Source organism: Eleutherodactylus coqui, chromosome 5, assembly GCF_035609145.1.
Source record: "Eleutherodactylus coqui strain aEleCoq1 chromosome 5, aEleCoq1.hap1, whole genome shotgun sequence".
Taxonomy (NCBI): Eukaryota; Metazoa; Chordata; class Amphibia; order Anura; family Eleutherodactylidae; genus Eleutherodactylus; species Eleutherodactylus coqui.
In genome coordinates, this window is record NC_089841.1 from 208,787,149 (window position 1) to 208,859,237 (window position 72,089).

The window sequence follows — 72,089 nt, forward strand, 5'->3', positions numbered from 1 at the left end:
AGGAAAGAAAAAAATTAGGTTCTTCCAAAAGGATTCTACTTTTGTCCAAATACATTCATTTTTTCTTTCAATCTTTTTTTAAAGAATCATACTTCAGAAGTGACAATTTTCCATACATAAAATTATAAAAAGACTGACAGAAATGACCAATGTATTTTTAATTTCCAAGAGATATTTATTTTGATACCAAAATAAATAAAATGTCTACCCTGCCCAGAGTAGAAAGCACACCGCTACTATAGAGCTAAAGGCAACTACTGTAACTCTAATTCATTCTTTCTTCTAGTTGATTTTACTTGACTTAATCAAACTAAAATATTCATTCTCCTCTCCTAATCCTGAAAGTTTTTTCAATTTTCTCAAGGTCCTACACATAGCAAAGAATTATTTATTTCTCATTCCCTTCTACCCAGTCACACCCATGGTGGGAAAGCATCTGCACAATGAAGTAAAGGGAGTCATGCTCCCTATCACGACCAGTCCATCCAAAATATGGGCACTAAGAGACTGTCATGGTTCATGTATGTTGAGAACTGTATCATTTCAAAATTGTTCCCCATGAGGCCTCAAAGCCAGCATAAAGACTATTAGAGACTGTCTATTTGGTGGGTGCTAGGCTCAGGTGTTATATTTGTTTCGTATTGTGCTTGCATTGCTCTTGACCCTCTTCTTCATCTCATGCAGCCATCAATCTGCTGCTGCGTTTACATGCATCACTTCCAGAGTAAACACAGCAACAGACTATTACCTACAACTCCCAGCATGTATAGTGGCCCAAGGTAAGTGGCGTCACTCGATAATGTTATATGTTTGTCTCATGCAATTGTCTTGTCAGTATCTTCTATGTAGTATGCATTTGATGTGTATTGCACCTCTGCAGTACTGAATGGGTTAATGTCTGAGTTAAGTCTGGAAATTGTATCACTTTGTGAGTCATGTGATCATGCTATATATATATATATATATATGTGTGTGTGTGTTTGCAAGGTGGATGCAAGTGAGTCTTGCAAGAGTCTGGCAAAGAGTGGGAGTCTGCAAGTGAGTTAACCCTGCAGACACTGATCGGTCAGTGAATATTAATCCACTGTGATAATCAGTAGGTGAAGTACATTTTGCCAGTACACCTGTTGCCCTTCATCAAAGAGTTTGATGATAGGAATGTTTCATTCACTTTTCTAGAGGAGCAGCTAAAGCATCCAAAAGGGCCGCCATATGTTGTCCCTGCTACCGTACCCCAGAATAGGCTTGCACACTTTCCCTGGGTTCCTTCTAGGACAGTGCCAGTTCCAGACTGCAGTCTATACCAGAGACCTACACAGGAGGATTCTTGCCCTGTAGATCTTTCCAGTCCACGACGGCAGTCAACAAATGACAGCACTCCCGTGGACTCAGAGGTGAGAGCTTTTATGTGAGCTAGCCCGTCCTTGTGTTTGTCTGTCGGGATCCTGTCCTGGGACAGTGGTTCTACTCCAACTGGTTTCAGCATGGGATCCGAGTCCGAAAATCCCACTGTCTCATTTCAGAGATTGACCTGGTGCTAATGGTCTCTATATGCTTGGAATTTGTTGAGACTTTATTCTTTCTTTATCCCTATTATGCCCAAAATGACTTTACAGTTATTTATATTCCTTGCATAGACAAGTAATGCAAATGTTTCATATTACCCAAAAATAAAAATGCATAACTTAATTGCATAATGTTGGCAATTAACATTGATAATGTTTAAGCTAGTACGCAGGAGGAAGTATGTGGAGTAAAATCTCTTGCACTTCAATGACTGTCTGCGTTTGAATGATGTCTGCATGAGATAGGAGGTTTGATTTCTACACCTTACTAATCGTACCATGGTCTGTCTGTTATCTTGACTTTCCCAGAAGATACAGCCTCATTATTGTTTTTCACTAGTCAGCTCAGTTGGGGGTATTAACTTTAATGCTACCGCCTTTTGCAAGGTCTCTAGAGAAGTGATGTTCATTTTAAAAATCCTGAATTTTCTATTCTCCTGTTTAGCTACAGTGATGTAATTTTGCTTAGTCTTTGGGGAGAAGACTAAGATGTATGTGTCCCATAGCAATCCTAGTGCATCCTGGATTCTGTCCAGCCTAGTAATAACTTTTCAGTGGTTATGGCCACACCCCTTTCTTTTCCTGACTTTGGAACGATGGAAGGCTGAGTCAACCTTGAGCCAGCTACCTGAACCAAGCGGGGATTGAAATTGCAACCTTCAGGTCATGAGCCAGTGCTTACGACCATACTGCTGCCTTAATACTCTGCGCCACACAAGGACCCTACAACAAGCATAAATCCAAAAACAAAGTTTAAAACAGGCCAAGTCAGCAACACAGGTAACAAGCAGAATAAATCGCACCAGAGTACACTGCCTAGCAGCAATATTGAATGGCACTAGAGGTCTGAAAGAGACCTATATAGCCAGGTAGAATGGTAAAGGGTATACAGAAGAGTATCTAGGAACAAGGAGCAGAATTAATGCCTAATAATCTGAAACCCTGGGTGTGTTAACACTAAGACCCCGTTCAGACAAATGTGCTTTTAGCGCAGTACAGGCACGCAAAAAAGCGCTTCTATTAGAACCAATGGTTTCCTATAGAACCGTTCAGATGAAGGAATTTTAGACGCGCAAAATACTTGCACCTAACAAAGATAGGACATGTGACTATAATGCACTCATCTAAGGTCTGTAGTGCATGAAAGGAAAGGACCTGGGTAGAGATGAGCGAGCACACTCGTTTAAGGCTGATGCTCAAGCAAGCGGTGTGGGGGAGCGGGGTGGGGGGTGAGATCTCTCTCTCCCCGCCGCTCATCTCTAGATCTTTGGTGCGTGCTTTCCATAGACTCCTATAGGAGCTGGATAACACGCACCATGCATCTACAATCGAGTGAATGGGCAATTTCACAGCTAATTAAAATAGCTGGAAATCACCCATTCACAAGATCTTTAATGCAGTATAGCCGCGATCTTTTCATGCGCCTATATTGCGCTAAACGCACGCTTATCTGAACAAGGCCTAATAATCTAGCAGATAGGTAATGGGGTAAGGAAATTTGCAGTCACATGCCCCAACCAGACCGACGACTGCTGATTGAAGCATGGTTCATGACAACTAATAAACCAGTCGCCAGCATCAATCAGATATTGTGGCAAAGCAACTTATAGAACTATAAAAAAATGATGTTGATTTTAAAATAGAGAAACTACTTTAAGAAAGACTAAATGGAAAAAAAAAAACACAACATGATTGATTACCAATTCAAATCTCCTTGCTCCTTATCAAGGTAATAACATTTTGAACATCCTGTGCTCTTGAGAAGAACAATATAAGAATTAAATCCTGTTTTTCCCATGAAGATATGACACAGCTATGCCTGTACTTTGGTAATCTACACCCCTCAACCTTCCATCTCCATAGCCGTTATTCTGCAACGCCAAAATAAAAAAACACCATTACTTACCTCCTTATCTAATTATCCCTTTACCTTAGATGAATGTATCCCAACTAGGGCAATGAATCCCCAGAACACAACAGCAAGAAATGTCACTTTTATGGCAGGTATGACAAACTTATCTCTACCTTCTCATAGAAGCTTGCCATTTGAGCAGGCAAAGCAGTTAATAAATCTTTGCTAGCATTTAGCATTGTCACATACCCTACCCGCCATTCATCAAGTTTTTTAAAGGTAGGAATGCAAAAAGGTATTCTTCTGTACTGTAAATTTTTTTCAGGTGTTCACCCTATGCTAATGAGGCCTTAGTCAGACGGGCAATTTTTCGCGCGATTTGCGGATCACATGACGGATGCGCATCCGCAAATCGCGTGACCGGTGCACGCAAGTCGCCCGCAAATCGCCCGAAAATCTGCTCCTAGCCGCGTTTCATTAGAAACGGGCCGGAGCTGTCCAGCGCATTGCATTCAATGGAGACGGCAATACAGCCGTCTCCATTTAAAGCAATGCGCTGCGGGCGAGCCCGGGATGAATTGTCGGTAAGGGCTTAAATATATAAGCCCTTCCCTGCAATGCATCCTAAAATGTGTTAAAATTAAAAAAAATTGTATACTCACCTTCTTGCGGCAGCCGGAGCTCCGTGCGGCCGTCCTGCAGTGGGTGTGAAGGGGGTGTGAGTCAGACCTGCCCCCTGATTGGCTCAGCGCTGAGCCAATCAGAGGCATGCCTCACTCACACCCATTCATGAATTCATGAATGGATGTGAGTCAGACCTGCCCCTGATTGGCTCAGCGCTGAGAGGCAGCAGTCACTCACCCATTCATGAATTCATGAATGGGTGTGTGAGTGTTTTCAGCCTCTGATTGGTCAGGGCTGTGACCAATCAGAGGCAGATCATTCAGAAGGCGGGGATTTTAAAGCCCCGCCGGCTGAATAGTGCCGAGAAGCAGTTCAGGAGAACTGACAGCGGCCGCGGCTGGACTCCGGCTGCAGCGGAAAGGTGAGTATACAATTTTTTTTTATTTTAACACATTTTAGAATGAATTGCAGGGAAGGGTTTATATATTTAACCCCTTCCCGACAATTCACCCCGCGCACGCCGGCAGCCCATTGCTTTCAATGGAGCGGCTGTATTGCCGCTCCATTGAATTCAATGGGCAAACATCGTTCTTCTCTGCCACAGCTGTTACAGCTGTGGCAGAGAAGAATGATTTGTCTTCTATATGTTCTCAATGGGGTCGGCGCTGCTGCCGCCGGCCCCATTGAGCGCATATACAGAAGAGAACAGGAATCGCAGATCGCAGATAGGTGCGATCTGCGATTTTTTGTTCTATAATTTATCGGACGAGCGCATAAAAAGCGCTCATGTGTCCGATACCATTGCAAAGCAATGGTTTTATAAAATCGCCGGACGCATGCGCATGCGCAAATCGCGGCTAAAAACGCCCGTCTGACTAAGGCCTAAGGTTGGAAATCACATACTTAGGCCTTAGTCACACGGGCGCATCGGCACCCATACACCGGCGCCGATGCGCCCGTCTGACTGTCAGTGAGAAGACGGACGTACCTGCAGACGGCCGTCTCTCTGAAGCGCTGGAGGAAAGAACACATGACCGGCAATGGAGCCGGTCACATGTTCTTTCCTCCAGCGCTGCAGAGAGACGGCCGTCTGCAGGTACGTCCGTCTTCTCACTGACAGTCAGACGGGCGCATCGGCGCCGGTGTACGGGTGCCGATGCGCCCGTATGACTAAGGCCTTAGATATTATTTACCCAAACACCAACTTTTAGGGTGACTACCCACTAGCGTTTTTTGCCGCTGCAAATTCGCCGTGTTTTTTTTTCCAATTGTCAATGGGACCTTCTAATGTTAAAAATGCAACGCACCAAAAATGCAAGTTGCTTTGCGTTTTTAACATTAGAAAGTCCCATTGACAATTGGAAAAAAAACGCAGCAAATTCGCAGCGGAAAAAAACGCTAGTGGGTAGTCACCCATGCAGCTATTCACTACTATACCCGCATACAACTACAATCAAAATTATTTAACCTCAATTGCAAATTAGCTTTATTCACCAAATTAACAAAATTTCAGTTGTTTGGAAAAAAACAAAAACAATTTAAATAGTGTAACACAGCTAATATTACAAATGTGTTTTTTTCCAAATTCAACACAAAATGCCACTTTCAATAACTACCGCAGTCTCAGAATTGTTCAACCCTTTCATGAAAAGTACTTTAGTACTTAGCAGAGAACCCTTTTGTTGTTATGACTTGCTGCAAACATGATGTATACCTACCCAGACACAAGCTTCTGATATGGACAATTGCCTCCAGTTCACTAGTATTTCTGGACTTGCATGTTGGAACCACTTTTCTCAAATCCCACCAAACATTTTCAATGGGGTTCCATTCAGAAACTGTGATGGCAACCCCAGAGTCCTCCAGGATGTCTTCTGAACCAAGCCTTGGTGGACTTTGAGGTATGCTTGAGCTCACTGTTGTAAGGTCCAATGACATCCAAGCTTCAGCTTCCTAATAGAAGGCATGATGCTTTTTCCTGGGATTTCTTGATATTTGATTCAATCTACCTTGCCCTCCACACACTGCAGGTTTCCAATGTCAAAAGTAACAAAGCCGCCCCAGAGCATCACAGAGCCACCGCCATGTTTCATTGTAGGTAGGATATTCTTTTCAGCGTCCGCTCTATTGTTCCTTCTCCAGACATACTGCTGATCCATAGGCCAAAAAAGTTCCAGTTTTGTTCCATCAGTCCACAGAACAAACTCCCACAACTTTTGTGGCTTCTGGGCCAGTATATGTCTTTGAGTTTAAGCATGAAGACCTTCAGCATTTATTATGCGCTTTAATAATAATAAACAATATTAATCTTTATTTGTAAGTCGAGAACTTAGGCTGGGCTCACACGGGGCGGATTCTCGATGGAAATCTCGCGGTTTGGCCGCAGCGAAAAACCGCGGGATTTCCACCGGGAGAACCGCTGCTTCAAAACCCGTGGTGGTTTTGAAGCGGGCTGGCCGCTTGCTCTTCCGCTGCGGCCGGCACTCCCATAGAGGAAGAAGAAAAAAAATTACATGATGCGGCCGGCAAATCTGCGCCGCAGCTGCGGCTTCTACCGGCTTTGCTGCAGTGGATTTCTGAGAAATTTCATTCACATGGCTGGCTAATCCCAGGATTAGCGGCCACATGCGGATTTGCCGCGGTGAAATTCCGGATGGAATTTCTGCGGCAAATCCGCCCCATGTGAACCCAGCCTTACTCCACAGTCTTTTGCATCAGGTGTGCTTATTCTGTTTGCTTTACTTTGCAAACAGAAGCCTCAGTATCTGCTGCCATCAAATCTTGCTGCAAGTCTTTTGGGGTAACTTGAGGGTTTTTGATCATCTGCCTCTTCAGCAATCTGGTGGCAGCCGGGGTATTAGCTTACTCTTTTAGCCACATCCAGGTAGTGTAGCCAGTGTTCCTTTAACTTTGAGGCCTCGGTCAGACGAGCATTTTTCCAGGGCACGAATAGGTGTGCAAAAGATTGTGTCTATTATCATAGAATCATACAATGGTAGAGTTGGAAGGGACCTTCAGGGTCATCGGGTCCAACTCCCTGCTCAGTGCAGGATCACTAAATCATCCTAGACAGATATTTGTCCAGCCTTTATTTGAAAACTTCCATTGAAGGAGAACTCACCGCCTCCCGTGGTAACCTGCTCCACTCATTGATCACCCTCACTGTGAGAAAGTTTTTTCTAATATCTAATCTGTCTCCCCTCCCTTTCAGTTTCATCCTATTGCTTCTAGTCTTTCCTTGTGCAAATGAGAATAGGGTTGATCCCTCTGCACTGTGACAGCCCTTCAGATATTTGTAGACCGCTATTAAGTCTCCTCTCAGCCTTCTTTTTTGCAAGCTAAACATTCCCAGATCCTTTAACTGTTCCTCATAGGACATGATTTGCAGACCGCTCACCATCTTGGTAACTCTTCACTGAACTTGCTACAGTTTGTCTATGTCTTTTTTAAAGTGGGCACATCCTTAAGGGGTTAAAAGCATAGATAATCCCTTTAGGCAAACATGGAAAAAAATGTAAATGTCTGAAGAATACTTTGAGGCATGGCTTACATTGGCCATCCATTACCAAAGGCTTCCATGTTTAAAAAAAAGTATCCAATTAATGTATACTTTTTTTATTGCATGGAACAACTTCATTTTAATTGGTATTATAACAAATTGTACAACTTGTCTCTCATCTAAATTAATGAATACACATTAAAAAAAGCAAGAGCATCAATGCTTTCCTGTATCCTATTTACTTAAATGTAGCATAAAGCTTTGTGATAAAATGGAGCAATGTTAACATTACTTAAACAGCCACGTAAGGAATAAATTCATCAATCCTGCAAAAATATTTTAAAAAATAGAAAAACAAAGAAATTTCCTGAGGTAACTGTCCTTGACCTGGCTCTTTAATCGAGTGAAATTTCATCACTTTATCTAATATCATGCTTCATGCTTCAGGCTCCCAGCAATTCTATTTTAGTGTGGTCTAATGGGCAGCTGACACATCCACTCAGCACCAGACTGTATAATATGTGCTGACACACTGTGTGGTGAGCACCCTATCGAGAGCTGTTTATTTGTGCCTGGCAAGGGAAAAATCCATCCTGCAAACAACTTGGGTCTCCATTTTCAGGGCCATTGCAGCCTTCACAATTTCAAGAGGTTTAGAAGCACTTGTAGGGGGATTCAGTCACTTATTCGGGTGTCTGCATTATCTAACTTTAGGTGAGAGGTTGTGAAAGCACAGTTCTATCTGTCTGAAACTTGAATCTAGATAGTGTAATCAACAGTGTCATTCCAATTGCTGTGCAGGCAGCTCTCCTCAAAAACCTAATTCAATTTGATATCCTGAGGTTAACACACTGTATTGGGACTGAAAATAGGAATGCACAAGAAAGCCTTTTATATTCATTCAGTTCAGTAAGCATGGAAAACTCATCAACAGCTATTTGTACATTCTGAGCATAGTGGGGCTTTGATGATGAGATACGAGTTTGCTTCACTCTGTAGCACTATCTTCCAGAGAAACACACTTCCAAAATGTTCTCCTAAATATACAGAGATAAATTCAAAAAGTACACCTTAAAAGGGGAAGAAAAAAAAAACTAAATTAAATCCAAGTGGGTGACAGCAACTAATCAATTTCATTTATCTAGGATATGTCCATTTTGAAAATGTAACAACAGTAGAAAACTAATTCCGGGATAGATAAAAAAAAAATGTCACATATGGAACCTCCTGTATTTATTTTCCTAGCACTTTATAAAGAAAAAGGTAGCACTGTTTATAAATATTGTACATGAGATTTAGCATTTTGACTATGACCCCTTCTCAAGCCAGGTTCATACTGGCTAGAAGCTGGTATTGACGCGTGAACTCGTTTAATGGGATGTTTACAGGTTGGCGATTTTTTTTTTTGTAGAAATATCTATGAACATACATTTAATTTCATATTCTCAGTGGGGTTGTTTTTACAGGGTGTACAAGGAATTTTATAGACCCCATCAGTGATGGGGTTTCTAGGCCCCAATACAAAATTTTCAACAGCCCTTTTCCCAAAACTATCGTGTATTATTTGTGAAAGACAAGTGGTCAGGACAGCGCTTCCATCGATGATTGAAATACACGTGCTGTATGAGAATGTGTGGAGTTAAAAGGGGGGCTCACCTGGTGTGGATGGCTTAACATGGGGAGGTCAGCTGTTGCGCCTCCGATCCTGGTTTGCCAAAGGGAGGAGGTGGTGGCCATTCGGTGGAGGTAACGCCCTGTCTTGGGGACATCCAAAGGAGAGCTGGCATGGAGATTCCCAATAGAGATATCTCGGGCAGTAACCAAAAGGAAGTGATTAGAAAAAAGCCTCACCCGTGTTGTGATCAGTAAGAAATTCCAATGAAGGTGGTGGATGTATAAAAACTAGGGATGAGCAAGTATACTCACTAAGGCACTACTCGCTCGAGTAATGTGCCTTAGCCGAGTATCTCCCTGCTCGTCCCGAAAGATTCGGGTGCCGCCGCAGCTGACAGATGAGTTGCGGCGGGGAGCGGGGGGGGGGGGGGAGAGAGGGAGAGAGGGAGAGAGAGATCTCCCCTCCGTTCCTCCCTGCTCTCCCCCGCAGCTCCCCGCCCCGTGACGGCACCCGAATCTTTCGGGACGAGCAGGGAGATACTCGGCTAAGGCACATTACTCGAGCGCATAGTGCCTTAGCAAGTATACTCGCTCATCCCTAATAAAAACCACTTTAATAATTAAAACACAAACCAGATAGTTGTAGGTGGGGTAAACTCCTTTATCAAGCACAAGTCTTAGGCCTCATGTCCACGGGGAAAATCAGGCCCGCCGCGGATTCTTCATGCAGAATCCCGCAGCGGGTCCCTCCTTTCCCACAGACATGAGGCCTAAAAATAAGCATCACTTACCTGTCCGGACGCTGTGGATCTGCCCTCCATTGCGGCCGGATCTTCTTTCTTTGGCCCGGCAGATGTGCTCAGCACGCCGGCAGCGTGCCACGCGCATGCCTCGCTCTCTTTTTTTTTTTTGAACTCCTGCTCTCCCGCGTTTCCGCGCTGGAAAGCAGAAATTCAGCTGCGGGTGTGTCGCGGATCCGGACGGCTTCCTTAGGCTTCAATAGAAGCCTACGGGAGCCTTCCCCGCACTAAAATGGAGCATGCTGCGGGTGTTTTCCCACACACACAATCTGCGCCTCAAGGCAAAATGACATCTGCTGGTATTTGATTACCTGCTGGTGTCCAATGCATCCCTATGGGACGCGGATCACGCGTGCGGGTGACCCGCTGCAGATCTGTCCCGTGGACATGAGGCCTTAGTAATGTCTTTCCTGTGTAAAGATGGATGTATTTCACATTGGAAAGATACTATTAAAACTTGTGCTTGATAAAGGAGTTTAATTCCGAAACGCGTTGCACCCCAACCGTTAATTATTAAATCGTTTTTTATACTTCCACCGCCGTCATTGGAATTTCTTAATAATCACTACATGGGTGAGGTTGTATCCTGAGCACAGGAGACTTTTTTCTAAACACTTCTTTTATGTATCATTTGTAGTATTGGTCAACTCATTTGGGGCAGTTGGATCTTTTTAGCCCTTAGACACCCCTTTTACTTACACTCCTGACTGTGTTGCGGCTCTGTACAAATTTAGTATTGTGCCGTGCCATAATACAGTACCCATGGAAGAGTGCGTTGTCTTAATGCACCTCCATATGCCTCCAATTTTATTCATGAGTATACAGAGGTTTACAAAGATTCAGTATTTGAATGGAATTCCTCCAATAATTTTTGCTATAAATACCGTAAATATCTGTTTAAAGGATTCCTGTCAGTTTAAACACGCTGTCCAAACTGCAGGCATCATGTTATAGAGCAGGAGGAGCTGAGCAGACTGATATATAGTTTTATAGGGAAAGATTCAGTATAACTTGTATTTTATTCATTTATATCTCTGCACATTCTGAGCTGAACAGTGCAATGGGCGGAGCTATCAGTGATTGACAGCCCTTACTGTTTGTACAGTTATACACAGCTGTCAATAACTGATAGAACCGCCCGTTGGACAGTTCAGCTCAGAATGAGTAGAGATACATAGTAAATGGATAAACATGTAAAGAAGAAGTGAACAAGGGCAACGGCACACTAGGAATCAGGCAGGAGGAGACCTTGCAACTGAACCAGTGCCTTCATCTGGCCTTTATCGACAAGCAGCATTACAACCAAGCTTAAATAGATTGGGAAAATAGAGTAGATGACATCACATGGTCACAGGGTCCGCCTTAGCGCGCCATTTCCTTTGTTTCCTTCTTCTATGCATTGATATGGAAACTTTGTTTATCCGGATTGAGAAGGCTACTGCTACCAGGACACACTCCATTACTTGCCCTTTCGCCACTCAGGTACGATTATTACTTTTCTCTCTCGTATTTACCACCACAGATCGACACTATGCAGCGCTGTTTGTGTTTTCACTACTCTGTATGTACAGTCATTCATAGATAGCTGTCAATCACTGATAGCTCCGCCCATTGGACTGTTCAGCTCAGAATGTGCAGAGGTTTTTACCTTTTCCAATCTACTGTCTGACGTCTAAAGACATTCTGATTGAAGGCTGTACAGCTCCGATGTCGAAAGACGTCCGGCAGGGTTTTCTTACTGTAGATTACTGGCCGCTCTGATGTCAGGGGCCTCTCCAGCATATACCATACCGCACTACTGGTTCTAGCCAGCAGATGTCGCCATTGTATAATAGCAGAAAGAGAAAGCCCCCTAGGAAACCCTGAATCCAAAATTGGATTGCAAAGGGTTATATGAAAAGTTATACTGAATCTTTTCCCACAAAACTATATATCAGTCTGCTCAGCTCCTCCTGCTGACTGATTCCACTTAATTTTTAAGCCATACATGAGTATGGTTTAATGTATAATTCATTCCGTATATTAGCTATAAAGCTAATAAATAAATGATGAGTATATTTACTGTATTGCTGAACATAACAGTATAATAGAATTATATTATTCTGGTCTATGTCTGTGAATATCAAACGTTTGATCGAATGATTCATATACTTACATAATATTGTTTCTGGTTATTGCGGTGTACTTGAATGCACAAACTCCATCAGTACACTACATTTTTTAGTACACTTATAAGTTAGATGATTTGGCAGCAATAAAGGTTGTACGATATCATCAATGCCTTTTATTCTTAAACATTGTAGAAGGACCGTATTAAACTAAACAGACAGTGCCCCCTTACTTGCAGGATCATATATGTGTTACATTGTTTCAGTTATAAGATCTATGTCCCTACTTTGTGCCTGCAATGTATCATTGTAGCACTGCTGGTGGCAGTATTGGTCAAGCAAAATAATCTGCCACCAAAAAAAGGTTAAATTATTTAAATTATGTAACATCCATAAATTAACCCCTCCATAGAGAAATCCACGTTAATGGTAAATCCTGAAATGATTGTTATTCACGCTACATTAAACTAATATGACAAATTATGTCTTAATCCCTTAAAATAAAACCAGTTTGATCATTTCTATAATAGATTGTCTCTACAATAATGCATGATTATTCACCAGCTTTTCCTTTTGCATATATCTAAAAGCACCATGGCCCATCTCAACATATGGAGAGAAACTGATTGGTACTGAGGGAAGCCATATATTTACAGCTAAAGACTATAGCTTCTGTTAGGAGATTCACAGCATGCTTAAACCAGATGAGTTACATATCTTTTCCTATTCTGGGAGTAGAAGGATTAGCAGCACATTCCCGTTCTAATGCAGTGTGTATGGTAATGTGTTTAAAGATGGAAAGACAAGACAGGGAGATGGCTGCCCCTGGCATGATTATCTACTGAGTTAAAAGGGGGAAAGGGTATGATAAGGTCAAAAATAAAGCTGCGATTATCAGCAAACTGACAGCAGCTGCATTGCTAACCCCTTTCGAATGACAAGACTCTGAGTGCTATATCAATAGAGTGTTATGCTGGAGGTATGTGTATGCTTGTTGTAATGTTCCGCTGAATTATGAGCAAATAACCATAGGGATGGATTACACAACATTCCATCCAATCAGCTGCCAACACTTTATATTTATACGTTATATAGTTAATGCTGCAGACATGGACTGATGATTGGAGCCAGGTGTCCTATTAACTTTTTCAATGGCGGAAACTCACACCGAAAGCTTGTTTTTGCATTTTGAGATGCATTTATTTATTTACTTACTGCTAATCCGGTTATTGTATTATCTCATTTGTTTTATTTACATTACCAAATATATAATGTTGTTCGTTAGCGCTTATTCAGACGATCGTATTCACGCCGGCCGATATACGGCGTCCCTCTCTGCAGGTGGAGGAGGCTGGAAGAGCCAGGAGCAGTTCGCTGAGCCCCCACCCCCTCTCCGCCTCATCTCCGTCCCTCGGCACTATTTGCAATGGGAGGAGGCTGGACGGGGCGGAGCTAAGTCGCAAAACTTAGCTCCGTCCCCGCCCCGCCCTCTCTCAATACAAATAGTGGAGAGGAGGCGGAGAGGGGGCGGGAGCTCAGTGTACTGCTCCTGGCTTTTCCAGCCTCCTCCCCCCAGAGAGGGACGCCGTATATTGGCTGGTGTGAATACCCGGATGATATACAGTCGTCTGAATAAGCCCTAAGTTTGTAAGTTGTGTAGTATTTTTTTAAACATGAGCAGTCATTGAAAACACAGTTTTTTGTTCAAAATGCAGAATGCTCTAGGTTTGCGGCATTTTATATACTTTTCTATGAAGGAAAGCACACCATCACTAGTTTACTTCAAAGCATGGAGATGGATTTCTGCTGCTCTAGGGGTGTATCTTAGACCCCCTTCACAAGAGTATATGCACATTTGTACAATTGAGCACAACAGGTTTGCGGACTGCACAATTTTTTTTGTGTGCACATCGGCATATTTTACTGTACTTTTTACACCCGCAAGGCATGTTCATTTGCACGCGGCAAACAAAGACGCACCAATTGAAATGGCTTATTAGTGTAATGACTTCCAGGTGTATTATTTTTCTTGCACAATTCCGCAGTGTTTAGCACATCTCCTAGCATATTTTGCTCGCATTTGCACTTCTCATTGATTTCTATAGGGATTTTGGGTGCCTTTTATTTTGTATGCGCAACCGAAATGCGCAGAAAGACTACATGCATGTGAACAAACCCACTGAAATCAATGGATTCTATTCTCTGTTTATTGCACACGCCAATTTCGAGTGCAATATCAGAAAAGTTTGGAGGATAATTTGCATTCATCAATTAGGAAGCTGCACGTGGAGAAACGTGGAGTTTCCAACGCGACAATGATTTAAAATATAAGGCGTCCTTCATACGCAACTTTTTTATACAAACTCGAATGCAGCAGCTAAGAAATATGAAAACTTAATATTTTTATTTTTTCAAATAACATTACTGCTGTGTTTATTATATTTACAAATTTTATGTTTCTAGGATACATTATGATCAACTTGTGTGAGACCATCTATCACAACAAGGTGACTTCATTCAGATACGGTAAAGAACCTGAGCAATAGAAGACTTACATGTACCTTGGGCCTAGGCCTACAAAGGAACTTTGACTAGATAGGATCCAGCTAATGGCAAAAAACAAAGGAACAAAGTTAGTCAGTGCACCCAGCAAAGTGAAATGAATGGGAAGGTGCTAGTTTTTTTTTGCAACCTTTTTAAAACCTTGTACTGAGTTCGCTTCCACACAGGTGACAAAATTGCACGATTTTCCCGCGATGCGACAGTGCTACAGATCACATGTATGTGAAGACCATGCTTTCCCATGGGTTCCTTCACATGAGGGATGTTTTGCCTGATGTGATGTTGCACAAAAAAATCGCGGCATGCTCTATACTGCCGCGATTTGTGATGTTTTGTAGCCCATGTTTCCCTATGGAGCCTCTTTGTTTATAGCATTGCATCTCACAAACTAGTGATTTTTATGAGATGCAATGCGATTCCTTACACCTAAAATAAGCCCTAGCTGCATTGCCATGAAAAAAAAAGGAATACTTAACTAGCAGGCTTGGTCCGGGTCCTGCCGCTGCTGTCCAGAGCTCTACCATGTAGTCTTCGTTCACCCACAGAAGATCACTTCCTGGTTGCAGGATTCAAAAATCCCGCCTCCAGGAAGTGATGACTCTTATTGATTCATCCAGTGCTACTCAAATAATTAATGCAGTGCTTGATGAATCAATGTGAGGGCTGTGAATCCAGCTCTACATTGATTGGCTGAGCAGAGTTTGAAGAACTAATCCCGTTGTGGAGGCGGAATTCATGAATTGGCCTCAGCTCAGGCTTTGATGGCCAAAACATAGGCATTGAAAGGCATTTTTCCTTCACACTTAGGGCGCCCACCCACTGGCGATTTTTTTTTCTTTGCGTTTTGCGTTTTTTCTGCAGAGCAATTAGAATTGAATTTACTCCTGTCCACTGGCGTTTTGCGTTGCGTTGCGTTGCGTTTTTTAACATAGGAACTGTCAGTTGCATATGTGTCCTTATTTTTCTCCTAATGCACCCATGAAAGTCAATGGAAATTAATGGAAAAGCCGCGAAAACGCGGCAAAAAACGCCGCGAAAAACGCGCCATTTTTCACGCACGAAAATCGCAAACGCCAGTGGGTGGGCGCCCTTACAGATATGAATTGCGTATTCCGCAAGTGGAAAAAAAATCGCAGCATGCTCTATTTTGTCGTGGACTCCGAGCGGACGGCCTACGTTGAAGTCAATGGAGGCATCCAACCCGCAGCCCAGATGCAATTAATACTGTGTATGGGCTACGCAACAGCGTGGAAAATACAACCATAAGAAATACAGTTTAATGAGGTACGTAGGGTCACCGGCCGTGTTCACAACTGGAATCCGCTGCCGGCCTCACGCATGTGGAATCTGACCCACTCGTGTGAGCTTGGCCTAAAAGCACTTTATGATTAAAAAAAGCCCTGAGTATATACGCTCTGAAAACCATAAAATATTAAAGTAACATGTAAGCATTGGATTATGGTGTCTGTGATTTATTATATGCATATATGTGGTTTGGGCATCCATTGCATGTGACACCTCTGATAAGCCTTTGGAGTTTGATTGTGTTTGGACCGCCACATGCCCTGCTTGTATGCTGCCAAACAATCATTCTTATGCCCACATAAATGCTATGAAAGACAAGAAGTAATTTATTTTTGTGCTTTGTTAACTAAGCATTTTTACACTGGCAGTGATCGGGAACGAACGTTTGTACAAATGTTCATTCTGCCAAACATGAATGAATGTAAAAGGGCTTTTCCTCTGCCGTGTACCTGTGCTATCTGCTCACTGAACACTACAGACGCCTGTGTAACGTGACTGTTGACTGAGCAGACAACACTGAGATTCTGCACACATAGCACAATGCATGCTGCTGCCAGTACACCACACGGCCAGGACACGAGATGCAGTTCAGGGTCTCTTGCTTCTGGGCTCTTGGAATACTCCAAAAATATGGTAACATTCCTTGAATGAACACTGATAAGAGATATTAAGAACTATGTTGAGGAATTTAGTCTATGGACACACACTATTTAACTTAAAGTGTACCTAACTTTGGAGACAACTTATGCTCATCTAATAGCCTGTGTGTGTCCCATTAATTTTATAATACACTTTCATTAATAATTTTCTTATTGTACTTCTGTAAAACAAGGTAGCCCCTCTGCAATCACTGCTCATTGTTAGGCATTCTGCTTTCCCAGAAACTGGGACATTAGGATGTCTTCTTCGCTGTGGGGAAGGGGCTGTCCTCACAGGCTCAGCTCCCCTGCACTCACACAGCTCCCAGATCTGCAATCAGTGTGTATACAATTTCTACCTCACCTGATCTTAGATTTATCTAACCTCTTTATAGGCTAAACTGGATGGACCAATGTCTTTTTTTAATCTTTCATACTATGTTACTACAGAAGCATTTTTATTTAGCTTGACTTTAAATGCAAAGTGATATCATGGTGTATCCTGCTATGAGAATGATTAAAGGCTCATTTACATGCAAAGACAATCTTTCAAACGATTGAAAGATTGACAGTTTTAGCGATCATTTTGCATAAAGTACTAACAGGCACTAATGCCCATTAGTACTTTATCAGTTGCATTTGCATGGAAATGAGCCTGCAGGAGTGCTGCAGAACTCAGCAGGTGGTCTGAGCTCTGCAATCAGCTCATTTGTTCTCCTATGGGCTGCCAGCATAAATACAATGTAATAAGCCACTCCCATGGAGAACATAGCATAAGGTCTGTGTTATCTACTCTCAAACAATGGATTTTAATCTCACCTTAAAATCCTCATTCAGCCAAAGAGTAAATGATGGGAGCATTTACATGCAACGATTGTCGCTCATATGCCATCATTTGAACGACTTTTGAGCGATAATCATGTGTAAATTGGCCTTTATTTGTCACTTTGAATTGTTTTACAATGGGTTTTGTTGTTCTAAGATAAGAGAACAATAGCTTTTTCATGGGTTGAAATAAGTTAACTTTCTGCCCCTTTGCTATTACAATTAACCTAAACTTTGCTGCATTTGTATGTGTCTCCCGTTTGCTGTGGACAAAGCAACATAATTCTTATTGGATTGTTCTTATTAGCTGCTTAACTAGGTTTTGTTTGTTTTCATGGTCACAGCATGTATAGAGATCCCTACATATGCTTTGACCACGCAAACACTCAAGACCTAGTAAAGCAGATCTCTCTCTCTACCCCCTGCTAACACCTGCCGCCTCCCCCCGCCCAATGGTTTCGCATTCATTAGAGGTATTCTCGCCTGCTAATAGTACGGGAGAGAAAAGACAGGACTTGCCCTATCTTTCTCGCACATAGTTAATACTACGTGCAGGAAAGGTAGGGCAGGATCTATCTTCCCACTGTTTTTCTCAAACACGAGCGCTATGGTGCAGAGTTTGTATGTCCTAAAAAAAAAAAAACTAGTTCATGTGCAAATACGCTCCATAGTGGCAAGCGTACTTGCGCATATGTCCATGTGTTTTTACCGTAAATGTAAGGTAGATTCTCCTAAGTATATACACATAGAGGTGAGGTATATAATCAAGTTGCAACCGCTTACTTTTGCTATTTACATACCAAATTTCCAAGATTTGTGTTTTGATTGTCCAACTATTGAGGTTGGACAATGAATTTCTCAAAAAGGCCTGCTTAGTGTGTCTCCACGACCTGAAGGTAGTATGTGTGTCATTTCCTTAGGCTTTATGGTTTCTGGGAAAAGAACTCTCTCATGTATAGTTTTCTTGTTGAATTTTACACTTAGAATTAAATATTCAAGTTGCAATTGCTTTACTTTTCCTATTTAGGACCTAAAGAATGGTCTTGCCAAATTTCAAGTTTGAAGGACACTGGGAAGTTAGAGAATTAGTGATGAGTCAGTCAATCAATGAGCAAGTGAATCAGTGAGGGCTTTTGCATTTATATATATAGATTAAGCTGGTAACATTTAATAATAAGATTAATTAGTGGGTGTGTCTGATGCACACTGTATTCACAGAGAGGGCAGCACAAGTCGACTGAAAATTTGAAAAAGCCCTATTCACAGACGTGACTTGGTTAAAAGTAATAAATTTTATTAAGTTTTATCTAAAAAAACACGATTGGGCACAACAAAGGACACAACACAAAATCTAAGTTGTAATGGAAAGGCGTTAACCCACCAAATAGTGGATAGAAAAATGATTGGTGGGTTTCAAAATTACAACTTGGTATTACTTCTGATACTCCGTATTTCTTAATGTCGCACGTCACTTAGGAATACAGTCTGCATGGGGGCTGTTCATGGATTTCCCAAAAACCGGAACCCCAATTAGATATCTGTAGTTTTATTAATATAATGACAGAATTCGACCAGAGATACTCAGGTTGCGGAAACGTGATGTTCAACCTGAGGAAGTGAATATCTCTGTCAAAAATACTGCCTAGTGGGCTGAAAAGTTTTTAACAGCTCAAAAGGACAGTATGTCAAGGAAATTGATTTTAGTCAATTTTTATTCCTTATGGCCAGTACTCCTACTCATGGCGACAATGTTTGAGCAGAAACTTTCAGATTGCAAAAAAGTGATATTCAACCTAAGAAGATAGTTATCTCTGTCAGAGCTTGTTGCCTAGTGAGCTAAGACTTGTGAACGGCTCAAAAGGACAGTGTGTCAGAGATTTTAATTTTGTCAATGTTTTTTACTCATTATAAACAGTACTCCCACTCTACGCGTTTCACCACTGAGTGTACGTGGATCCTCAGGAGACTTAGTACTTAGAGAGTAATAATAACAACAATAATGTTTACAGAGTTATGATGGTAAACAATTAGGGTATCACTCCATAGATAGAGTATCACTAAAATATTTAATCCTCAATCAGGAAATGAGCTCTTAGCGTTCAATTTGAGCTAGTAGGGTTTAACCTCGGTGAGGGAATAGATAAAGATTGTAAGTACGAGGTTCATTTCTTTCAAATGTTAAACCCTTCTTCTCTATCAATCCTACTTTCAATAGTCCCATGCCAGGTGTAATGGTCAATAGGATCTCCTTACAATGAGAGTAGGGATAAAGAGTACTACATGCATGAGATTACTGGGTTTGGAATTTTGGTCTGGAGGTAATAACTCTGACAGATCCAAATCCCCTATAAATGAGTGAAGGAGGTTTCAAGTCCTAAAGTCCTTAACTACTCATGCAAATACAAGCAATGAGGCCGTTAGTATAGCAGGACAAGGAGTCAATCCTCCCTAGGTACAGAGGAGTATTTTTCCCTACACCCTCCTTTCTTTTTTCTATCTTTTTTCCCCCTTTTCCTCTCTCCCAGTAAGCTCAAGGTTACTGCATGGACAGCAATCCCTACAGAAAGATAGAGTGCTCAAGAGGTCAGAGCATGACATAGGTTAGTTCCCATCGCCTTGATGGTAGGCTAGGGAGTGGGGGCCGTCAGGAAAAGTGGTGCTTAAATAGCTCATAGCCACACCTCCTAATGGGTTGGCCCCTTCACGGTAGCCAGTCATATTTGACCAGGAAGTAAATAGAGACCATGTGAGATGGTCTCACGCTGATCTCAGTTGTCGAGCCTCATGTGGTGCAGAGTGTAAGCTCTCGCCTACGACCTGAGGGTTTGCAAGTTCGATCCCCGCATGAATCTGGCAGCCGGCTCAAGGTCGACTCAGCCCTCCATCTCTCCGAGGTCGGCAAAACGAGAACCCAGCCTGGTGGGGGGCAATAAATAATAATTACCCGAAAACGCTGCGGAACAAGCTGGCGCTACACAAATGCCATGATTTGATTTGATGCAAGCGTGGAAGGCCGAATGATAGCAGCCCTCCATCTAAACGGACATATGTTACACTAACCTACTTGTCGATCAGTGTATATGATTGTGAATAAGACGTTAGGTGCGCTATGTGATCGTAGAAGCGCGCCAGAGAGGCGTTGTTATTCCGCTGACGTCATATCGTTGTAGGTGCGCCGACGTGATGACGTATGTACGTCTGGCGTCACGGCGCTCCTAGTCTCGGAAACTCCGGAAAGACTAGTATTAAGATGCGCCGGCGTCACGACGTGAAGCGTCCAACGTCAGCGCGTTACCTATCACCAGGACAACTGAGTAAACAGCTTACTTCCTAGCATCGCTCACCGCGATGACGTATAAGGGGGCGGTGATATGCCATGCCGGGATATGACCCGGGTCTATGACCCTCCGCCTTGGAGCAGATGAAGAAGGTGGTTTAAGCCAATCCGAGGGCATATATCGGTCCCCTATTGATAGTGGGTCTCGTTTTGCCGACCTCGGAGGGATGGAGGGCTGAGTCGACCTTGAGCCGGCTGCCAGATTCATGCGGGGATTGAACTTGCAAACCCTCAGGTCGTAGGCGAGAGCTTACACTCTGCACCACATGAGGCTCGACAACTGAGATCAGCGTGAGACCATCTCACATGGTCTCTATTTACTTCCTGGTCAAATATGACTGGCTACCGTGAAGGGGCCAACCCATTAGGAGGTGTGGCTATGAGCTATTTAAGCACCACTTTTCCTGACGGCCCCCACTCCCTAGCCTACCATCAAGGCGATGGGAACTAACCTATGTCATGCTCTGACCTCTTGAGCACTCTATCTTTCTGTAGGGATTGCTGTCCATGCAGTAACCTTGAGCTTACTGGGAGAGAGGAAAAGGGGGAAAAAAGATAGAAAAAAGAAAGGAGGGTGTAGGGAAAAATACTCCTCTGTACCTAGGGAGGATTGACTCCTTGTCCTGCTATACTAACGGCCTCATTGCTTGTATTTGCATGAGTAGTTAAGGACTTTAGGACTTGAAACCTCCTTCACTCATTTATAGGGGATTTGGATCTGTCAGAGTTATTACCTCCAGACCAAAATTCCAAACCCAGTAATCTCATGCATGTAGTACTCTTTATCCCTACTCTCATTGTAAGGAGATCCTATTGACTATTACACCTGGCATGGGACTATTGAAAGTAGGATTGATAGAGAAGAAGGGTTTAACATTTGAAAGAAATGAACCTCGTACTTACAATCTTTATCTATTCCCTCACCGAGGTTAAACCCTACTAGCTCAAATTGAACGCTAAGAGCTCATTTCCTGATTGAGGATTAAATATTTTAGTGATACTCTATCTATGGAGTGATACCCTAATTGTTTACCATCATAACTCTGTAAACATTATTGTTGTTATTATTACTCTCTAAGTACTAAGTCTCCTGAGGATCCACGTACACTCAGTGGTGAAACGCGTAGAGTGGGAGTACTGTTTATAATGAGTAAAAAACATTGACAAAATTAAAATCTCTGACACACTGTCCTTTTGAGCCGTTCACAAGTCTCAGCTCACTAGGCAACAAGCTCTGACAGAGATAACTATCTTCTTAGGTTGAATATCACTTTTTTGCAATCTGAAAGTTTCTGCTCAAACATTGTCGCCATGAGTAGGAGTACTGGCCATAAGGAATAAAAATTGACTAAAATCAATTTCCTTGACATACTGTCCTTTTGAGCTGTTAAAAACTTTTCAGCCCACTAGGCAGTATTTTTGACAGAGATATTCACTTCCTCAGGTTGAACATCACGTTTCCGCAACCTGAGTATCTCTGGTCGAATTCTGTCATTATATTAATAAAACTACAGATATCTAATTGGGGTTCCGGTTTTTGGGAAATCCATGAACAGCCCCCATGCAGACTGTATTCCTAAGTGACGTGCGACATTAAGAAATACGGAGTATCAGAAGTAATACCAAGTTGTAATTTTGAAACCCACCAATCATTTTTCTATCCACTATTTGGTGGGTTAACGCCTTTCCATTACAACTTAGATTTTGTGTTGTGTCCTTTGTTGTGCCCAATCGTGTTTTTTTAGATAAAACTTAATAAAATTTATTACTTTTAACCAAGTCACGTCTGTGAATATGTCTGATGCACACAGTTCATATGGAGAAGCTGTTCATCTCACTGGTGTGTACATTTACAAAACTATGCAATATGACTAAAACATAGTGTCACGGTTCTGGTTCAGAATGAAAAAAATACAAGTCTCACATAAAACTATGTATCAATCTGCTCAGCTCCTCCCACTTTATATGTTGTCTGCAGTTTGGACAGCGTGTTCAAGCTCACAGATTTGCTTTAAGAAATGTTAAAAAATATAATTTAGAAATGAACTGACGCTTCAATACCAATGCTATTTGTTATTCTAATGTCCTTGTTATTGTAAAGATTAGAGATGAGCGAACACCAAAATGTTCGGGTGTTCGTTATTCGAAACGAACTTCCCGCGATGTTCGATTGTTCGTTTCGAATAACGAACCCCATTGAAGTCAATGGGCGACCAGAACATTTTTGTATTTCGCCGATGCTCGCTAAGGTTTTCATGTGTGAAAATCTGGGCAATTCAGGAAAGTGATGGGAATGACACAGTGACGGATAGGGCAGGCGAGGGGCTACATGTTGGGCTGCATCTCAAGTTCACAGGTCCCACTATTAAGCCACAATACCGGCAAGAGTGGGCCCCCCCCCCTCCCAACAACTTTTACTTCTGAAAAGCCCTCATTAGCATGGCATACCTTTGCTAAGCACCACACTACCTCCAACAAAGCACAATCACCGCCTGCATGACACTCCACTGCCACTTCTACTGGGTTACATGCTGCCCAACCGCCCCCCCTCCCCCCCACAGCGCACACCAAAGTGTCCCTGCGCAGCCTTCAGCTGCCCTCATGCCACACCACCCTCATGTCTATTTAGAAGTGCGTCTGCCATGATGAGGGACCGCAGGCACACACTGCACAGGGTTGGCACGGCTAGGCAGCGACCCTCTTTAAAAGGGGCGGGGCGATAGCCCACAATGCTGTACAGAAGCAATGAGAAATAGAATCCTGTGCCACCGCCATCAGGAGCTGCACACGTGGGCATAGCAATGGGGAACCTATGTGCCACACACTATTCATTCTGTCAAGGTGTCTGCATGCCCCAGTTAGACCGGGCTTTTTAATTCATAGACACAGGCAGGTACAACTCCCTATTGTGAAGTCCCTGTCGACCGACAGCATGGGTGGCTCCCTGGAACCCACCGGCGGTACACAAAAATATCCCATTGCATTGCCCAACACAGCTGAGGTAGTAATGTCGTGCGTAATACAGGTGGGCTTCGGCCCACACTGCATGCCCCAGTCAGACTGGGGTTCTTTACAAGTGGAAACAGATGCATTTATAATTCCCTGTGGACCCACTGCCTGGGTGGGTGCCAGGAAGCCACCGGCGGTACATAGAAATATCCCATTGCATTGCCCAACACAGCTGAGGTAGTAATGTCGTGCGTAATACAGGTGGGCTTCGGCCCACACTGCATGCCCCAGTCAGACTGGGGTTCTTTACAAGTGGACACATGTAGGTTACACTCTGTGTGCACCTACAGCATGGGTGGCTCCCTAGAACCCACCGGCGGTACACAAAAATATCCCATTGCATTGCCCAACACAGCTGAGGTAGTAATGTCGTGCGTAATACAGGTGGGCTTCGGCCCACACTGCATGCCCCAGTCTGACTGGGGTTCTTTAGAAGTGGACACATGTAGGTTAAACTCCCTGTGGACCCACAGCATGGGTGGGTGCCAGGAAGCCACCGGCGGTACATAGAAATATCCCATTGCATTGCCCAACACAGCTGAGGTAGTAATGTCGTGCGTAATACAGGTGGGCTTCGGCCCACACTGCATGCCCCAGTCAGACTGGGGTTCTTTACAAGTGGACACATGTAGGTTACACTCCGTGTGCACCTACAGCATGGGTGGCTCCCTGGAACCCACCGGCGGTACACAAAAATATCCCATTGCATTGCCCAACACAGCTGAGGTAGTAATGTCGTGCGTAATACAGGTGGGCTTCGGCCCACACTGCATGCCCCAGTCAGACTGGGGTTCTTTACAAGTGGAAACAGATGCATTTATAATTCCCTGTGGACCCACAGCCTGGGTGGGTGCCAGGAAGCCACCGGCGGTACATAAATATATCCCATCGCATTGCCCAACACAGCTGAGGTAACGTCAGCTGGAATGCAGGTGGGCTAAAAATTAATTTGATTACACTGTAGGCGAGGGCCCACAAAAATTGCTGTATCAACAGTACTAATGTACATCCCAAAAATTGGCCATGGCCAGCCAAGAGGGCAGGTGAAACCCATTAATCGCTTTGGTTAATGTGGCTTAAGTGGTAACTAGGCCTGGAGGCAGCCCAGTGTAACGAAAAATTGGTTCAAGTTACAGTTCCAACGCTTTTAAGCGCATTGAAACTTTTAAAAATTGTTTAGAAAAATTATTTGAGTGAGCCTTGTGGCCCTAAGAAAAATTGCCCGTTCAGCGTGATTACGTGAGGTTTCAGGAGGAGTAGCAGGAGGAGGAGGAGGAGGAATATTAGACACAGATTGATGAAGCAGAAATGTCCCCGTTTTGGATGGTGAGAGAGAACGTAGCTTCCATCCGCGGGTGCAGCCTACGTATTGCTTACGTATCGCTGCTGTCCGCTGGTGGAGAAGAGAAGTCTGGGGAAATTCAGCCTTTGTTCATCTTGATGAGTGTTAGCCTGTCGGCACTGTCGGTTGACAGGCGGGTACGCTTATCTGTGATGATTCCCCCAGCCGCACTAAACACCCTCTCCGACAAGACGCTAGCCGCAGGACAAGCAAGCACCTCCAGGGCATACAGCGCTAGTTCAGGCCATGTGTCCAGCTTCGACACCCAGTAGTTGTAGGTGGCAGAGGCGTCACGGAGGATGGTCGTGCGATCCGCTACGTACTCCCTCACCATCCTTTTACAGTGCTCCCGCCGACTCAGCCTTGACTGGGGAGCGGTGACACAGTCTTGGTGGGGAGCCATAAAGCTGGCCAGGCCCTTAAAGACTGTTGCACTGCCTGGGATGTACATGCTGCTCGATCTCCGCACCTCCCCTGCTACCTTGCCCTCGGTACTGCGCCTTCTGCCACTAGCGCTGTCGGCTGGGAATTTTACCATCAGCTTGTCCGCAAGGGTCCTGTGGTATAGCAACACTCTCGAACCCCTTTCCTCTTCGGGAATGAGAGTGGGCAGGTTCTCCTTATAGCGTGGGTCGAGCAGTGTGTACACCCAGTAATCCGTTGTGGCCAGAATGCGTGCAACGCGAGGGTCACGAGAAAGGCCTCCTAACATGAAGTCAGCCATGTGTGCCAGGGTACCAGTACGCAACACATGGCTGTCTTCACTAGGAAGATCACTTTCAGGATCCTCCTCCTCCTCCTCCTCCTCCTCCTCCTCCTCCTCAGGCCATACACGCTGAAAGGATGACAGGCAATCAGCCGGTGAACCGTCAGCAGCGGGCCAAGCTGTCTCTTCCCCCTCCTCCTCATCCTCCTCATGCTCCTCCTCCTCCTCCTGTACGCGCTGAGAAATAGACAGGAGGGTGACCTGACTATCCAGCGGCATACTGTCTTCCACCGCCCCCGTTTCCGAGCGTAAAGCAGCTGCCTTTATGGTTTGCAGGGAATTTCTCAAGATGCATAGCAGAGGAATGGTGACGCTAATGATTGCAGCATCGCCGCTTACCACCTGGGTAGACTGATCAAAGTTTCGAAGGACCTGGCAGATGTCTGCCAACCAGGCCCACTCTTCTGAAAGGAATTGAGGAGGCTGACTCCCACTGCGCCGCCCATGTTGGAGTTGGTATTCGACTATAGCTCTACACTGTTCATAGAGCCTGGCCAACATGTGGAGCGTAGAGTTCCACCGTGTGGGCACGTCGCACAGCAGTCGGTGCACTGGCAGCTTAAAGTGATGTTGCAGGGTGCGCAGGGTGGCAGCGTCCGTGTGGGACTTGCGGAAATGTGCGCAGAGCCGGCGCGCCTTTACGAGCAGGTCTGACAAGCGTGGGTAGCTTTTCAGAAAGCGCTGAACCACCAAATTAAAGACGTGGGCCAGGCATGGCACGTGCGTGAGGCTGCCGAGCTGCAGAGCCGCCACCAGGTTACGGCCGTTGTCACACACGACCATGCCCGGTTGGAGGCTCAGCGGCGCAAGCCAGCGGTCGGTCTGCTGTGTCAGACCCTGCAGCAGTTCGTGGGCCGTGTGCCTCTTATCGCCTAAGCTGAGTAGTTTCAGCATGGCCTGCTGACGCTTGCCCACCGCTGTGCTGCCACACCGCGCGACACCGACTGCTGGCGACATGCTGCTGCTAACACATCTTGATTGCGAGACAGAGGAGGAGGAGGAGGGTGCTTTAGTGGAGGAAGCATACACCTCCGCAGATACAACCACCGAGCTGGTGCCCGCAATTCTGGGGGTGGGTAGGACGTGAGCGGTCCCAGGCTCTGACTCTGTCCCAGCCTCCACTAAATTCACCCAATGTGCCGTCAGGGAGATGTAGTGGCCCTGCCCGCCTGTGCTTGTCCACGTGTCCGTTGTTAAGTGGACCGTGGCAGTAACCGCGTTGGTGAGGGCGCGTACAATGTTGCGGGAGACGTGGTCGTGCAGGGCTGGGACGGCACATCGGGAAAAGTAGTGGCGACTGGGAACTGAGTAGCGCGGGGCCGCCGCCTCCATGATACTTTTGAAGGACTCCGTTTCCACAACCCTATACGGCAGCATCTTAAGGCTGATGAATTTTGCTATGCGGACGGTTAACGCTTGAGCGTGCGGGTGCGTGGCGGCGTACTTGCGCTTGCGCTCAAACACTTGCGCAAGCGACGGCTGGACGGTGCGCTGAACTACACTGGTGGATGGGGCCGAGGACAGCGGAGGTGAGGGTGTGGGTGCAGGCCATGAGGCGGTAGTGCCTGTGTCCTGAGAGGGGGGTTGGATAGCAGTGTCAGGTTGGGGCACAGGGGGAGAGGCAGCGGTGCAAACCGGAGGTGGTGAACGGCCTTCGTCCCACCTTGTGGGGTGCTTGGCCATCATATGTCTGCGCATGCTGGTGGTGCTGAGGCTGTTGGTGTTGTCTCCCCGGCTGAGCTTTGCGCGACAAAGGTTGCACACCACTGCTCGTCGGTCGTCAGGCGTCTCTGTGAAAAACTCCCTGACCTTAGAGCACCTCGGCCTCTGCAGGGTGGCATGGCGCGAGGGTGCGCTTTGGGAAACAGTTGGTGGATTATTCGGTCTGGCCCTGCCTCTACCCCTGGACACCGCACTGCCTCTTGCAACCTGCCCTGCTGCTGCCCCTGCCTCCCCCTCTGAAGACCTGTCCTGAGTAGGCGTTGCAAACCAGGTGGGGTCAGTCACCTCATCGTCCTGCTGCTCTTCCTCAGAATCCTCTGTGCGCTCCTCCCTCGCACTTACTGCCCTCACTACTACCTGACTGCAAGACAACTGTGTCTCATCGTCATCGTCCTGCTCACCCACAGAAAGTTCTTGAGACAGTTTGCGGAAGTCCCCAGCCTCATCCCCCGGACCCCGGGAACTTTGCAATGGTTGGGCATCAGTGACGATAAACTCCTCTGCTGGGAGAGGAACCACTGCTGCCCAATCTGAGCAGGGGCCAGAGAACAGTTCCTGGGAGTCTTCACGCAGCTGAGCAGGTGTCATTGGAGTGGAGTGAGGAGGCTGGGAGGAAGGAGGAGCAGCAGACAGAGGATTCTGATTTGCAGCAGTGGACGGCGCAGAACTCTGGGTGGTCGATAGATTGCTGGATGCACTTTCTGCCATCCACGACAGGACCTGCTCACACTGCTCATTTTCTAATAAAGGTCTACCGCGTGGACCCATTAATTGTGAGATGAATGTGGGGACGCCAGAAACGTGCCTCTCTCCTAATCCCGCAGCACTCGGCTGTGATACACCTGGATCAGGAGCTCGCCTGTGCCCACACCCTGATTTGGGCCTCCGCGTCCTCGCCCGCGTCCACGTCCATGTCCTCTAGGCCTACCCCTACCCCTCAGCATGCTGTATTACCAGTAGTGCAGAAACAGAACGCTGTAATTAAATGTGCCGCTTATTGGCCTGTGGTTGGAGGCTGACTTCGCTTACGGAATGCACAGCAGAACTGCGGTTGGACGATAGGTTGCTCGAAGCACTTTCTGCCATCCAGGACAGGACCTGCTCACACTGCTCATTTTCTAATAACCGTCTCCCGCGTGGACCCATGAATTGTGCGATGACTGTCGGGACGCCAGAAACGTGCCTCTCTACTAATCGCGCTGCAGTCGGCTGCGATACACCTGGATCAGGAGTTTGGCCTGTGCCCACACCCTGACTTGGCCCTCCGCGTCCTCGGCCGCGTCCACGTCCTCTAGGCCTACCCCTACCCCTCAGCATGCTGTATTACCAGTGATTTGATTTCACAGGCAGGAAATAAATTGGCGCAAGACTGCAGGCCAAATATAATTTTTTCCCTTTTTTGAAAGCGAAAGGCCCCACTGCCTCTAGTGAATGAATAATGTAAGTTTAATAACTGTGCTGTGGCCCTGCTAATGTGTCACAGAACGTGAGGGTAGCAGAGTTATTAACTCTGGCAGAGCAGGTATTTTTTTTCCCAATTAAGGAAAGCAAATGGCGAAGCCAGCAGTAAACCGTAGCTGGGTGTGTCTGATTTTTAAACGTTGCACACGCAGCCGACACGTGTCCACAGCCCTTAGGACGGACAGAGGCAGGTCAAATAGAATTTTTTTCACTTGTTTTACAAGCAAAAGGCCGCACTGCGTATATTCAATGAATAATAACTGTGTTGTGGCCCTGCCTACACAATTCTTTCCCTGCAGTATCAATGGAGGGTGCAATGCTCTGCAGAGGCGATTTTGAGAAAAAAAAAAATATGCAGCACAGCTAACAGCAGCCAGCACAGTACTGCACACGGTTAAATATGGCCCTAGAAAGGACCGTTGAGGTTCTTGAAGGCTACACTCACTCCTAACACTCTCCCTGCCTATGCAACACTTCTGTCCCTAATGCCGGGTGCAACGCTCTGCAGAGGCGATTTTGAGAAGAAAAAAAAATTGCCATTGCTAACAGCAGCCAACACACAGCTATCAGTGGCCCTAATAAGGACCTTTGGGGGGTCTTGAAGCCTACACTAACTACCAATTCTTTCCCTACAGCAGCTCCGGTACAAACAGCACTATCCCTCATCTAACTCACAAGGCATCTGAGGCGAGCCGCGGGAGGGGCCGACTTTTATATTAGGCGGACACCTGATCTCGCCAGCCACTCACAGCAGGGGGGTGGTATAGGGCTGGAATAACACAGGAGGAAGTTGTAATGCCTTCCCTGTCTTTCAATTGGCCAGAAAAGCGCGCTAACGTCTCAGGGAAGGAAGTGAAAGTAACCCGAACACCGCATGGTGTTCGTTACGAATAACGAACATCCCGAACACCCTAATATCCGCACGGATATCAAGTTCAGACGAACACGTTCGCTCATCTCTAGTAAAGATCCATAGTTTCTCATATCAAATGGAATATACAGCTCCTTAATGAGGTATTCTTTGTAGCCTGGGGCTCTCACACTGACTCCCTTATTAGCCTCTCAGATTTTCATATTCCTATTGCTTTGCACAGGGCTTTCCTTTGGGTGCGGTTGCTGTCTTTGGGAAACCTTATTTGCAGAGAAGGGGATCTCATCTAGTATCAGAATGTGAAATTTATGCCACAAATAGTCAATCTCTGAGGCCACAAGAGAACATACCCCACTTTGCTAAGCCCTGCTCACTTTCAGAAAAGTGTGGAGTGGAGTGCAAAATTTGTGACTTTTTTGGGTTAACATAGAAACACAGTATTTTTGGCTGAAAAAAGACTTGTGTCCACCGAGTTCAGCCTATTATCCCACCCAAATGATGATCGAGAGGAAGGCAAAAAACCCCAATGGGGTAGAACACAATTTTTCTCATTTTAGCTGCATGAAACTGGTTGCTCCACTTGAATTCACAGTTGACTAAAATCCCCAAGTCTTTTGCAAGGTCAGTTTTACCCAGTGTTCTCACATTAAGTGTGTAATGGAGACATATATACATATTCCTTGCCAATGTGCATAACCTTACATTTCTCCATGTTAAACCTCATTTGCTTCTATTCTGCCCGAACCCCCAACTTATCCAGATCTATTTGCAACCATATACTATCCTCTCTTGCTTTAATTACTTTACATAATTTTGTATCATCTGAAATATTGATATATTACTGTGCAATCCTTCTACAAGGTCATTAATAAATATATTAAAAAGAATAGGGCCCAGTATTGACCCCTGTGGTACCCTACTAGTAACAGTGTAGCATTTAGGTGCTGGTTTGGAGCCTCGTGTTTCGACCCGAACAGATAGAAGATCTGGTCAGCAAAGCCAGAGATTGGTTATGGTATGTATCTGTCACAGTACAAAGGACCAGGCAGGTTACATAGTCAGAAGAATGCAAGGGGCTGATAATGATAGGAATTAGTTCAGTTGCAGAGGAGCAGGCAGATGGAGGAGCTTGACTTTGGGCTGTGAGGCACAATAATCACACAATAGTGCAATGGAAGGGCCATGCTTATATAGGAAGTCCAATCAGGGTAGGGAGGAACCAAAACAGGAAAGCAGGAATTGGATTCCACCGGAGCAAGGGCTAGGTTTTGATTCAGTAGGGAAACTGTCCAGCAAGCAGACCAGCTCAACAGGTAGAGCTGCTGTCTGGAGCATGGAAGTTCCCAGGTTCAAGTCCTGACAAATGGTGAGCTAAAAAGAGTGTGTACCATTAATAAACACCCTTTGCTTTGTATCACTGAGCCAGTTACTTATGCCCTTATTCACATTCTTACCCAGTCCAGGCATTCTCATTTTATACACCAACCTTTTAATGTGGCACAGTATCAAGCACTTTGGAAAAATCAAGGTATACAAGATCCTGTGACACTCCCCGGTTCAGTCCAGAAATTACCTCCTCATAGAAGCTAATCAGATTGGTTTGACAGGAGCAACCTCTCATAAACCCAAGTTAATATGGAGTTATACAGCTATTTTCATTTAGGTCCTCCAGGATAGTATCTCTTAGAAATCCCTCAAACATTTTACCCACAATAGACTTACTGACCAATAGCTTCCTGGTTCACTTTTTGTCCTCTTTTTGAATATTGGCAGCATATTTGCTATGCTCCAATCCAGTGCCAAAGAACCTGTCACTATAGAGTCCTTAAAGATAAGAAGCAATGGTCTGTCTATCACATTACTTAATTTTCTTAGAACCCAGGGGTATATGCCATTGGGACCCCGAGATCTGTCAATTTTAATCTTTCTAAGGTGGCTCTGCACTTCTTGCTGGGTTAGACTGCTGACAGTTAGTGGAGAGTTTACTTTTTAACTCTGCATTTCACCTGACATTTCATTTTCCATAGTAAATACACTAGCAAAAAAATTATTTAATAGATTTGCTTAATCATTCTCTACAATTCTTCCTACATTATATATTAAAGGGTCTCAACTTTAAGCATTAATCTTTTTACTATTTCTATAGTTGAAGAAAAACTTAGGGTAGATTTTACATTCTTTGGAAATGTATCTCTCTATTTCCACCTTTACTGCCTTTACCTACTTTTTACATCATTTTTTTTTTACTTATAGGTTCTTAGTACTTATTTACGGTCTTCTTGTTCTAGTAGGGTAAATGCTTTTTTTGTTGTTTATTGCCCCCGTTACATCTTTATTGAGCCACGTTGGTTTTTTTCTACTCCTAACCTTTTTATTGCTGTAAGGCATGAACTGTTCACAGGAAGTATTTAAGATGGTTTTAAAAAGTTCCCATTTACTGTTAGGTCTGTTGGTTAATATTAAGTCCAAAATGGACGTCCCTCTAGTTGGATCCTAAACAAAATGGGTAAGATAATTATCTTTAGTTATTGACAGAAACTTGTTACCATTTTGAGATCTGCAAGTTTCAGCTTCCCAGTTTATATCCACATAATTAAAGTTCCCCATAATAGTTACTTCATTGTGATTTGCCTGTTCGTCTACTTGCCTCATTGGCAGCTTTTCAATGGCTTCTGTTATATTTGGTGGTCAATAGAAAGCTTCTATGAGGATTTTATTGTTGTTTTTTCCTCCATGTATCTCTACCTATAGAGGCTCCACAGGTGCATCTCCCTTATATATATCTTCCTAAATTGTGGGCTTTAAACCAGATTTTGCATAAAAACAAACTCTTCCCTTTTTCCGGTTTTTACAATCCCTTCTGAGCAGACTGTGACCTTGTAAGTTAACCGCCTAGTCACGGCTTTCGCCCAACCTACAACAATGCCACAGTTTTTTTCAGACATTATTACTTTCAGTTTGTCAACTTTACAGGTCAGACTTCTGGAACTAATCCCCATACAGTTTAGATGTGTTTGTTATGTTGTTATCCCTACTAACTGTTCTGCCAGTTCTAACTCTACTAACCCTTCCCAATGCCCCACCTCTATTCTAATTACTTAGTCCCAGATCTCTGTCTACACTATCTTCCCCTCTATCTCTCTGGTTCCCCCTCCTTTCTTAATTAGTTTAATATCTCCCCGGTCACGTTTAGATTTCCTGACTCTTAGGGCTCCTGCACACTTGCGTTTTTCTTGCACGTTTTTTTCACACGATATCGCTGCGTTTTTTTACGCGATTGTCAATGGGACAAAGCATATTGCACATTGGTACTTTGCAATTTTTGTGCGATGCGTTTTTAACATTAAAAAGTCCCATTGACAATTGCGGGAAAAAAACGCAGCGGTATCCCATGAAAAAAAATGTGCAAGAAAAACGCAAGGAGCCCTTAGGGCGGTTTCACACGGGCAAAAAAATTGGCTCGTGCTGCGAGAGTCAGTAAAAAGGCAGATTAAGAAACCAATTATTTACAATGGTTTTCTTCCCAATAGCGATTTTTTTCACTTCTGCGATTTTCCGAGAACTAAATACCGCAGTATGCTCTATCTTTCTGCATTTTGCCTTTTTTATCCATGTAATCTTATACATTTTGCCCATGTATCTCTATGGAGCCTCTTTGTATCTCATTGCAATGCAACAAACTTACGTCGTGATGCGATTTTAACATTAAAAAGTCCTAGTGTTTTTATTGTGCAATTTTATCGCGGGTGGCAGCAATGCAATGTGAGATTATTCTAAAAAAAAAAGCATTGCTGATGCCCTAAAATCGCGGGACCAAAGATGCGATTTTGCTGCGATTATCTCACGGCAAAATTGCGATTGCCCATGTGAAACTAGCCTTAGGGACGTTTTCCATGGCCAGAATTCGCCTGTAGAAGGCACCACAAGCCGCTGTATGTTCTGCATCAATATTCCCAGGCTACTTTTGGATTTTGATGCAGAATTGAAAATGGTTGAAATGTGTCTGCAATTCTGCATCAAAATCCACAGTTAGCCCTGCAGATTGTGTTGCAGAATTCCACAAATGATGCTAGATGATTTAAAGTAATGCCAGCATATGCAGGTTAGAAAACATTTCTGACGTTTGGCTGATCCCTAACTCAAAGTAATGTAGATATACTTTGGTAACTTGCCAGTGCATTTTCACATCCGTGAGGCTGTTTTCTTACTACAATTTCCATATCCAACGCTGCTACCATCCTGATTTCCGTCTTCTATGCAGGAAACTACATGGGAACAGAAACCACAGCAGAACCTGGACAACAATATGTAAGACCAGAGATCTCACTGACGACAACACTATTGTATCCAATGTAAAAGACTGGCATGGAGGGACATATTACCCAATATGTTGCCATCTAAGTTCAGTCTTGGTTTCTGTCCCCACGTGGTTTCTGCATGGAGGATGGAAACCAGGAAGGAAACGACACTGGATTCAGAAATTGGAGTGTGAAACCATCCTTAACTGAACAATGCAGTGGTAGCAGTTTACAAGCAAAAATACAACTTTGTACCCAAAAAGTCCATTGATTTTTTTTCTAGAATATAAGCCAAATCTTTGGACATATACACTCATTGTAAAAAAAGAATCAAGCACCGAGAAGGAGTTGTTTGAATCAAATAAAACTTTATATGTGTGATAGTAATGTTGACATAAGTAAGTGATAACAATATCAGAGCAAAAGGATAATTTGTTGCAAAAACTTAAAGGGGTTGTCCCGCGAAATCAAGTGGGGGTATACACTTCTGTATGGCCATATTAATGCACTTTGTAATGTACATCGTGCATTAAATATGAGCCATACAGAAGTTATTCACTTACCTGTTCCGTTGCTAGCATCCTCGTCTCCATGGTGCCGTCTAATTTCAGCATCTAATCGCCCGATTAGACGCGCTTGCGCAGTCCGGTCTTCTCCCTGGTGAATGGGGCCGCTCGTGCCGGAGAGCTGGTCCTCGTAGCTCCGCCCCGTCACGTGTGCCGATTCCAGCCAATCAGGAGGCTGGAATCAGCAATGGACCGCACAGAGCCCACGGTGCACCATGGGAGTAGACCCGCGGTGCATCGTGGGTGAAGATCCCGGCGGCCATCTTAGTAAGGTAAGGAAGAAGTCGCCGCAGCGCGGGGATTCGGGTAAGTACTAAACAGTTTTTTTTTTTTAACACATGCATTGGGTTTGTCTCGCGCCGAACGGGGGGCCTATTGAATAAAAAAAAAACCTGTTTCGGCGCGGGACAACCCCTTTAACATTTGAAGGGAGGCTCTAGTACTCTATTGTACCGCCTCTAGCTTGGATGCAAAATGTGATATGGGCAGGCATGGAGGCTCTAGTACCCTGTTGTACTGCCTCTAGCTTGGATACAAGATGTGATATAGGTGGGCATAGAGGCTCTAGTACCCTGTTGTACCACCTCTAGCTTAGATGCGAGATGTGATACAGGCAGGCATGAAGGCTCTGGTACCCTGTTGGGCCGCCTCTAGCTTGGATACAAGATGTGATACAGGCAGGCATGGAGGCTCTAGTACCCTGTTGTACCACCACTAGCTTGGATACAAGATGTCATACAGGCGGTAATGGAGGCTCTAGTACCCTGTTGTACCGCCTCTAGCTTGGATAGAAGATGTGATACTGGCAGGCATGGAGGCTCTAGTACCCTGTAGTACCACCTCTAGCTTAGATGTGAGATGTAATATGGGCAGGCATGAAGGCAAACAGGTCCTGTACAGCATATCAATCCACATTTGCTGAAACTGAGCCTCTGGAACATGCAAACTCATAAGCTGTCGATGTTGGCATCCCAGATGGTCCCATACATGTTCTTTTGGTGACCAGATACAGAAAGTTGGTGTGGCAATGCTGTAAAGACATTTCTGTGACACCTTTGCTGTTGCAGCAGAGCATTATCCTACTGGAAAATGTCTTTTGGAAGCCCTGCGATGAGAGGCAACACATGTGGCTTCAGGATGTGCTGAACAGATCACTGAGTTATCATTGTCCCTCCTTCTACTACTAGAGGTCACAAACTGTCAAATGTGATGGCCCCCAAAAACATCACAAACAGCAGTGGGGGCATTGTGCCATTTTACAACAAAGACAGGATTGAGGCGATAAACCCAAGGTCATCGTCAGTGCCCAAACCAAGCCTGAATTCATTGCTGAAAAAAACCTGGTTCCACTCCATAGCAGTCCAGTTTTTTTGTTCATAACACCATTGCAAACAGAGGCGATTGAGGGTGTTAAAGGCAATGCATGTAATGGGCACTGTGGGACCAAATGTTCTTCAGTCAAGTGCCTGTAAAGGGTTCTCACAGACACAGGGGCCTGCAGTGATGGTGGTCCTTGGATGGTGGACAATGAAACAGTTGAAGTTGCTCATGCTTGTCTGAGAAACAGAAAATCCTCTCTATTGGTGGTCTGTCAAGGCCAATCTGAACCTAATTGACCCATGTATATTCACTCACATATCCATTGGTCCAAACACCTCCTAGTAGTCTGATCAGAATGGTCCAGGTGGCGGGCAGTTCGTTGATACAACCATGGAGATTCTAACAATGCTCTCCCTCTCAAACTATTAACTAGGCAAAATCACTTTGACTGTCTAGCGGTCAAAAAGCCCCACACAATCGGAAAGAGGTCCACTATACACAAGTAGCCTTTGAGAGCCTTTTAAAGGCCATGGGTAGAATTACTTTTAGGGCATCAGGAGGCAAAACCGTTCATCTAGTCACACCACAACTCTAATCCTTCTCATATCTGCTTGAGATGTATCTGCATGCCGAATGTTGCAGCAAAATAACAACTCCTTCTTGGCGCTGGATTTTTTTTTTTGACAAGGAGTTTAAATTGAACGTAATATCATGTGAGAAAAAAAGAAAGAGTATGATTTTCTTTTAACATAAGAAAGAGACTAATTTAAGAATATTGTGGCCCACAGATAACCAGAATGCAAAAGTTTGCTAAAGAAAAAGAAAACAGTTCAGCAAAAGATCTTGAATAAAAGTATGACATTATTTGTTGGCAATAGATATTAGCAATCACTAAGTGGAAGTAAATTCTAATGATAAGCATTGTGTCAGATCTAAAAAAATTATTATGTCTGTGCCTATTCAACCCATTCTTCATCAACCTTTTTAAGACTGTAATTAAAATGATAACTAGAGAAAGAATATAGTCACTTATGCTGTGCTTTATAACATGCATCAGCTCAGAGATTCATACAAGAATTATTATTGAAGTGAAAATATTTCAATGAGCTGTCAAAAAATCTCCGAGTATATTCTCTCAATCCAACAGCAACAAATCCTATGCAAACAAATCAAGTGGAGCAGAAATCCCTTGCACGAGATGATAGGCGAGTCCTCCATGCTAAAACTGTATGCAAGCCAAGTTTCATGTACTTTGATGGCTGACCTCCAACTCCTGACATATTCATTATATTCCAGCATGTTGGGTGCAGATTGCAGTGAAGTGATGACAGCTACAAGACAGCCAACGAGGGATATGGGCATTCTGGCAACAGGTGGCCTTTCACTTGTACAGGGGAAGTTAATCTAGTTTATCATCAAAGAATATTATGTTAGAGAAGTGTCATTTTTGTGAAAGTTCCAGTGACAGATCAAATAGAAAAATCATTCTTCCAAAGAGCATGACATTTTTGAGTGGCCCTTTCAATCTTCTTGATTGCTTACGCTTGCTTAGAGACACTATAAATTGACTCCATTGTCCACTGGCTTGCACTGCCAGTTCCAAATTAAGGTCCATTAGCAGTCAGATGTTTGCACAGTAGCATGTGTATTCAATTTGTCATCACAGCTGGCCAAGTGATCACAGAGGCAATAGAGGAAATATTTAAATACATACAAGATGTGGAAAAAGCAAGACTATATAAAACAACATATTAAAATATTGTTTTTTTTTCAACTTTGAAAAACTTAAAGTTACAAATTAACTTACAAATTCTTAACACATTGTAATTTTCATTAACTTTGCCCAACAATGAGAGAAATGGAAAAGCAGAGCTCACCAGTGGTCTGGACATATCTGGGTTGTGTAAAAGACCCACCCCTGAAGGGGGTTAAACTGTTGCCATGGGAACAGGCTAACTCATAGATGTGGCAATTTGTGCTCCAAAATCGCTGAATGCGTCGTAAGTTTGCTACAAGTTTCAGCATACTGAAGCTGAGCATGCCCAGGAAGGAGTTTTAAGAAAAGAGAAGCCTTGATATAAAAAGGGAAATTCTGCTGTGTCATCATAGTAGAGCAGGAAGTGTGATAGTAGCTAGAGGTGCTGCTAGTATCCTGCTGGGGGGAGACACAATTGCCTGCAGGAGACTAAGTCCTGTGATAGCTATGCGCTGCACCTGATATATCCCTGAAGAGACAGTGTGCTGCAGCTTAATAGACTGGGGTCTAGAGCTGTGTCCAGAGAACTGTGAGTCTAGAGAGATGGCTGTGGATCATTTTTACAAAGAGAGAGAATGCTATACAGATGGTTGTATCAGACAACAATTGACCTTGTCCCATCAGGAAAAACGAGAGACTAGATCTGTGTAATGGGGGTCATGAACCAGGACAGCAAACGTTTTTTTAGTATCAGGATCGTAAGTTAGGTCAGCCTCGATAAGAGCCAAGCATGTGCATATATATAGTGTCTGTTAGGGACTACGGAAGCCTGCTAGTCACATAGCCTAGAACTTTCAAAGACTTTGTTTTAAGTATTTACAAATCTGTCAGTTGCAGTAGTTTCTTCAAGTGATTACGAACTGTGTGCGTGGATAGCCACAATTACTGGTTTATTAGCTGCTGTTAAAGTACTGTCTGTTATATATTTGGGGAACATTACTGATATTGTAATTGACAATTGTTGTACTATATAATGTATATAATAGTCATTATTAGTGATGAGCGAGCATACTCGCTAAGGGCAATTGCTCGAGTGAGCATTGCCCTTAGCGAGTACCTACCCGCTCGAGAGAAAAGGTTCGGCTGCTGGCGGCGGGCGGGGAGCTGCGGGGGAGAGCGGGGAGGAATGGAGGAGAGATCTCTCTCTCCCTCTCTCCCCCCGCTCTCCCCTGCTCACTGCCGCAATTCACCTGTCACCCGCGCCGGCAGCTGAACCTTTTCTCTCGAGCGGGCAGGTACTCGCTAAGGGCAATGCTTGCTCGAGCAATTGCCCTTAGCAAGTATGCTCGCTCATCTCTAGTTATTATTATTTCGGACTAGGAATAGTGAGGTTGTACGCATCTGCAGAATTTACCTATTTTCTCAACTGTTTGCTAAAATTGCATAATAATCCTTCATTTGCAGTTTGTTAGTTATAATGAAAGTTACTATTTTTGTAAACCTGTTGTCTGCCTCATATCCTGGAACTTGCATCGCGTACCACCACCCGAATTGGTAGGGTTGCAGGGTACCAGTAGAGACAGTTAAAACGGTTAGAAGACATTAAAGGAGAGCTGAGTGGGCATCGGATAGGTTAGGTAAAGAAGAAGGCACAAAGGTTAATGGTGATGGGAAAGAGATATGCCTCTCATTCCTGCCAGTGGTGCAGAGCTGTAAGAATTCACATGTCAGTCGATCTAGCTATGAGGGTTTCCCTATGGTCTACATTGTCATGTTAGTCCGTGGGAAGGTGGCCTTGGCAGGGCTGCTAATGTGTTCTTGAGGGTTTTAAGTAATGTTTTGATATAGATTTCTAAAATGTTTATGTAATATCTTACACCAAGGGTTATTTACTTTGTAATGTTATTTCTACTTGTTTATATCTAATAAAAAGGCAGCTGTGAAGAATATTGCCAAACAATGTGTACGTCTTTTTATTTGAGAAAGGATTTGTGCCCCACTGTTATGTATATGGTTTATATACTGTATATGTTACAAAATCACAAGGAAAATTGCAATTTGAATCCGAAAGCAGGCATGATCCTCGTGCAAAAGTTTATTTGCACTTTAAAGTTATTAAATATTTCCACAGTTTGAGATAATAAAGAAAGTAAATATTTAGCAAGATTAAAGGATCAATTACATATGGCTGAGCCAGTGTTCAAACAGTGAACTTTCAGAAATGTCTCCCCAGGAGTTTACAGATAAAGTTTGTTATTTTCATGTTTTCTCTCTGTTTATGTTAACATTCTGCCGTACAATTCATCATCTTAATTTCATTTGATTTTATAGATAGTGATTGTCTTTATATTTGTTTTTATAAGTCTTTAGCCTTTTATGTAATGCGGGTTTTTGTTTGTATTCACATCTTACATACAGAATTTGGTCTGATGCACACAGCAAAGCTGTCTTACAGACCAGTGGGCACTCCATGTGCCGCCATATGGTGTCTCCATGAGAACATATTGTCTTCACTTGAAAAGCAAAGTACCTCTGTAATAGAACAAAAAATGCTTGGCCGCAATGTTCTCACAAATTCATATAGAAAACAGACACAGTATAGCAGTCTGTGGGCATCATATTACAGCTCTATACAACATGGACCTGTGATATAGCCATGTGCATAGGTCAATGCAGATCAAAGATTTACATAGAGGTTATTAATTATTGAGCCTTGTGTGGTGCAGAGTGTTAAAGCAGTAGAAATGCAGTCTTTGCTCATGACCTGAAGGTTGCAAGTTCAATCCCTGCATGGTTCATGTGGCTGGCTCAAGGTTGACTCATTCTTCCAAAGTCTGTAAAATGAGCACCCAGCTTGGTGGGGGGTAATAAATTACCTGAAAGTGCTGCAGAATAAGTTGGCACTATACAAATAACAAGATTTTATATATTCCAGAAGTATATATTCAATATATGCTCTTTTTAAAAGCTACCATACAATTGAGGATATGAAATAAGACAACCTTTCTAGACAGAAGTGTAGAGGATAAATAGGTTTCTATGCACTGAGTATGATAGTCTTTCCCTCTTCTTCTTAATACAGAACAGAATCAGTTGAAACCACTGTTGCCCATGCGTGTTAAGCACAGTACGGGTCTTTGAAGTGCCATCTGGTGTCTTGATTATTGCAGTTTATAAAATGACTGGACTTTTTCCTTGGATCATAAGCAAAAAAGAGGTAGTGCCAGCCATGCAACTTGTGCACCATTACATCAGTTATTTTGATTGATCTAGTTCCATCTGTACAATCGTCTTTACTGAAATAAAAAAGAGATTACACACACATATTATCCTATATATGTATCTGTATATATATATATATATCTACATATAGGGGCGTAGTGTAGATATTTGCACATCCCAAATGGTTAATTATCACTTACATCAATTATTTTTGTCTTGCTCACTTATTTGTACTTTGTTGTAGTCTTTCATGTCTTGGTTTTGTTATTCATCCCGTGCCAACTTCAATAAATCTGTCTTCAGTCTCATAACATTGCTGCGGAGCTAAATAAAATTGCTTGGTGACATCACAAATGGTCTTCTGGACTGCAAGCAAGATGATGATTAGGGTGGGTTTGTGGCCAATAATGTGACAGAATGCCTATAGTGGTTGGGCTTTCAGTCATCGTTCATCTCTATAGTTAGAAATGTGTAGATACATTGCTTTCTGAATTCTTATAACCAGGCTTTAATGCTCTAAGTGCACAAGCAGATAGTGAATAAGGGTAAGTTCACACATCACAGATTTGCTGTGGAATTTTGGCTGCAGATTTCACCCCCCAATTCCATAGCCATGTACAGCACAATGTAAGTGAATGTTTTTTTAACAAACCTCGTTCAGCGAAGAAAGACTGAAGCGGAAAAGAGTCATGCTGCGGATTTTTAAGTCATGCTCTATTTGTTGTAGAAATATCATGGATTTCCACTGCAGAATTCATTCCTTGCAATGTAGTGAGTAAATTCCAAGGTGTAACTCACCCCAAAATCCACACTGATTGATTTCAGCTACAAACTACAGCTGCAGTGTAAAGAAGTACACTGAGTTGTATACAATCTTGTGGTATATCATTAGTCTAGACAGCCTAAAAATACATCAAATGTATCATCCAGCACAGTCATTGTGGATTTTGAGACTGTCTAGTCTAAGTTTGCACTGTCTAATTATTAGTGAAAGTAAATCTGCTCCATTGTCTTTTTTGCTGATTTGTTTGTATTCTGCGGTGAAAATCCATGCCATTTCTGCAACCAAAAGACAATACAGTGGATTTAAAAATCTGCATTTGCGCACCTACCATAGACTTCTATGGGGAGATTAGCTGCACAAATACGCAGAAAGATAGATTAGGTCCTATTTTTTTGCACATGCATTAAAATGAGTGCAAAAAAATGTTAATGAGAACAAACCCATTGATATCAATGGGTTCTATTCTCTAATTCTATGCGCGCTATGTGTGGTGCAAATACACCCGTCTGAAGAAGCCCTAAAGCTTCATGTGCGGCTCCACAGCTTGTGACCCCCGCTGATCAGCTGTTTGAAGAAGCTGCAGTGCTTGGGCAAGGTGTTTACAAAACACTACAAGATGTGTAAAAAACGCTACAAGATCATTTGAGAGATAAGAGGGTTGAATTACAAGGACCCTGAGGCTGATACACATACAGTATATATACTACTGTTGTGTCACAATGGTATTTGGGATTGTTCCCATCAAAAGAAACCAAGTAATCTTGTAGATAGTATACCTTTTAATGGCTAACAAAAATACATGATGTAATAGTGAGCTTTCCAACCTCCTCAGGGTTCCTGCTCAGGCATAATGAAATAGACCAAAAGAGACATGGATGTATATATACACATACTTATGACAAGGCAGAGACATGATGGTCCCTGAATTAGTGTTAGGGGGTCACCAAGCCAGCATTGTTATCTGTGCTATAGATGTCTCATACTTTCACACATGAATCCTCTTGAGCAATTAAGCCCTCTATTGAAAGTGTCAAAAATTGTTTTAAATTTGTACTCCCAAATTCTTCCGTGGCTTTGTGATTTGAAATTGCCTTTAAATATAAGAACTTTCATGTATTCTATGTTGTGTCCGTGACTAGAAATGTGCTCCACCACAGGTAATTCTGTCTTTCTCTCTTTAATTGTGTGGCGGTGAGACCTCATCCTCGCTTTCAGTTTTTGCCTTGCTTCTCTAACATAAAGGGCACCAACAGGACATTTACTGGACCAGATCAGGTACGCAACATCGGAAGTGGATGTGAATGCCCCGGGGATCTTATAGTCCTGTTATGTGTTGGGGATTTGTATCCTGTCCGCATTCAGTACATGTAAGCAGGTCTTGAAGCTCCTTACATTTGAGGGATAAGTTCCTTTTTGTGTGTCAGGTTTATGGTGGGGTGGAATGCATTGAATCTCCCATGGAAATTTATTAGTTCTTGTTCTGTGTTGATCCAGATTATTATGATGTCATCAGTGTAGCTGAAGTAGGCCAATGGTTTGCTGGGACAGTAGGCCAGAAAGTCACTCTCCAGTTTTGCCATGAAAAGGTTGGCATATTGCGCTGCCATTTTACTGCCCATAGCAATTCCAGTGAGTTGCAGGAATATCTCTTTGCCAAAGGAGAAATAATTGTGTGTGAGAATGCATCTCGTGAGTTGTAACATGGATTCAGAGCCAACTTTATTGGCCCCACGGTGTGCCTGGCAGGTGGCCAGTCCAACTTTGTGTGGGATTTTAGAATATAAGGAATCCACATCCATGGTGGCCAGGATGGCACCATTGAGGAAGGGGCCTATGGTTGATAGTTTGTTCAGTAGGTCCATGGTGTCCTGCAAATAGCTGGTTGTGTTTCTCACCAGTGGTTTGAGGATACCTTCTACCCACCTTGAGATTCCTTCAGTGAGGGTTCCCACATCTGAGATAATTGTCCTCCCTGGGTTGCCAGCTTTGTGTAGTAGAATGTTCCAACCCTGGGGTGCTCCGGTATCAAGTGCAAATGTTTTGCACAGCCCACAGATAGGCTTCTGAAGACCCTTCTCAATTCCCTCACATATTTCTGAGTCTGGTCTTGATCCAGCTTGGTGTAGTATCTGGTGTTCATCAGCTGTCTGTCTGCTTCTTTCGTGTAGTCTGATGTGTTCATGAGGACTATAGCACCACCTTTTTCTGCAGGCTTAAAAGTGATCTCCTTGTTGTCTTTGAGTGCATAGATGGCCCTTCTCTCCTGCATATTGATATTAAATGCTTCCTTTTTCTGCTTGTCCAGTAAAGTATAATGTACCACATGCTTAAAGGAGTCTATATATTTGTCCAAAGTGGGCTGTGGCCAGGAGGGGGTGTCCAATAAGACTTCTTCTTGGCCCCCAGTTTCTCCTGTGTTTGGGTTCTTGAAAGTCCTGTCTCCTTTTTGTCATGGAAGAACTCTTTCAGTCTTAGTCTTCTGAAATATTCCTCCATGTCACTGCAGAGCTCGGTATTGTCAAGTGTTTTAGTAGGACAGAATGAAAGTCCCCTAAAGAGGACACTGAGCTCCCCATTAGTGGGGTTGTGAGATGACAGATTGATAACACAGCTGATTTTACCTGTGTCCGTGTCCTGCTTGGGATTCTACTCTATTCTGCTGGACTCGGGGTGTCCCTGAACAGTGTTTGGGTACAGGCCAGTGGAGACATAGGGCTGCCAGACATGAAAGCTTGAACTGTGACTGCAGTCAGTCCCGTTTTTCAGCACAGACGACTTGCTAGAAGATCCAGCCAATTACGTGCAACTATTGGCTTCAGTGCTGACGCTGAGTGGCTGAGTATCCCAGTCAATCGCATGGGCTGAAAATCAGGTCTGCCTTCACAATGAATGATTCACGTCTGCCTCTCATCATGGTTAGTTGTGGAGCTGTAGGTCCTCCTTACACATCTCAGAATGACAGCAATATGCTCCTGAGGTTGTACTCCCGTTGTGACACAGGTGTGAGAAGCCTCCTCCTCGCTATGAGTAAGTGTGCTTTTACACAGGAACAATCATCACTAGGCTCTCTTGCCTCCCTTCACAGTAAACAGGCGTTCGTTCATTTATGAACGGGCCAATCCATTATTCAGTTTTAATGCATGTAGCAATTGAATGACAAACAAATGTATTGTTTGTCGTTCAGTTGCTATATGCATTTAGACTGAATGATAATTATTTAGATTCTCGCTGATTGTGGTAATCTGAATGATTTATCTTCCTTTGTAAAGGCCCATTTAGACAAGACGATTATCGCTCAAAATTCCCTCAAAGGCCACCTTTTGAGCGATAATTGTTATGTCTAAATGGACGGCCATCGTGCACTGTTCGTGCACTATTCGTTCATCGTTGACTTTTAGTAAGCTAAAAGTCAACGATGAGCCGTATCAGCGCCGCACACTGAGTTCTCAGCGGGATAACGGCTGATAGCATTCTCTCAGCTAAAATCCCGCACGAGAACAAAGAAGCTCCTGCTGTTCTTGGCGCTATCAGCTCAGCGGGCTACCAGCTAAAAGCTCTTAGAACAAAGCAGCTGTTTGCATACACAAAGCAGCTGCTGATCACTTAACTCTAAAGTAGCTAATTAGCTACTTAAAAGTTTATGCAAAGGTGATCGCTCAAAACTGCCACTCAAACTTTCGTTTGAGCGATCATCTTTCAGTGTAAATGGGCCTTTAGAAGGCCGTAACTAACCCTTGTGTGCTGTGCTGTCGCTCAGGATGTTTTCCTTGTCTGTCTGCCTGATGTAAGTCACTGCACTGATTACAAGATCCCCTTATCTTGTTTACTTCAAAACTGATGCAAGTAGAAACACTGTGTGAAAACCTAAATGTACCAAGACAAGATTGGTAGGCCCTCTTTACACTGTACCATCAAACATATAAACATTATAATACCATAATCTAAAGATATAGAAAGTGATACCCAGTGTCCAATATTTCCTTCGGACTACTATATAGAAGGACTTGCTTTGTCTGTAGTGATTTTTAAAATATTTTTCTTCTATTTTTCTTTTTTTTTTCAGGGTAGGTCATTCATTCAGCGAGAGCTGCCTGTGATTGGCTGAGCGCCTCAGCCAATCAGAAGCAGCTCTTTTAGCAGGCAGTAATTTTAATTCTCCGCCTGCTGAAAGAACTTCGGTGCAAAGTCGGGGACAGTGGAGACAGGACACGGCTGAGCCACGGCAGCTGAAAAAGGTATGTTTTTCTTTTTTTACACCAGTTTGGCTTGTTATTCAGGGAAGGGTTTATATTTAAAGCCCTTCCCTGAAAAACAATAAAGGGGGGCCGGCAGCTGGATCCTCTAGCACAGCTGTCATCTGTGATTGCTGCACTAGGGAATTATTTTTTTCCCCGCAGGGATGAAGAATTGCTTTGCTGCATCTGTCATATCTGTGACAGGTGCAGCAGGGAATTCTTTACTCCCTGTGGGGATGAAAAAACGATCTTGTGCATGTGGCAAATGTGTTCTTCATCCCCGCGGGGAACACGGCAGCGGCGGACAGGTAAGTGTATATATATATTATATATGGATAATTTTCAGGGAAGAGCTTATATTTAAAGCTCTTCCCTGAAAATCCCTTCAGGGGTGCCGGCAGACAATTGCCTTCAATGGAGCCGCTGGCAGCAGCCACGGCTCCATTAAAGTCAATGCACAGACCTTCACACACGCATGTTTTAATGCGTACAGGGATGCGTACAGGGGTGCGCACCTATGTACGCCCCCTATGTACGCACACAATCATGTAAAGCCACCCTTACTAGTAATAAGGCATCCATCAGAGCACACTTGATTCTCTATAATTAGTGTGTGACTATGCTATCTTAGTAAAGGCTCCTCCTATAGGGAGTGATCTGTCAATCATAAAGGCGGGAGAAGCCAGAGGGAAACCACCCAGTGGGCACATCTCCCTGTGCTCACTGCTATTTAAAAGTGTTGTACCACAATTGACTTTTATCACTTATTCATAGAACAGGTAATAAAAGTCTGATTAGTGAGGGTCTCACTGCTGAGAGCCCACCGATCCCAAGAACGGAGGATCTTGTATGCCTCTTTTCTAGTCACTGTGGGTTGGTTTGCCCACCAACAGTGACATAAAGATTGAATAGAGCAGCGGTCGTACATGCATGCCACCGCTCCATTCATTTTAATGCAGCTGACAGTAATAGCCATGCACAAGTACTTGGCTATCTCTGGCAGTCCTACTGAAGATAAATGGAGCAGCATCAAACATGTGCGATTGTTGCTTCATTCAATCCCCTCTTCACTGTGAGGGCTGCAGTGAGGGTGACATGGTATCCTTGTTTTCAGGATTGGGGTGGGGGGCTCGATGGGGAGTCCTTCACTGATCAGACTTCTGTCACCTATCCTATGGATAGATAAGTCAATTGTGGTGCAATCGTTGTGGCCCAGAGTTAGGCACTACAAAAGTAAATGTGGTTGCTTTTATTAAAATGTGAGTATATGACTATAAGGCTGTTCATTCCATGTTGGTAACCATCATCATCTGTCTGACCACTTGCAGCGTTCCTAATTGGCTGCCAACTCAGATAGGGCGTTTCACCACACAGCAATAGGCCTGTTATTGGTGGGTTTGATTTCTCTCAAGAGCAGAGCAATCAGTTAGTGAGGAGTAGGCATTTGGACATTGAAAGGAGAGAAAGCAAAGACAAGAGCAGGAGAGAAAGAATAAAACCAGTGTGGTGAGAAGACAGAGGTGTGTGTACTGATAAAACAAGAGAGTGTTTAAAAGAGCAAGGAGTGTTTAAAAGAAAAAGGAATTGACAGAAAGAAAAAGAAAAAGCCAACAGTGGAGATTCAGAGAGGAGAACAGATAGAGAAAGCATAGTGTATAAATGTGATTCCTGTACTCGCACATGTGGTTCCTGTACTCATATGGAATTTATCTACCTCAAGAAATGTCAAATATTAATTTATTGAAGATCCATCTCTGCAAATAAATTGATTTACTGTTTATCCTGTCTCCTGGAGTCCCTTTTCACCACCCCCCAGAGGAAGGGACTATTCCCCATTTTTTATTTTATTTTTCCTTTTTATTTATTTCTGCCCGGAACCGGTTTTAGCCGGTGTAAGGGCTGGCGTGACGAACAACTCAATCGACCACCATACCCTGCCCGACTAACATCACACGAAGACACAGCAAACTAGAAACGTTTGTATTATTTGACATTCTGTCGGTTTCCACCAATTGCGAGGTGAAACAGCGGAGCTGCTGCAGCCATTACCGCCGACCCCTCTCATCCCCAGTGTGCACGGCACAACCTCTTTAAAACCATGTTTTCCTTGAAAGACTATGGTGTCTCAGAGAAAAACACTGGGACAAATTTACTAATACTATTTAAAAGTTAGACAGTGGAAACTTAGACAGAATCTATAAAGCAAAATATATCACAGTGACTCATGCTGGATGATAAATCTGGCGCATCCGTAGACTTTTCTAAGTTTACACTACCTAATAGTTGGCTTAGTTGCATGCCACTTTTTGCACCAGAGTATTGCTACTTTTTGCGTGGTCACATTTAAGTCATTCCCCTTTCTTGAATAAAGTGTCTGAAAGTGTCTAAAACACATCATATATGTCATCTAAAGTATGTATGACAGTATTCTGGTGCAGTTTGCTCCAGTTTTAATAGTAAATCTGCCCCGGCGTTCTTTGTAATGAGGGAGCCTGTCAGTATTTTGTGCTGCCTGTCATTAGGGCAGCATAACTCTGCTGACAGCTTCCTTTTAATATTTTGAATGAATGCATTAGTTTTCATACAACCAGACCTTATTAAAATGCATAACGATGACATTTAATGCTTTGTGCTATGCATTTTATATGTATGAAGAAATTTGGTTCCTGTTGATCCGCAAATTATTCATTTTAAATCAGTGTACTACTCCATCAGAATTATTTGCTCCTTGCTGCTTCTAACAGTTATGATAAGATTGTGTCATTTTATGATAGGCCTAGACAGGTTTAAGGAATAAAAAAGGAAAACATGAAGATAATGTACGTATAGGGATGATTTGAATGATTCAACAGCATAGATCTGAACTGCAATGTAACACTCAGTTTATGGATAGACAAGGCACGATCTTTAAAAAAAAAAGTAAACAGCAGACATTTTTTTCCAGTCCCGGACAAGCCCTTTAATGTTTTTTTTTTTAATCAATATCCATAATCAATGTAACATAATAGCCAGAGCTATGGAATTCCGGCACATTCATTTTTCAGTTATTCAGTTAAACATTCTTAATACCTTTGATATCTGAAATGCATTAGCTTGACATGGATTTTTCCATTGTGGATTCCAACTCGGATTCCATGTTCAAATCCCCATCCGACTCCTTGCCATTCTATCATTCAACTGAATGCTATGGGAATCGGCCCTGTCATTCATACAGATCCGATTTTGAAATCCACGTTATAGAAAAAAAAGAAATTGACATGTCAGTTCTTGGCATCATTGTTCCATGCAGCAAAAAGACTGCAAAAAAATTTCATTTTTTTTCAAAAAAGTCTTTGTGTGAAACCATCTTTATACTTGTAGTCAGTCACGTCACTATCAGGGCTTAAACAGATGGGCATGCTTCTGTCCGGTGAACATCAGAGCTGCATAACAGGATAAAACAAAACCATTGATTTCAATGGTTTTGTTCACATTATTGGGATTCCCACACGTTAACCCCTTTAGTGGCACGCCCGGAAAATCTCTGGGGCTTGCTGCACTGACCATGCAGTTAAACCCCCATTCCTAGTGCTGAAATGTGCAGAGCACTGAGCAGTCATCTGAAATCTTCCGGGGTTTTTACTGCATACTCAGTGCAGCAAGCCCCAGAGATTTCCCTGCCATAATACCAACTGTCAAAGTAGTACAGTACTTTCAAATACTTGCAAGATTAAATTGCATTGTTGACTCATTTAAAAAGCCTGCCCTGTGAGGCACCTGAACCTGCCACTGAAGAAGTTAATACTACGCTTGAGAAAAGATAGGGCATGCCTAGCATGCATCTTTCTAGCATGTTGTTAATCTTCCCTATGTTCCCGATTTTTTTTCAAACTGACACGCATTAGCGCAAAGTTTAAATTGTAAAAAAAAAACGGTTCCTACGCTTATACGCTCCGTAGCGGCGAGTGTATTTGCGCATGTGCCCATGTGTTTTTCCCTCAGTCAATACTGAGTAGCACAGCACATTACTTGCTAGTTGGAGTCATTTTAATTGTTCTAGCACTGCGTTCTAAGCAAATATCTAACCGTGACGTGAGGTCTGGGTTCACAACTGTCAGGGAAGAATAAAATAGGCATGTCAATATAATTTACACCTCAACTAAGCAGGAAATTTACAATCGTTCTCCCAAAGCTTTTGTCATTAAAAACTGTATGAAGATGAAAATCATTAGAAACAAATTATTCTGATTGTTTTGTTCATCTGTTTTAGACGAAAATAAGTCCAATTAAATTTTCTAACAATATGAGATAGCTTCTGAATCAGACAGGAAACGGTAGAGTTTATTGTCCACTCCTCTCGCATCTGGATTTTTTTTTCTTTTTACTATTATGTCTGCCGGTAGAAATAATTCTCTGTAATTTAGCTGGTATAGCGAACTCTCATATCTGCCCTACTAACTCCTACCCCAGCCATCTACAGTACTTCCATTTACGGTATACATTAGATATCTTGTCATATCATATGGAATTTTACGCCAGCTGCCAGCTGGCGTAGATTTTTGTGCCGGCATATGGAGGAGCCGAGATGCACTTAATATATGAAGAGGTGTTTGCCTCGTTATACATTAGCCTCATCATGCGCCAGCGAAAATTATACTAAGGGCTTAAACAGACTAACGTGTTTGTGCTGGGTTTTGCATGCATGAAACTCACGCCCATAAAACAAGACAAAGCAAAGCCATTGATTTCAATGGGTTTGTTCTCACGCGCATCTCCTACGCGCAGGGAAAAGAAAAAAAACTGGCCCTAAATAGCCATTCTATTCCGCAGAAAGAGAGTAACACGTGAACATGTGAACTGGCATTTTGAGCGCACAAATGACATTACTGTTGCAGCCGTTCGGAGGTTCCCACCTTGCTTTCAGGCCAGACCAGGGTTTAGCAGTATTCCTACCTCTCCTGGAGCTGAGGGGTGTGGTGGTTGCAAGAGTAATGTCAGTCCTCACCTGGTGCTGAATAGCCCTGCTCCTATTTAAGCAGTGCTAGTATTGACCCCTGTGCTGGTCAATGCTTCAGTTGCCGCTGGATAGCTGCTGAGGAACACATCCTGCTTGAAGCTCCTCCGTGCTAGCTAAGTCCCTATTTCTGATTTGTTTGGTTTTCTGTTTCCCTTTCTTTTGTTCTAGGGCTCCCTGATAGGGACGTGTCAGTGGCCCAGGCACGCGTGCGGGTAAGCACCTATCGGAGCGATTGACCAGCCGAGTAGGCAGGGCCCCCTCCTGGGTTAGGGGTTTATAGGGAGAGGATTTCCCGTAGTTTTATATTTCCTTTGCAATGTTGTGCAGTTTTCGTTTGATTCGGATGTTGCATGTCCGGTCGGACGCAATAATTACTATGCCCTGCTATGTGCATACCAAACAAGTATAATTATTGCATCTCAAAATCTTGTTTAAGCACAAATATGCTGTATTGCTGCATTTTTGCTGCATTTTTTTTTTGTCCATAGTAGTTTTAGCAAAATCACAGCTTGCTCAGTCTGGCGGTTTCCTGGTATTTTTCCATAGACTTCTCTATAGGAAAATAAAACCTCAAAGAAAAGCATGCGTGACTCAAAAAAGCACCAAAAATGCCATAAAAAATACAGCCATCGGGCTTATTAACATGCACTTATATCGGCCTGGTTTTCACACCGGGCCAATATACACTGCCTCTCTCTGCAAGGGGAGGAGGTGGGAGGAGGCAGGAGCTAGTGTGCTGAGCTCCCGCCCCCTCTCCGCCCCTTACCACTGTTTGCAATGTGAAGGTCAGAATGGGGTGGATCTTAGCGCTGACCCATCCCGAGCCTTGCTTTGCAAACAGTGGCAGGGGGCGGGAGCTCAGCACACTAGTTCCCGCCCCATCCCTCCTCCTCCCCTTGCAGAGAGTTGCAGTGTATATCGGCCGGGTTTTCACACCCGGTTGATTTATGTTGATGTGAATAAGCCCATCATCTGAGGAACAAGATATTTCTCTGGTGTTTCCACAAAAAATGACAAAGAAAACACCCTATCTGTAGGCTATAAAGATTTTTTTTTTTTTTTGTGATCTAGGAGGGTTTTTTTTGCTGTTAAAGTGCAGATTATTGCTAGCAGCCAAAAGGATTGTCAAAGTTCTCTACAAATAATAAGGTAGACTTATAAATGAATTTACTACAGATTTCTGGCCAAAAGGAATTGGAAAATGTTGAGTTTGGCCCAAATGTGTCCAAAATGTGTCCAAAAAAAGTGGGCGGGGCTTCAGAATGACACTGAGAGTGTGACCTTGTGTTTAGACTACAGCAGATTCATCAATGATACATGCTCGCTGTTGAGAATTTGTTACACTGGGGCAAGGGACCAGCTCAACCTTTGTATGGTATGCCAGTATTGATACATTTTCCCCAAAATGCTTTTGATTGTAACTTTGTTTTAGCCTCTTTGGGTCACAGTCACGTTTTTTTTCAAAAACACAGGTTTTCCTGGAAAAAAGGCAAAATAAAAAACACATCAAGGAGAGACCAACGTTTTAATGGATATATTTGCCAGATATGTAAGAGCAGTATACAATTTGTATAACCTAACACAATAGTTTTTGTAATGCATTTCTTCTTCTGCACCATAAAGTCCTTATATAATTAGCCTATATGGCTTCATCCATTACCATTCATGATAGCAGTTAGTTGGAATTTAACATGTAATTTGCTCCACTGCATGATATGTTTGTACATCACTGTCAAAGGATTGAGCCTTCTTATTACATAGGGACTGACAAGCAGAAATGATTAGCAAAATAGGTATTTAGCCTTTGGAAATCCTGCTTTATAACAGATGGGATATGTTGTTTCATATGAAGCAGTAAAAACTACAGTGCTCATTGCTTGTGTGAAAAGTCAAGTAAGGACACCTGCCTAGCTAATGAATTTAGGTAAGATATGTAAAATCTTAGGCCAACAAAAATAAAAACAATGCAAGCCTGGGAAAAAGTATATTCACACAGAAATCATGTAAAATCGTCCTAATGAGTCGTTTTTATTTTTTTGAATAATTATGGCTTCGATTGTTCAAATATGAAAATTATATTTGTGTCTTTTTAAAAAAATAAACCACAAAAGGAAGAAAATTGTATGAAAAATGAAGTTCACACACACATTGTACTTGGCACTAGATATGTTGAATGAGAAAACGTGTCTTTATCCGTGGGAGCAAAGAACTACATCAGGGACAAATATGCAAAGAATCAGTTAAATGCCTGTGAGGAATCAGACTGCGGAGAACACATATTTTTCAGGTTAACTTCAGTTCATTGGCTTTTGTCTGTTGAAGAAATGAAAACAATTTCAAGATGGCAACTGAAAATATGAAATTCAAGGTTGACCTGTTTACTATGATATGGACTATTGTATTACTAAACACTATATTCAACTGTGTTATCGGAAGAATGTCAGCAAAGTATGTTCAATACAATATATGTAAAGACTTTTTGAGACGGAGATTAGATTGTGTGCACATATTTGGAAATAGGAAATTGTTGTGGAACTCTTAGGGACCTTTCACATGGGACGCACCGCAAGCTGCAGTACAATTCTGCACCAAAACCTGCAGGCTACCTGCGGATTGCGATGCGGAATTGAAAATGGCTTAAAACCTGCCTGCAATTCTGCATCAAAATCCAAAGCTGGACCTGCAGATTTTGGTGTGGAATTCCGCAGCTGCGGATTTGGTGGCGTCCCACAGTATTATTTCATCCCGCGTAAAAGGTCCCTTACATTTTTAGAAAAACTATGAATCACACAAGAAGGTAGTCAGAGTTGTACTTTTGGTTGGGTTGCTCATGGAAAGAAGCTTTCAGGCAGGTTTCCCACACTGCGATGTCTAACGTTTTCAGTGGTGTTCTTCATGGCATTTTGCAGGTTTTTGGGGCTAAATTGCTGTTAATAGCAAGACATGATAATGTTTACAAACATGGAATTTTGTTTATCAATGTTGACTTCTCATTGTAAATGGTAGCCTGGAGGCTCTAATACTCAACCCAAGGCTTCATGCTACATACTTACATCTCATTCAGATAGCGGTATTATGGTCAATATTTTTTGTTTCAGGATTTGTCATAACCAGGAGTGCAACCTACAGAGGTTTGAGGGTATAAGAAAGAAGAGTAATATAGAGGCTTGAGTAAGGAGGGACTGTCTGTAAAGGGACCATTTGTTCCGTGAGTTCAAGAAATTTACCCCATTTCCCACACCACGACATTAGTTCTTCAAAGAGATATAATTGATGGATCTTTTTAAGCTAGATGGGAATACTGGGGGAAGGGGTCTGAGAGCACCAGTTTAAGGGAATTACATACATGGCAGCTGTCAACATCCAGGTCACCAGGTCATATCTTGAGGACCTAAAGTCGGGAGATGCTAATCAGAGTAGTATCAGGTGGGGTGGGAGCCGGACCACTTTTAAACATATTTTTTATTATAGATTTGACTTGGCGACCAAAATGTTTTAGCTTAGAGCAAGAGAGTCATTGATGAGAGAGTGTCCAGGACTGAGAGGCATCTCCAGCATGCATCTGAAAGGGCAAGATACACCCTTTTAAGAAAGGCGGGGAGGTTATACCACTGTGTAAGGAGTTTGAAGGTGATCAATTGAATTTAGATACATCTGGAGAAGCCATGTGTTTCAGGATAGTTCTTATTTCTGTATCTGTAAATTCATTATTTGGCTTAATGTTCACGGCTTGCACGGATTCCGCACACTGATTTCCGCAGAACATGTCCTGCGAGTCAATGCGAAAATGATTTTTAAAGGCTTGCAGGAGATTGCAAATTCAACGGCTTTTCCACTCGGATGTACGGGGATGCACAGTGGATTATCCGCACGTGAAAAAAAAAAAAATCGCAAGCCCAATGGTGCCCTCCCTCACCTCCCTGCCTGGTCTCCAAGTAACCTAAGTAGTATCCACCTACAAATCCGCAGATGCATTACAGATCATATGCTTCCATAGACATCAATAGAGTCTGCCCACATGGAATCCACGCTAAAATGGAGCACGCGGCGATTTATTTTCCGCACGCTAAATCCACAAAACAAATCCACAAAACAAATCTGCACATGTGCATGGAGGTGCGGATGCTCCATGCTTTCCTATGGGTGGCTTGAACTGCGGATCTTCTGCACAGATGCCGATTGCGGATTCCGCAAATCAAATCCGCCTGTGGACATGGGGCCTTTAATTCAGTTTCCCAGGCCCTGATATAAATAGTTTTTTTGGTGATACAGCTTCCACTATGAGTTTGTAAAGTTTGTAGAGAATTTTCGGTGTAAGTTTGGGGATGAGCAAAAAGTTTTCAAGACATCTTTCATCTCTAAAAGCGGGTACTAGTTTTCTATAATGTTGTCTAAGAAAGAGTCTATCTAAAAATGTAAGATCTCCTAAGCATTTTGTGGGGATTAGATCTTCTATGCTGATCAACTGACCCTCTCTACAGGCTGAGCAGAGATTTAGTTACTCCAGAAAGGTCCAGGGTGGGGAGACCATTATTAGCTCCTCTCCTTGGAAGGAGGGGATGAAACAAAGTGGGGTTAATGGTCAAGGAGACAACCAAGTAATTGACCTTGTTGGATCAATCTCCATACCTCAACAGTGCCTTTGGTGATGGCGAAGTTTGCTTACTCAACCTCTCCTACAACCTCCGTAAGAAATGCTCCTGAAATAACTACAGCTGCATTTGCCTATTCTGATTGCACTTTTAATCTGTTATCTCACTCCTTAATTTAGAAGGGTAAGCATGGCCCTGTTTTATATACTTCTGCTTTACCAGCCTCTGCAAATACTATTATGCAGGCTACATGAGTAAAAGCTAGTGGTGGGGATATGCAAAACGATGTACAAAATGAACTACTCTACATGATGCTTTTCTAACTATGACTAAAAGCAACACTGTTTTGGCATCCCTATTTGCTCAGGTTAGTAGCCTAAAGGAGGATGTTGGATTCATAAAACACGATTTGCAGAAAGTTACTAAAACATTGTCTAAAACAGAAACACAGATTAATGAAATAGAGGGAAAAAAATCTTTCCTATGCAGGATACAATTAGTAAATGTGAGGAGTCTAGCCATACTTTGCAATATAAAGTAGATGATCTGGAAAATAGACTAAGGGAAATTTGGACTGGGAGGGTTCCAGAAACGGTGAAAGGATTCTATCAGAATTTTTTGAAGGATGGCTGAAATCAGTAATTAGGTATTTTGTTATCTTTATTTGCTATGGAAGGGGCCCATAAAGTTTGATACAGTATATTGAAGAGAGCAAGAGAAGTAAAAGAAATAACTATGTACAATCGTCATATAGCTTTCTTTCCAGATTATTCAGGGGATATACAAAGAAAACATATGCAGTTTCATGACTGAGAGTTGTGATGCATTGGGAGACTTTTTTCTTTGATAATTCTAGGGATGCTGCCTTCTAGATCGATAAACATGAACAGCATTTATACAATAGTAATAAGTGGCCTTTTTTATTGTAGGGTTACTGATGGAGTATTCAACCGCTTGAAATGAAATTATCTGCTGGATAGGTGGGAGGTTCCTGCGTTGTGCTCCTTACTTTATAGTTATCTTATTGTGATTTTAGGTTTCTTTCTTGACAATTATCACTAAACTTAGGTGATTAGAGCCCTTGGGGATATGGGCTATATGTGTATGGGGTTGGCTGTGGTGTTCTTCTTTAGTTTTTTTGGTGTGTTTTTATTCTCTCTTCTCCTCTATCATGCAATGCAACCAGAATCTCAATTTATATGAATAGATGTGTCATATAACAATGAATATCATTTACCATGGCTCAAGAGGTTAATACATGCGTAGAATGTGCGGGGAATGGGGGTAAAACTAAAAACTGTGCTGTTTTTTTCACCTATTCAGCAATTCTAACTAGCTATTATGTGTTTATTAAAAACTCATTTAACAAAGATACTGCTCACTTGCTTCACCATTCCTTATGGGTGCATTATTTTCATTCTGTGTACTCGAGCTACTCACATGGAGTAAGTGTACGGATTCATGAAAACATCCCTTTCAGATGTGTTATCCTTTACAGAATCAAAGAAAAGATTTATTTGTCTTAGATAGTAGTTGATTTTAATAATTGCTTGTGTTGTATCCTTTGGACAGATTTAATAAACACCTTATATTGGTATACTGTAGTATACTAGTAATTGGGGTAAATGTGTAATTTCCCCCTTAGATCCCTTGCTAGTGTATTTTTCCTTGGGACATGCACAACTTAAAATTCTGAGGACATTCAAATATTTGAGAGTTGTGGTACCTTCTAAGCCCCGAGACTTTATTTCTGCCAATTTTCTTCCATTCATACAAAAGTTTGCAGATAAAGTTAAGGTTTAGAATTGCCTTCCCTCACTAGCATAACTATAGGGGATGCAGGGGATGCGGTTGCCATAGGGGGCCCATAAGGCCTCTCTTCTCCATATAGGGAGCCCAGTACTATGAATAAAGCATTATAGTTGGGGGCCCTGTTACAGGTTTTGCATTGGGGCCCAGGAGCTTCAGGTTATGTCTCTGCCTTCCCTTATCTATTGTTGGCAGGGAAAATTTTATCAAATGGTATTGATGCCACAGCTCCCTTCTTTACTTCAAAATTCTCCAGTTAGAATTCCATCACAATATTTTTTTTAGAGTTCATAAATATTTAGGATATTGTAGCGATTCCATTTATTGAGGAATAAGAAATTGCTAGAAGTAACTTGAAGACCCTTCAAAGGGATAAATGATCTGATGGGTTGGCAATTCCAAATTTTTGTATGTATTTTTTGTCTTTGCAATTGCAACAGTTGAAGGGTTGGGGAGAAAAAAACGGGGCAGGGTTAAATGGCAGGTTGTAGACCCCCTATAATAGTATGTGAGAAAGGGATGAAAGGAGAAAAAAGTGACAATATCCAACAATTACTATAATGATTAAATTATGGAATAAATTTAAGCAGATTTTGCAACTAGACGGATTTACTATATAATCCCCTTTGGAAAAACTCTAAATTACCAGAATTTTTTAGTTTGGAGGGATTTTCACCATGGGAGAAGAAAGGTTTAAACCTTAGGAGCGGGAACATTCTGGATGTCTTTTATAAAACTTTGAAGAATTTAGAGAGCTCTAAGATGTTCCCCATAGCTACTTTTTCCAATTCCTTCAACTACAACATGCATTTGCTGTCCAGACCCAGTCGGTATCTAGTCTTACAATTCCACAATTATATTTATTGCATAGAGCTTATCATACTCCATTACAATTGTTTAATATGGGTATCAGATTAAACTCAGACTGCCTGAAATGTAATATGGATGGTGCAGGTTTAATGCACATGATCTGGACTGTATAAAATGATGTGAATTTTGGAATGGGGTATTAGAGATAATTAAAAATATATATTGTCGATATTGGTCTTAATTAGAGATGAGCGAGCGTACTCGGAAAAGCACTACTCGCTCGAGTAATTTGCTTTATCCGAGTATCGCTGTGCTCGTCCCTGAAGATTCGGGTGCCGGCACGGAGCGGGGAGCTGCAGGGGAGAGCGGGGAGGAACAGAGGGGAGATCTTTCTCTCCCTCTCTCCCGCCCGCTCTCCCCTGCTCCCCGCTGCGACTCACCTGTCAGCCGCAGTGGCACCCGAATCTTCAGGGACGAGCACAACGATACTCGGATAAAGCAAATTACTCGAGCGAGTAGTGCTTTTCCGAGTACGCTCGCTCATCTCTAGTCTTAATCCCAGATTTTGTATACTAGGTATAACTTTTATGGGGTTTAAAGTGGGTTGGGGGGGGGGGGGAGGCAAGAAGGTGGAGAAAGAGTTAGTCCTTAATGTTGCTGTGTTTTCCCCCCCATTTAGGTAGGTCTTGTTGGAGATGGTGGAGGGCATGATCTGTTTAAATATAATGATGTTTTAATGCACTGTTTGAATGGGGTAATGATATGCCTTATTATGCTTATGTGTATATTAATGCATAGAAATTATGTGGTACTGTATTAAAATTCTAACTTCAATAAACAGGATCTCATACTAAAAGAATATGCTATGTGTGGGTGTTTATTATTCCAGAGAAACCTGATTTCTATCAGTTTTGAAGAAGGACTGCAGGAGGTGGGCTGGAACCATCTGTAAAATATAGAAGACGTTTGGGTAAAATATAAGTTTTAAACATATTCCTCCTTCCAATCCAAGTTGTAAAATGAATATGTCAGGCCAAATTGGATACGTTGGATCTGTAACCCTGAAATAATTACGTTCTGTGAACAAACAAGTGCACACAAAACAATAAAGAAAGCAGACACCCTGGAAATGCTGTACCTATATACCCTTTACCAAGAAAAGTGACCTACTTACTGTATATGACCAGATAACTCGCCCTAACAAGGGCAAACCTGACTAAGCACCTTGGCCACTAACAGACCTTACGTGGGATAGGAGAAAACCACAGAAAACAAGATGTAAACTATAGTAACCGCAGTACTTAGTATTGTGAAGCATCAGGCAAATGGGAGATCCAGCACAAAGCTCTGACTTCCACCACAGTCAGAGGAAGACTGAAAAAAACAGCAATGTTAAATAGTCCTCCCAAATTACCAACAGGTGAGACCAAGCAAGTTTTATCTAATACCACTTCCCCCAGAGTCAGAAGACAGAGAAAAAAATACAAGACCTGAACCCGATAACTAGAAAGAAAGCCAGAACCGCTGCAACAGTAAGCTTTTAAGTTGTGTTCTTATAATGACTAGTAGTGGAGCATAGTCAGTAATGAAGAGGATGCTAGGGTCTGATATAATCTGAATCCCTAGGTATTTACCTGACCAGGTAAAAGGAGATGTTATTTTCAGTTCATTAATAATGATAGAGGGAGCCGAATTAGTAAGAGCTTTTGATTTGCTAAGATTTATCTTGAAGTTTGAGATAAACTGAAAATCACGAAAAAGGCGTAAAATGTGTGGGATAGCTTGAGAAGGGTTAGTCAGCAAGGCAGCTGTAGAATGTGTAAATGAGCCTATTTTTAAGACCTTTATTTTGGGGGATTGTCTGATCTTCTGAATAAGGGTCTACATAATGTGAATAAAATGAGTAGGAGACAGTGGGCATCCCTGTCGTGTTGTGTTGGTGGGTCATACAAAGTGCCATTGATCTGAATGTGTGTGTATGATTTGCAATAGAGGGGGGAAATTAAAAGCTTCCAGGATGTCTTAAGTGGTCCCAGGCCACCCTATCAAATGTTTTTTTCAGCATCTGTTCCCACCAAGACTAAAACAATTTTTTAGTGTGGAAAATGGCATGTATAAGTCTACATGTATTACATTAGCTGCGTCTTCCAGGCACAAAACCAATTTGTTTAGGGCCTATTAGATCATAGTAACATAGTAACATAGTATGTAAGGCCGAATGAAGACATTGTCCATCTAGTCCAGCCTGTCTATCCTACTGTGTTGATCCAGAGGAAGGCAAAAAACCCCAAGGCCAGAAGTCAATTAGCCCTTTTGGGGAAAAAATTCCTTCCCGACTCCCTAGTGGCAATCAGACTGTTCCCTGGATCAACCCCTAATAGTTCCTACCTGCCTATATTCCAGGATTGACACTTAACCTAATATTTATATCCTGTAATATCCTTCTTCTCCAGAAAGACATCAAGTCCCCTTTTAAACTCCTTTATGGATTTTGCCATCACCACTTCCTCCGGTAGAGAGTTCCACAGTCTAACTGCTCTTACAGTAAAGAACCCCTTTCTATGTTGGTGATGAAACCTACTTTCCTCTAATCGTAGCGGATGTCCTCTTGTTACCGTCGAGGTCCTGGGTGTAAACAGATCGCGGGAGAGATCCATATGTTGTCCCCTCATGTACTTATACATGGTTATTTGGTCGCCTCTTAACCTTCTTTTTTCTAGAGTAAATAGTCCCAATTTGGATAGCCTCTCTGGGTATTCCAGTCCCGTCATTCCATGTATTAGTTTAGTCGCTCTTCTTTGAACCCCCTCAAGCACTGTGACATCTTTCCTGAGCACCGGTGTCCAGAATTGTACGCAGTATTCCATGTGAGGTCTGACAAGTGCCTTATATAGTGGGAGGATGATGTTCTCGTCCTTCGCCCCTATTCCTCTTTTGATGCACCCCAAGACTTTATTTGCCTTTGCAGCGGCTGACTGGCATTGGTTACTCCAGTTTAGTCTATTATCCACTAATACCCCCAGATCCTTTTCCATATCACTTTTCCCTAGTGGTACCCCATTAAGTGAATATTCGTGACATCCGTTCCTCCTGCCCATGTGCATAGTCTTACATTTTTCAACATTGAACTTCATTTGCCATTTTTCTGCCCAAGCCCCCAGCTTATCCAGGTCCGTTTGTAGCCACATATTGTCCTCCGTTGCATTAATTACATTGTATAATTTTGTGTCATCTGCAAATATTGATATTTTGCTGTGCAGCCCCTCTATCAAGTCATTAATAAATATGTTGAACAGAGTGGGGCCTAATACTGAACCCTGTGGCACCCCGCTAGCGACTGTGGTCCAATCAGAGTACGAACCATTTATTACCACCCTCTGCTTTCTATCGTTGAGCCAATTTTTTACCCACTTACACACGTTTTCGCCCAGTCCGAGCTGCCTCATTTTGTATATTAGCCTATTATGTGGCACGGTGTCAAAGGCTTTAGAGAAGTCCAGATATACAAGATCAATAGATTCTCCCTGGTCCAGCTTAGAGCTTACTTCATCGTAGAAACTGATCAGATTTGTCTGACATGAGCGACCCTTCATGAATCCATGCTGGTGAGGAGTTATTCCCTTAATCTCCTTGAGGTACTCATCGATGGCGTCTCTCAGAATCCCCTCGAAAATTTTTCCCGTTACTGAAGTGAGACTTACTGGCCTGTAGTTACCAGGCTCACTTTTGCTCCCTTTTTTGTAGATTGGTACCACGTTGGCAATGCGCCAGTCCAATGGTACTACTCCAGTCTTGATAGTGTCTAGAAATATAAGGTATAGCGGCCTAGCTATCTCGTCACTTAGTTCCTTTAGTATCCTTGGGTGTAATCCATCAGGGCCCGGTGATTTATCAATTTTAGTTTTCTTTAGACGCTTCCGCACCTCCTCCTGCGTTAGGTATGAGATATTTTGTGAGGGGTTCGTTTTATTCCTCTGCTCCTCGTGTGGCATTTCCTTTTCTTTGGTGAACACACTTGAGAAGAAACTGTTTATTAGATTTGCTTTCCCTTCGTCATCATCAATGATTTCTCCTGCATTGTTTTTTAAAGGGCCAGTGCTCTCCCTGCAAATCCTTTTGCTGTTTATGTAGTTGAAAAATAGCTTCGGGTTGTTTCTGCTCTCTTTTGCGATCCGTCTTTCCGCTTCCTCTTTGGCAGTTTTAATCGTATCTTTGCATATTTTGTTTTTTTCCCTGTATGATTTTAGCGCTTCTTCGCTGCCTTGTTGCTTTAGTAGTTGGAACGCTTTCTTCTTTTCGTTTATTGCCCCTCGTACCGTCTTGTCGAGCCACATTGGTTTCTTTTTAGCTGAGTTACTTTTATTTCTGAAGGGAATGAACTGCTCACATGAGGCGATTAGGATCCTTTTGAACTCTTCCCATTTTTCCTCCGTACTGATATTTTTGAGGATGTTGTCCCAATTAATGTTACCGATAGTAGTTCTAAGCTCATCAAATTTTGCTTTACTAAAGTTTAGTTTCTTTGTTACTCCTTGATAAGGCATCCTATTGATTGACAGCTGGAAGTTGATTATATTGTGGTCGCTGTTCCCCAAGTGCCCCTCAACCTGCACCCCCTTTATACGTTCCGGTTTGTTAGTTAGCACTAGGTCCAGAATGGCTTTCCCTCTTGTTGGTTCCTGCACAAGTTGGTTCAGGTAATTGTCTTTAATTACTCTCAAGAACTTATCACCCCTGTGAGATTTGCAGGTTTCGTTCTCCCATGTTATATCTGGGTAATTAAAGTCCCCCATGATAATTACTTCGTTTCGTTTTGACACCTCCTCTATCTGCCTTAGTAGTAAGTCTTCAATTTCTGCTGTTGCTTTTGGTGGTCGATAAAAGACCCCTATCAGAATTTTGTTGTTTTTTCCCCCCTGTATTTCTACCCACAGAGATTCCACCTGTTCGTCTCCTACCCCTATATCCTCCCGTAGCCTCGGCTTCAAGTTCGATTTGACGTACAGACATACCCCTCCCCCTTTCTGGTTCCTTCGGTCTCTTCTGAAGAGATTGTACCCCTGCAAATTCACCGCCCAATCGCACTTATCATCAAGCCATGTTTCAGTAATTCCGACCATATCATAGTTTTCATCAGTCATTCTCGCTTCAAGCTCGCCCACTTTACCGATCAGACTTCGTGCATTCGTGATCATACAATTTATTTCATTTTTTTTGTTTTTTAAATTTGTTTTGTTGCTATTCGTACTTTTGGCTGATCTGTCAGTTCTAACTGTACTAACCCCACCCCCTGCTCGTCCCCCATTCCCTTTGCTTGAGCCCAGATCACTAATTACACTGGCTACCCCACTATTTCTCATTTTACCCTCCCCCCCAGTCCCTAGTTTAAACACTCCTCCAGCCTTCTAGCCATCTTTTCCCCCAGCACAGCTGCACCCTCCCCATTTAGATGCAGCCCGTCCCTACGGTAGAGCCTGTAGCCGACCGCAAAGTCAGCCCAGTTCTCCAGGAACCCAAATCCCTCCTTCTTGCACCAACTCCGGAGCCACTTGTTTACCTCCCTAAGGTCCTGCTGCCTTTCTAGTGTGGCTTTAGGTACAGGTAGTATTTCCGAGAAAACTACCCTGGAGGTCCGCGCCCTGAGCTTGGACCCTAAGTCCCTGAAATCATTTTTGAGGGCCCTCCATTGACCTCTAATTTGTTCATTGGTGCCAACGTGCACCATGACCGCTGGATCCTCACCAGCCCCTCCCAGTAACCTGTCAATCCGATCCGCGATGTGTCGAACTCGAGCGCCAGGAAGACAACACACCGTTCGACGATCCCGGTCTTTATGGCAGATTGCCCTCTCTGTCCCCCTAATAATTGAGTCCCCCACCACTAGAACCTGTCTAGCCTGCCCTGCGCTCCCCGTCCCCGTCTCACTGGAGCAGTCATCCCCCTGGCGTTCAGAGGGCGTGTCGTGCTGCAGCGGTGCTGGCTCTGTAATGGCATCCCCCTCATCTGCCAATCGTGCAGACTTGTTGGGTTGTGCCAGTTCAGGACTAGCCTCCCTGGTTCTCTTCCCTCTACCCCTCCTTCTTTCTGTCACCCAGCTGACTGCCTGCTCCCCCTGCACTTCCGTACTACCATCCGCCCCCGCCTCTACCCCAGCGAGTGTCTGCTCAGTGAGCACCAAACTCCTTTCCATGATGTCAATGGCTCTCAGTGTTGCCAGTTGCCCATTTAGATCCAGAATTTGGGCTTCTAAATTTGCAACGTGCATGCATCTTGCGCAACAGTATGCACCCTCGATCGGCTGATCAAGGACCGCATACATTGCACAAGTAGCACACTGGATGACATTGCCAGGCATGGAGCTCATCCTAATGGGGATCTACAATTTACTTGTGGAAGTAGTGAAGATAGCCTTGCTCACACTCCGCTCACCCGCTGCCGCAACCGCTGTCCCGCTGCCGCAACCGCTGACCCGCTGCCGCAACCGCTGACCCGCTGCCGCAACCGCTGACCCGCTGCCGCAACCGCTGACCCGCTGCCGCAACCGCTGACCCGCTGCCGCAACCGCTGCCCCGCTGCCGCAACCGCTGACCCGCTGACGCAACCCCTGACCCGCTACCGCAACCCCTGACCCGCTACCGCAACCTCTGACCCGCTGCCGCAACCGCTGGCCCGCTGCCGCAACCGCTGACCCGCTGCCGCAACCCCTCACCCGCTGCCGCAACCCCTCACCCGCTGCCGCAACCCCTCACCCGCTGCCTCTCTCGCGCAACCTCTTACCCGCTGACACTTATGCGCAAACAGTCAAATATTTTTTTTTTTTGTTTTTTTTTTTTTTTTTTTTTTTTTCCCCCTCACAAACACTTAGACCCCCAGACACACACACACACACACAGAAGACACAACTAACCAGATACACAGAAGACACACAATATTATTACACCCACAAAGCTAAGATCTTTGACCAACACTTTAGGTCTATATTTAAGAGAGATATGGGTCTGTATGTAGAGCAAAGTTCATTATCTTTTACTCTCTTTTGAGATAACTGTAATGTAGGCCTCTAGAGACCGGTATGGTAGAGGGTTTCCAGCTAATAGGGTGTTGAAAGCATTAAGAAAATGCATGGCTAATATGTCTTTGATTTTTTTATAGTAGCTAATAGGAAACCCATCAGCGCCTGGGCTTTTTTCTAGACAGTATGGAAAAGACTGCTTCTGAGATCTCCTAAAGGGTGAAAGGGGCAACCAGTTTGTTTTGGGAATGAGTTAAGAGGCTAGGCAACTGGAGTGTTTTTAAGAAATGGTTAATGTGCAAGAGTTTGGATAAGTGCTTAGAACCAACTTTAGCTTTATTTTTTTGGAATTCAGAGGCAATATGCACTGCATGGTAGGCTTTGTAACCTGAGGAGGACTTGATAGCACTGATAAAGGATTTCTCCTTTTGCATCTTAATCAAAAACAAGGTCAGTTTCGAGCCCTTATCTCCATGTGTGTATTGTTTGAATTTGCAGATTTTTAGGCTTTTTCCGCTTTGACATTGAGGTGGTCCAGTAGTTGTTGCTTAAGGGTGCTTAGCTTGGTTTGTGCAGCTAAATAGACCTGGAGATTTAGAGTGGAGATTTGGGAAAGTAGCTCATTCAGTTGGGCTCCTCTTTGTTTTTTAATTCTGCTATCCAAGGCTATAAACTGTCCCTTTACTACAGATTTGCAGGCCTCTTCTAGTAATGGTTTTAAAATTTCAGGGGTGTTAAGAGTGAAGAATTCCAAGATGTCTTTTGCTATCTGTAAGCTACTGTGGGTATCAGTGAGAAATGTTTTGTTCAATAGCAGCATTCAGTTCCTGACCGCTAGGGTGTTGAGAAGGATAGAGAGAGAGGTTGGCATGATCTGAGACTGTTCTAGTGCCAATCTCTGTAGCTAAGACAGTCTATAGGTGTCTTTCTGTTATGAACAGGTAATCTAGTCCAGTGTTTCTCAACTCCAGTCCACAGGGACCCCCAACAGGTCATGTTTTCAGGATTTACTCAGTATTCCTCAGTATTGCACAGTATTACAGTGATGTAATTATTGTCAGTGCCTCAGACATTACTACAGGTGTTCTTACTATAGGATATCCTGAAAACATGACCTGTTGGGGGGGGTCCGTGAGGACTGGAGTTGAGAAACACTGGTCTAGGCAATGATAAATACTGTGTGGGTGCGAGAAGAAAGTATAGTCTTTAGCTCATGGGTCACTTTCCCATTTTTAACATAAAAATATAAAAGTGGGCAAATAGTATATAGAGTTTTCAGATTAGTAATGTATGCAGTTCCAGTTACATAAAAAATAAATCTTGTTATTTGTATAGTGGCAAGTTATTCTGCAATGCTTTTAGGTCATTTTATTTTTATTAGCCCCAGCTGGTGGGTACTCATTTTACTGACCTCAGTAGGATGGAAGGCTGATTCAACCTTGGGTCGGCTACCTGAACCATGCAGGGATTGAACCTGCAACCTTCAGGTCGTCAGCTAGAGTTTAGGAATGCATTTCTGCTGCCTTAACACTCTGCGCTACAAAAGGCTCTATAATCCATAATACAAAATATAGTTTAGATATACTGTGCTTGCTGGTTTTAGGTGTATACAGTATCCAGATCAACAGTGTATACAGCATCTAGACAAACAACATCCAGGTAAATGTGTCAGTGTCATAAAGCATCCAGATGGCCACTCGCCGTGCAGATAAATACTGTGAAAAGAATTGTGCCAAACATCCAGACATGTTTAACTATACCATGTTCAGACAGAGTGTGTCACATAGCATAAATAGTAACCAGATAAATAGTGTATGAAGCATCCAAATAGGTAGTGAATAAAGAATGCAAACAAATTGTGCATACATTTCCAAACAAGTAGCACTCAGATAGCGTCATACTGCATACAGATAAATGGCACATATAGTACTTCATCCAAGCATACAGTATATGCTGCGTTTAAATCAAAGGCTTTAAGCTGAATAGTATAAGCTGCATCAGAGATTCCATTGTGCTCAGTGTAAGTTTTGTATCCATATGAAATGTTCCAATGATGAAAAACGTTATTTGTGAATATCATTGTACAAATTATCCTCTTCTGTCAGTTGGTTAAAATGTTTGTTATATTCTCAGTAGAGATGAGCGAGCACCAAAATGCTCGGGTGCTCGTTACTCGGGACGAAATTATCGCGATGCTCGAGGGTTCGTTTCGAGTAACGAATCCCATTGAAGTCAATGGGCGACCGGAGCATTTTTGTATTTCGCCGATGCTCGCTAAGGTTTCCTTGTGTGAAAATCTGGGCAATTCAAGAAAGTGATGGGAACAACACAGCAACGGATAGGGCAGGCGAGGGGCTACATGTTGGGCTGCATCTCAAGTTCACAGGTCCCACTATTAAGCCACAATAGCGGCAAGAGTGGGCCCCCCCCCCTCCCAAAAACTTTTACTTCTGAAAAGCCCTCATTAGCATGGCATACCTTAGCTAAGCACCACACTACCTCCAACAAAGCACAATCACTGCCTGCATGACACTCCACTGCCACTTCTCCTGGGTTACATGCTGCCCAACCGCCCCCCCCTCCCCCCCACAGCGCACTTAAAAAGTGTCCCTGCGCAGCCTTCAGCTGCCCTAATGCCTCACCACCCTCATGTCTATTTAGAAGTGCGTCTTCCATGAGGAGGAACCGCAGGCACACACTGCAGAGGTTGGCACGGCTAGGCAGCGACCCTCTTTAAAAGGGGCAGGGCGATAGCCCACAATGCTGTACAGAAGCAATGAGAAATAGAATCCTGTGCCACCGCCATCAGGAGCTGCACACGTGGGCATAGCAATGGGGAACCTATGTGTCACACACTATTCATTCTGTCAAGGTGTCTCTGCATGCCCCAGTCAGACTGGGGTTCTTTACAAGTGGACATAGATGCATTTATAATTCCCTGTGGACCCACAGCATGGGTGGGTGCCAGGAAGCCACCGGCGGTACATAGAAATATCCCATTGCATTGCCCAACACAGCTGAGGTAGTAATGTCGTGCTTAATGCAGGTGGGCTTCGGCCCACACTGCATGCCCCAGTCAGACTGGGGTTCTTTTCAAGTGTACAGATGTAGTAAAAACTCCGTGTGCACCTACAGCATGGGTGGGTGCCAGGAAGCCACCGGCGGTACATAGAAATATCCCATTGCATTGCCCAACACAGCTGAGGTAGTAATGTCGTGCTTAATGCAGGTGGGCTAAAAATTTATTTGATTACACTGTAGGCGAGGGCCCACAAAAATTGCTGTATCAACAGTACTAATGTACCTGAAAAAAATTGGCCATGGCCAACCAAGAGGGCAGGTGAAACCCATTAATCGCTTTGGTTAATGTGGCTTAAGTGGTAACTAGGCCTGGAGGCAGCCCAGTTTAACGAAAAATTGGTTCAAGTTAAAGTTCCAACGCTTTTCAGAGCATTGAAACATCTAAAAATTGTTTAGAAAAATTATGAGTGAGCCTTGTGGCCCTAAGAAAAATTGCCCGTTCAGCGTGATTACGTGAGGTTTCAGGAGGAGGAGCAGGAGGAGGAGGAGGAATATTAGACACAGATTGATGAAGCAGAAATGTCCCCGTTTTGGATGGTGAGAGAGAACGTAGCTTCCATCCGCGGGTGCAGCCTACGTATTGCTTACGTATCGCTGCTGTCTGCTGGTGGAGAAGAGAAGTCTGGGGAAATCCAGGCTTTGTTCATCTTGATGAGTGTTAGCCTCTCGGCACTGTCGGTTGACAGGCGGGCACGCTTATCTGTGATGATTCCCCCAGCCGCACTAAACACCCTCTCCGACAAGACGCTAGCCGCAGGACAAGCAAGCACCTCCAGGGCATACAGCGCTAGTTCAGGCCACGTGTCCAGCTTCGACACCCAGTAGTTGTAGGGGGCAGAGGCGTCACCGAGGATGGTCGTGCGATCGGCTACGTACTCCCTCACCATCCTTTTACAGTGCTCCCGCCGACTCAGCCTTGACTGGGGAGCGGTGACACAGTCTTGCTGGGGAGCCATAAAGCTGGCCAGGCCCTTAAAGACTGTTGCGCTGTCTGGGCTGTACATGCTGCTCGATCTACGCACCTCCCCTGCTACATGGCCCTCGGAACTGCGCCTTCTGCCACTAGCGCTGTCGGATGGGAATTTTACCATCAGCTTGTCCGCCAGGGTCCTGTGGTATAGCAACACTCTCGAACCCCTTTCCTCTTCGGGAATGAGACTGGGAAGGTTCTCCTTATAGCGTGGGTCGAACAGTGTGTACACCCAGTAATCCGTAGTGGCCAGAATGCGTTGAATGCGAGGGTCACGAGAAAGGCATCCTAACATGAAGTCAGCCATGTGTGCCAGGGTACCTGTACGCAACACATGGCTGTCCGCACTAGAAGATCACTTTCAGGATCCTCCTCCTCCTCCTCCTCAGGCCACACACGCTGAAATGATGACAGGCAAGCAGCATGGGTACCGTCAGCAGTGGGCCAAGCTGTCTCTTCCCCCTCCTCCTCATCCTCCTCCTCCTCCTCCTCCTGAATGCGCTGAGATATAGACAGGAGGGTGCTCTGACTATCCAGCGACATACTGTCTTCCCCCGGCTCTGTTTCCGAGCGCAAAGCGGCTGCCTTTATGGTTTGCAGGGAACTTCTCAAGATGCATAGCAGAGGAATGGTGACGCTAATGATTGCAGCATCGCCGCTCACCACCTGGGTAGACTGATCAAAGTTTCGAAGGACCTGGCAGATGTCTGCCAACCAGGCCCACTCTTCTGAAAAGAATTGAGGAGGCTGACTCCCACTACGCCACCCATGTTGGAGTTGGTATTCCACGATAGCTCTACGCTGCTCATAGAGCCTAGCCAACATGTGGAGCGTAGAGTTCCACCGTGTGGGCACGTCGCACAGCAGTCGGTGCACTGGCAGATTAAAGCGATGTTGCAGGGTGCGCAGGGTGGCAGCGTCCGTGTGGGACTTGCGGAAATGTGCGCTGACCCGGCGCACCTTTACGAGCAGGTCTGACAAGCGTGGGTAGCTTTTCAGAAAGCGCTGAACCACCAAATTAAAAACGTGGGCCAGGCATGGCACATGCGTGAGGCTGCCGAGCTGCAGAGCCGCCACCAGGTTACGGCCGTTGTCACACACGACCATGCCCGGTTGGAGGCTCAGCGGCGCAAGCCAACGGTCGGTCTGCTCTGTCAGACCCTGCAGCAGTTCGTGGGCCGTGTGCCTCCTATCTCCTAAGCTGAGTAGTTTCAGCACGGCCTGCTGACGCTTGCCCACCGCTGTGCTGCCACGCTGCGCGACACCGACTGCTGGCGACGTCCTGCTGCTGACACATCTAGATTGCGAGACAGAGGTTGAGGAGGAGGAGGAGGAGGGTGCTTTAGTGGAAGAAGCATACACCGCCGCAGATACCACCACCGAGCTGGGGCCCGCAATTCTGGGGGTGGGTAGGACATGAGCGGTCCCAGGCTCTGACTCTGTCCCAGCCTCCATTAAATTCACCCAATGTGCCGTCAGGGAGATGTAGTGGCCCTGCCCGCCTGTGCTTGTCCACGTGTCCGTAGTTAAGTGGACCTTGCCACTAACCGCATTGGTGAGGGCGCGTACAATGTTGCGGGAGACGTGGTCGTGCAGGGCTGGGACGGCACATCGGGAAAAGTAGTGGCGACTGGGAACAGAGTAGCGCGGGGCCGCCGCCGCCATCATAGCTTTGAAGGACTCCGTTTCCACAACCCTATACGGCAGCATCTCAAGGCTGATAAATTTGGCTATGTGGACGGTTAACGATTGAGCGTGCGGGTGCGTGGTGGCGTACTTGCGCTTGCGCTCCAACACTTGCGCTAGCGACGGCTGGACTGTGCGGTGCGAGACATTGGTGGATGGGGCCGAGGACAGCGGAGGTGAGGCTGTGGGTGCAGGCCATGAGACGGTTGTGCCTGTGTCCTGAGAGGGAGGTTGGATCTCAGTGGCAGGTTGGGGCACAGGGGGAGAGGCAGCGGTGCAAACCGGAGGCGGTGAACGGCCTTCGTCCCACCTTGTGGGGTGCTTGGCCATCATATGTCTGCGCATGCTGGTGGTGGTGAGGCTGTTGGTGGTGGCTCCCCGGCTGATCTTGGCGCGACAAAGGTTGCACACCACTGTTCGTCGGTCGTCAGGCGTCTCTGTGAAAAACTGCCAGACCTTAGAGCACCTCGGCCTCTGCAGGGTGGCATGGCGCGTGGGTGTGCTTTGGGAAACACTTGGTGGATTATTCGGTCTGGCCCTGCCTCTACCCCTGGCCACCGCACTGCCTCTTGCAACCTGCCCTGCTGATGCCCTTGCCTCCCCCTCTGAAGACCTGTCCTGAGTAGGCGTTGCAAACCAGGTGGGGTCAGTCACCTCATCGTCCTGCTGCTCTTCCTCCGAATCCTCTGTGCGCTGCTCCCTTGGACTTACTGCCCTTACTACTACCTCACTGCAAGACAACTGTGTCTCATCGTCATCGTCCTCCTCACCCACAGAAAGTTCTTGAGACAGTTGGCGGAAGTCCCCAGCCTCTTCCCCCGGACCCCGGGAACTTTCGAATGGTTGGGCATCAGTGACGATAAACTCCTCTGGTGGGAGAGGAACCACTGCTGCCCAATCAAAGCAGGGGCCCGAGAACAGTTCCTGGGAGTGTTCCCGCTCCTGAGCAGGTGTCATTGTAGTGGAGTGAGGAGGCTGGGAGGAAGGAGGAGCAGCAGACACAGGATTCGGATTTGCAGCACTGGACGGCGCAGAACTGTGGGTGGATGATAGCTTGCTCGAAGCACTTTCTGCCATCCAGGACAGGACCTGCTCACACTGCTCATTTTCTA